General features: G+C 43.7%; 1 protein-coding gene across 1 annotated transcript; it reads left to right on the forward strand.

The window, feature by feature from the left end:
* Positions 1 to 672: 672 nt before the first annotated feature.
* Positions 673 to 48,110, forward strand: LOC135404747 (creatine kinase S-type, mitochondrial-like). The gene is made up of 10 exons (XM_064639487.1): positions 673 to 812; positions 913 to 1,041; positions 20,636 to 20,834; positions 22,809 to 22,904; positions 24,360 to 24,581; positions 29,827 to 29,912; positions 40,260 to 40,383; positions 44,586 to 44,720; positions 45,054 to 45,179; positions 47,984 to 48,110. The coding sequence occupies exons 1-10, from the start codon at positions 673 to 675 to the stop codon at positions 48,101 to 48,103; spliced, it is 1,377 nt and encodes a 458-aa protein (XP_064495557.1). The 3' UTR covers positions 48,104 to 48,110.
* The last annotated feature ends 23,979 nt before the right edge of the window (positions 48,111 to 72,089 follow it).

Raw genomic sequence — 72,089 nt, forward strand, 5'->3', positions numbered from 1 at the left:
TGCATGGCTCCCTGTGCTGGTTTTGGATGGGGTGGAGTTAATTTTCTTCATAGTAGCTAGTATGGGGCTATGTTTTTGATTTGTGCTGGAAACAGTGTTGTTTTAGCTATTTCTGAGCAGGGCTTACACAGAGTCAAAGTCTTTTATTCTTCTTTGACTTCCTAAGTTAATTCAGCCCTCAGACTATTATCCACTGGTGATAGTCCAGGCTGGCAGTGAGGACATTAATCAAAGAAGTGCCAGGATAATTAAAAAAGACTTTAAAGCACTGGGTCAGTCAGTTCAGGGGACAGGAGCACAGGTGATATTTGCCTCAGTTCCTGTACTATCTGGGATGGATGAGGAGTTAAATAAAGAGAGGAGTAAAAAAGCCCAACTCCTCAACACATGGCTAAAGGATTGGTGCCACCGTCAAAATTTTGGCTTCTTTGACCATGGGGCAAACTCCATGGTACCTAGTCTCTTAAAATCAGATGGGATTCATCTTTCTAAGAAGAAGAAGAGGACTGTAGCCCATAAGTTAGTGAGGCTGATCAGGAGGGCTTTAAACTAGGTTTGAAGGGGGAAGGGGTTGAAACCGGGCTCTCCAGTGATCAGCCTAAGGATGGAAAACCTGAGTTAAGAATTAAATCAACAGCCCACCTGAAGTGCATGTACACTAATGCACGCAGCATGGGCAACAAACAAGAGGAGCTGGAAGCCATTGTGCAGCAGGAAGGCTATGATGTAGTCGCCATCACAGAAACGTGGTGGGATGACTCGCATGACTGGAGTGTTGCCATGGATGGCTACAAGCTCTTCAGAAAGAACAGGCAGGGTAGGAGAGGTGGAGGGGTGGCTTTATATGTTAGAGTCTCTTGACTCTGTTGAACTTGAGATCAGGAACGATAAGGTTGAGTGCCTGTGGACCAGAATCAGGGGGAAGACCAACAAGGCCGACATCATCATAGGTGTCTGTTACAGATCGCCCTACCAGGATGACGAAGGGGATGAATTATTCTACAAGCAGCTGGCGGATGTCTCGAAATTGTCCTTGTCCTTGTGGGTGACTTTAACCTGCTGGATATCTGCTGGGAGCTCAATACTGCAGAGAAGAGGCAGTCTAGGAGATTCCTGGAGTGTATAGAGGACAATTTCCTTCATCAACTGGTAAATGAACCTACCAGGGGTAAGGCCCCGCTAGACCTGCTGTTTACAAACAGAGAGGGCCTGATGGGAGATGTAGTGGTTGAAGGCTGCCTGGGAAATAGTGACCATGAAATAATAGAATTTTCAATACTCAGAGATTCAAGGAGAAACAACAATAAAACCTCTACGCTGGACTTCCAGAGGGCAGATTTTGACCTATTCAGAAGTCTAGTCCAGAGCATACCCTGGGAAACAACCCTTGAAAACAAGGGGGTCCAGGAGGGATGGATGTGCTTCAAGCAGGAAGTTTTGAGTGCACAGGAACAGGCCGTACCGGTGTGCCGAAAGGCAAGCCGGCGGGGAAGACAACCAGCTTGGTTAAACAGGGAGATTCTGAAGGAAATCAGGGATAAAAATAGAGTTTACCGACTGTGGAAAAAAGGGCTGGCTACTTACAAAGAATTCAGGAAGACAGCTAGATCATGCAGAAAGAAAATCAGGGATACAAAAGCGCAATTTGAAGTTAAATTAGCCACTTCTGTTAGGGATAACAAAAAGTCCTTCTATAAATACATTAACAACAAAAGGAGGGGCAAAGAAAACCTCCATTCTTGAGGGACTTGGAGGGAAACATAGTTAATAGAGATGAGGAGAAGGCTGAGGTACTTAACACCTACTTTGCCTCAGTTTTTACCAGTAAGACAGGTGGCCCTCAAGGCAACTGGCCTCAGGAGCTGGTAGACAGAGATAGGAAACCAAATAGCCCCCTTGTATTCCAGGAGGAAATAGTTAGTGACTGAGTCATCTGGATCCTCACAAGTCTATGGGACCAGATGGGATCCATCCTAGGGTAATGAGGGAGCTGGCAGAAGAGCTTGCCAAGCTGTTCTCCATCATCTTCCAACAATCCTGGCTCACTGGGGAGGTCCCATATGACTGGAAGTTGGCAAATATCACCCCAATCCATAAAAAAGGCTGCAAGGCTGACCCTGGTAACTACAGGTCTATCAGCCTGACCTCGGTGCCTGGCAGAGTTATGGAGCAGATTATCCTGTGTGAAATCACACAGCAGCTACAGGATGGACAAGGGATCAGACCCAGCCAACATGGGTTTAGGAGGGTCAGATCCTGTTTGACCAACCTGATCTCCTTTTACAATCAGGTGACCCACCTGGTGGATGAGGGAAAGGCTGTGGATGTGGTCTATCTGGACTTCAGCAAAGCCTTTGACACTGTCTCCCATAGCATACTCCTGGAAAAGCTGGCTGCCCACGGCTTGGACAGGGGCACTCTGTGCTGGGTCAGGAACTGGCTCGAGGGCCGGACCCAGAGAGTGCTGGTGAACGGAGCTGCATCCAGTTGGCGGCCGGTCACCAGTGGTGTTCCCCAGGGGTCAGTGCTGGGCCCAGTCCTTTTTAACATCTTTATCGATGATTTAGATGAGGGGATTGAGTCCATCATCAGCAAATTTGCAGATGACACCAAGTTGGGAGGGAGTGTCGACCTGTCGGAAGGCAGGAGGGCTCTGCAGAGGGATCTGGATAGACTGGAGAGATGGGCTGAATCCAATGGAATGAAGTTCAACAAGGCCAAGTGCCGGGTCCTGCACTTTGACCACAACAACCCCCTGCAACGCTACAGGCTGGGCACAGAGTGGCTAGAGAGCAGCCAGGCAGAAAGGGACCTGGGGGTGCTGATCGACAGGAGGCTGAATATGAGCCAGCAGTGTGCCCAGGTGGTCAAGAAGGCCAATGGCATCCTGGCCTGCATCAGGAACGGTGTGGCCAGCAGGAGCAGGGATGTGATCCTTCCTCTGTACTCTGCATTGGTGAGGCCACACCTTGAGTACTGTGTCCAGTTCTGGGCCCCTCAGTTCAGGAAGGATATTGAGGTGCTGGAGCGGGTCCAGAGAAGAGCAACGAAGCTGGTGAAGGGACTTGAGCACAGGTCCTATGAGGAGAGGCTGAGGGAACTGGGGTTGTTTAGTCTGGAGAAGGCTTAGAGGTGACCTCATCACCGTCTATAACTACCTAAAGGGAAGTTCTAGCCAGGTGGGGGTTGGTCTCTTCTCCCAGGCAACCAACAATAGGACAAGGGGACATGGGCTCAAGCTCTGCCAGGGGAGGTTTAGGTTAGATGTTAGGAAGAAATTCTTTACAGAGAGGGTAATCAGGCATTGGAACGGCCTACCCAGAGAGGTGGTGGATTCACCATCCCTGGAGGTTTTTAAAAAGAGATTGGACGTGGCCCTTACTGCCATGATATAGGAATTGGAGTTGGATCAGGGGTTGGACTTGGTGATCTTGGAGGTCTTTTCCAACCCAATCTATTCTATGATTCTATGATTCTTCCCCCACCCCACCAGCAAGTAGGCTGGGGGTGCACAAGAAGTTGGGAAGGCAATGTCTTTAAGCAGAATTCTCTGTCCCTTCCTTTGATCTTTGTTGCAGATGGAAGCTGATGGTATCATTCTCACCTTTAACTCTTCTTCTGAATGCAAATAGATGTTATCAGGTGTGTTAAGCAGGTGTTGCTTAATGCTTATGGAAAGCTTTTGTATTTTATGTCCTGCTTGGCAATTAAGATGTGGTGCCCCAACTGCAGATCACATCTTATTTGGCACTCAACCTTGTGTTCTGCGTCCTGAGATGAACTTTGCTTGAAACTGAGAAGGAGGCACCTCCTAAAACGACCACCAGGGACCACCAGAGATCCCCAAAGAGGCCCACACAGTGACAAGTATTGCATAAGGTTGCACAAGCTAAATGACTATGCATTAGGCAGGCGGTAACTATATATTAGATAGGCAGGTATACATAAACTTGTATAAATTCTTTTGCTTTTTACTCCCTGGAGTGCTTGATTTGTGGAAAACTTCCACCTTGCCCCCTGCGCAGAATAAACGTCTCCTTTTTAAAACTGACTCTTGGTGTTTAGAGAGTTCCTAAAATTCGGCAACGAGGAGACACAGCAGGGACAGCTGACCCCAACTGACCAAAGGGATATTCCATACCATATGAATTCATGCCCAGCATATAAAGCTGGGGGAATAAGAAGGAAGGGCGGATGTTCAGAGTGATGGCATTTGTCTTCCCAAGTCACTGTTACGCATGATGGAGTCCTGCCTGCCCATGGGAAGCAGTGAATGAATTCCTTGTCTTGCTTTGCTTGTGTGTGTGGTTTTTGCTTTAAACTGTCTTTATCTCAACTCACAGGTTTTTTCTCCCCCATCCCACCTGGGGGAAGTGAGTGAGCAGCTGTGTGCTTAGTTCCCAGCTGAGGTCAAACCACAACACTCCCTCATTAATTCGAAGAAGTCATAAACACTTAAGGGGAGAGAAGTATATGTTTTTTAAAGTTTCACAAAGCTGAGTTTGGGGTTTGGAAATTGCCAAGTATAATTCAATAAATATTAAATGTACAAAGGAAAAAAGTGGTTTAAAGTCTTGGATTTTTTAAAAAGCTGTTCAGCATTGGCCTCTATGTTCCTATCAACCTTGATAAATGTTCAGCTTCAGTGGGAGCAGTTTGATGAATGAAATTGCTTTTTTTTGTTTGCACCTCCACCCATCATGTATTATTTCTTTTAGTACATTGCCACTATGCAGCTATAGTAATTTTAAATTGAAGGCTTCAGATATCCTTAACAGTTGTTTTCTATCATCACATTTTACATTTCATGCTTCTGGACTTCTCTGCCAGAAGTCTGTCAAAAATTCATGTAGTCAATTAAAAAGTAAGAAAAAAACATAGGCCCACTGTGATCTCATCTCATCTCATCTCATATCTCATCTCATCTCATTCTCCTGACAACTTGAGTCCAGTTTCCTGCTCTGACCAGCTTCCATTTGAGGTGTTACAGGTGGATTTCTCCTGCTCTTATGTGTATCTAAGGAGTAGTTCAGGCAAACCAGCACAGAAGCTGCTCATGACCCTTCTCCTTTCACTGCTGCCAAATGGGCCTTTGGGGTGAAGCAGTAGAGAGGCATCTCATTGCCCTTAAGCATCTGGCCAATCATTTGCTGATGTAATCTCTTTCCCCTTGAGAGGTCTTTGAAAGATGATGTTGCTATTACCCAACTGTTAAATGGCCCCCTTTTGCCACATCCTATTTACGTCCTCAAGGGCATCCTTGTGAGAGCAAATGTCATTGACATAACTGAGTGGAATAGGATTGGCCACTGCAGCAACTATTTTCCTTCCTGTCTCCTCCTTTCCCCTTCTCATATTACCTGGAATTCTGTGAGCACACCAACTTGTTATTCCCTTTACACTCTGGGCTCACTGCATGTAACAGGACGTGTCTACCTTCAGCTTCAAGGTCAGTTTAACTAACTATTGCTTATCTTATTTGAGGTAACTCAAACGGTGGCATTTCAAATATAAGGCTTAGTAAAAATTAATTGAAAGTACCACATGATGTGATGTAACTTGGTTATAATTTATTGATTTGCATAACTACTTAGTGCAGGAAAATGTGTCAGCCCACTGTGAAGCTCCTTCAAATGTCAACCCTTAAGTAACAGTTTAAATAAGGGGAAACATAAGTTCCTTTGCAGAGGTTCAGAGAAACCATCTTTAATTTGGGAAGTTATTTGAGAGTTAGAGTTTGTAACTCTCTGCACTGTGGAGATTAGGTTTTCATATTGTAAAATAGTGGGTGACTGATTCAAAAAGGCAAGCATTCCCAAGACCTTTGAATGGCTTCAGCAAGATAACTTGGGGTTCTAAATCTCACTAGGTCAAATTTAATGGAATAGATCTTTATCTGGTAGAAATCAAAAAGTGTTGTGACTAAAGAGCAGTTGTTTGACCTATTAAGTCACAATCTTTTCTGTATCTCTTCCTTCCATAGCAATGAATTTGGCATTTTCTGGTTTATTTTTTTTTAAAACAAGGCTTAGATTTTTATACCGGTTCACTGACCTCTGGAATTACAAGGAGAAAAGAAACTGAATTTTAGTTTATTTTTCCTAGAGACATTCCATGCTATGATTAAGACATAATTAGAATTATGTCTGCACTAACATTATTTCTGCACTCTGGAGATTTTTATATTAAACAGAGATCAGTCAGAAAGGTTCAGGTCTTGCTCAGGTTGAGCTGAGAAACTGGAAAAAACCCCCATCAATTTAATGAGATTTAATGTTTAAATTTAGATCTTATCCTCTGACCTTGTAGAGTGATATAGCAAACCAAAAGCAATGTAAACTGTTTTTTAGGCATCTAAAAATGGCATATCAGGCATTTAGTTACTTATGACATTTCTTGCAGATGTTTCTAACGTGCCCACAACTGCTGTAGAAGAGCAGAGAAAAAATTTCACTGGCTTCTGTGGGTTCTAGATCAAGCTAAGGATGACTCAAAGGAATTATTTCTCCAATATAAAAGACCAGTATCTTTTGTAACCCATTTCTCCACTACGTGGAAAGTTCTGCTCAGTACAGTATCACCATTAGACAGCTTAACAGTTTAAAATTTGCATATATGTTATTGGCGTTTATGTGTCTGTGTGAACTTTAGCTATGACTGCTATTCCTCTAAAATGTCACTCAGGATCACATGGTGTGGCATTTAATATACCCATGACATGATTCAAATATTTAAACTAGTTCTATTTCTAGAAATGTCACTGATCAGTCTGTAACCCTTGTACCTTCTTTCCATCCTTGGCTGAAAGAACATGTGCTGTCTAGTGTAAAATAAAGAATAATCGACATTTATGTTCAACTACATGACTATCCACCTAAGAAAACAGAGCTGACAACTTTCTCTTTAAAATAAGTTCAAGAAAGTAAAGGATTAATTGCAAAAGAGTTTGTTTATATTAAAAGTAGTAGCAAAGACTGCAAGTTCCTTAAAGGGTAAAGAAGTGGTTTGTGCATTTATGATGATTCAGTCTCTGAAATAGATGGAATGGTTTCACCTATGTGCAGATCACAGGATCACTGTGTGCAGTATGATACCACTAAAATAGTCTGAACAAGGTTGTAGCCATGAATCAAATGTCCAGAAGAATTCTATGCAACCTTTGGTCAGAACAGCAAGGGGAGTTTTGGTGCAATAGAATTTCCGTAAGTTATTAATTAAAAAAGGTATCTTTTTAGTGTTGGTGAGGGACCTGATCTATAAAAAATGGATTTCTTTTGAAGCCTACATTGGCCTTTAACAAAGACTGTAATCTAGATGTATTGTGAAGAGGGAAAACTGGTTTAATGCCATAAAAGAGGCATTATCTTTTTTTTTTATCCCGTGATTCAGACTGTGGCTACTAACAGCAGCTCCACCTTAAATGATATTTGGAATCCTTTGGGTTGTTTATCAGCCAGCATCAAAATTTATGCAGTGACTTTTACTGAATCTCGGAGCTGGGTTTTGCCTCTGCATTCTATGTATGGTAGGTTTTGTATATATAAATGGAATTTTAAATCATAATACACTTGTCAGAACACTAATGTTTTAAAGACTGATTACAGGTAGCTGAGCAAATCCTGGGGAGGGAAAAAAGATAGGCTATGACCTCCAAGATCATGACCTTTCAGATTGTTTTTGCTGGTTCACTGGAAGTCATAGATTACTGAATATTGTTCTAGAAAAGGCAATTACAATTTGGCTCTGAATTTACTTACCCTTTATAGTGCTGCTGTGGTGGGAGATCAGGAATAATTGTGTTCAGCTATGAAGAAAACTTGGTTTTTGCAGACACTTAATGCTATATGTTGTATTGAATCTGAAAAATCCGGTATAAGGGACTGCTCAGAGACTTTGCATCTTTTGAGCAGCAAAGGTATTTATTGCACAACGTTGGGAGAAAGCGTGGTTCACACCACAGAAAACTTGCTCAAAGGTTTCACACAAAATCAGGGTTTTTATACAAGTTTCATATATGATTAAATGAATATTCATATGATTACAACATCTATCTATACATATTAATAACAAGGGGATTATAGGCAGAGCTCAGGCGGAGCTTAGGGTGGTGCTTCTCTTGGCCTTCAATTTCAGGGGTACGTCCGCTCTTCATCCCAGGAGTCTGGGGTCTTTTCTCATCTTCATCAGTTTGACCTCTTTACTTTTTCATTGTTCTTGACCCGCTCGCTGAAGCTTGGAGAAAACCTTGGCTCCAGGTCTATTTCTCCTATTCAAATGTCTACCTTATCCTAATTTATTACCTCTAGGCCTATTGTATACTGCTTCTAGCATTCTTCTAAGTTTTGGTCCAGTGGGCAGAACAGAACGAGTCTTAGTAGGAGAGGCGGATTAGATGTTGGGGGGCCTTCTTAGCAGACCCAGATATCTGAGTTAACTCTTTTGGGCCTAGCTTCTCATTTCAGTATGGCTTAGTGACTTACTTTAAGTCAATGTAGCATTTATTCCCCTCACAATTAATCACTTCACACATGAAGTGGCCACTCCCTGTTATAACGATCCACAAGATGGCTTATAAGGAATTAATCAAAACTGTTCACTATAGGAGTAAACCTGCTGCATGGAAAATACATAGCAGCTGTTGCTGAGCCAATTGTTCTGTATTTCTTCACTTCTGTAGAACAATATTTTTGCTTTCTTTAAGTTATAGTACAAGTACAAATGTCCTTGGAAATAAAACTTGAAAGGACTTATTGCCAGTGACAAATTCCACTCTCAGAACTATTGATCTGTACTTGAGCCAAAGGAATGCGTAATCCTGGAGGGATACAAAAGATATATTAACTAGTTATCATGAGGTAAATCCAGCAGCAAAATTGTGAGCAGAATGACATAATAAAGGCAAAATGTATAAGGCTAGTTGTCCAACCATTTTGTAAAGCTGTTAGTTAGATTCAAATCCCAGGAGTCATCAAAATGTCTCGTATCACACTTAGCTAACAAGAGAAAAATCCCTCCCTCTTACCTACAGGAAAATCGCCTGATGCTGAATACCAACTGATACATGTATATTTTACCCTCCACATACAGCAATTAATGGATATGCAATTGTGGGTACTGCGGGGTATGGGCCAATCACCCCTGGCAGTGGTAAGGAAAAGCAGAAGATTTAATGACTTGATTAAGACCATCACATTATGACCAATAACCATGTCAAACCACTTGCATTGGAGAGTTGGTGAGCCAAACCCCACAGTGATGCCATGTGCAGTAAACACAGGTGCATCCTCCCAGTTGCAGCATAGACTGGTATAGCAGTGCATGAGGTGCATTTTTTGTATCTGTGACCTGCTATGGTATTTGAGAAGCTCCTGCTTTTCTCTAGCTGGCATTCTCTTTCTGATATTCTTTTCATCAGCCTGCAATAATATCAATGCTGTCTTAATCTTTGGTTCTGAGTTAGTGTTCCAATTTATATTTCCACAATATGAAATACCAGTTCTCATTTATTCACTCTGGACTGTTGTGTTTCCTGATGTGTTAACTTTAGCTTATCTGTATATAGAATATACAGTACTCTAGATTCAAGTCTTACACTGAAACAGTTCATTTTAGATCACTTCCCTGAATATTTCTAATACAGTGGTCAAAATGGGTTAGGAGCTGAAATCCCTGACATCATCCAATTAATAAAGGAAGAAGCCGTCTGTAATGCTTTGGAAAAACACTCATTACTATGGGAGTATCATCTGAGTGACATATGATTGTGGTCTCGTGCTACAAATCCTGAAAGTGTCCTTCAAATATATAAAATAAAATTACTAAACTTTATACTTCAAAAAAGTGTTGCGTACAATAAAGGAGAAAAGTTTAAAGAACTTAAAATCAAGGCTAGTTAAGATGCAATTCAGTCCTATATGTTTCCAAAATAAAGTCCAAACTTGTATGTAGCTTGTGGTGCATTGAAGAACTAATTTCTACAAAGATTGATGCAGTTATAAACCAACTAGCAGAGTGGTGGGTTGACCCTGGCCAGCAGCTAAGCACCACACAGCTGCTTATTCACTCTCTCAGCCCACTGGGGCAGGGGAAGGAATAGGAAGAGCAAAGCGAGAAAACTCATGGGTTGAGATAAAGATAGTTTAATAAGCAAAGGAAAGAGGAAGAAAACAAAATAAGTGATGCAAAGGCAATTCCACAAGTAGACTGATGCTCAGCTAGTCTCCAAGCAATGGCTACCTTCCAAACAGCTCCTCTCCTCATTTTTTATTGCTCAGCATGATGTTGTATGATATGGAATATCCCTTTGGTCAGTCTGGGTCAGCTGTCCAAGTTGTGTCCCCTCCCACCCTGAGCCTACTCACTGCAGGGAGCAGAGCTGGAAAAAAGAGAAAGGTTTGATACTGTACAAGCACTGCTCAGCAATAGGTAAAACACTAGTGTGCTATCAACACTGTTTTAGCCACAAATCTAAGACATAGCATCATACCAGCTGCTATGAAGAAAGTCAACTCCACCCCAGCCAAATCCAGTACAACCTCTATACCTTATTCCATACCGTTTATGTCATGCTTGGGTCCCACACTATCCAATACATTGTCATTAATCACCATTCCTCCTTCCTGTCCTTTGCTATACACACAGATATCATTCCCTTAGTCTATGGGCTTCCCCTGTAAAATGTCCATAAAATGTCCATAGAGTTCACTTAGTCTGCGATTCAGGCTCCATTCATTATTGTGGTCACTCAGGATGAGACTGGTGTTGTGTTGAGTTATTGGATGCTAAAGCCAGCTCAGATTGGGTTGCTGCTGTACTTGCTTGGTTTCTTGCAAGGCTCATTCTCTGTTGGTTCAGGGGAATCCTGCTATTGTACTTCCTATAATATACAACTCAAATCATGGGTTATTTTCCCCTAGGGTTAAATCTCCTTGAGGTGCCCAACAGATTTCCCCACCATCCTGCATTACCCACCAATTATACCTGGGTCCTTGACTGAAAGCAAACCTGTGAATGGATTTGTCCATGATGTCTTTCCCACCCAGTTCCCTACATGTCCCTACAGGGACCTTATCTCCTTCTACAGCTCATAGGAGTTTTGTTTGGGTGGGATCAGGTCAGTTATTTGATCCTCTGGTATTGACCAGACAAGTGACTTTTGCTAAATTTGCATCTCAATGCTTCTATGTCCCAGCACTTATGGCTTTCAGTACAGTCCTTGAGTCCATTGTATCCTTCAGTGTTTTCAGAAGCTGGTGTGTGATAGGGAATGTAGTACATCCAATATTGTTTGGTGAAACACTGGAACAGGTTGCCCAGAGAGGTGGTAGATGCCCCATTCCAGGAAACATTCATGGTCAGGTTGGACAGGACTCTGAGCAACCTGATCTAGTTGAAGATGGCTCTTGTCCTGCTGGGGGACTTCAACCACCCCGACATCTACTGGAGAAGTAGCACAGTGAGCTGTAAGCAATCCAGGAGACTCCTGGAGTGCATCAAGAATAACTTCTTAAGCCAGGTAATAGATGCAATGCTGGACCTGATGGTCACCAATGCAAGTGAGCTAATTGGTGACATCAGAATTGGAGGCAGCTACAGTGATCATGTGCTGGTGGAGTTCGCAGTCCTGAGGGATATGGGTCAGGTAAAGAGTAAAGTCAAGACCCTGAACTTTAGGAAAGCAAACTTCTAGCTGTTCAAGGAGTTAGTCAATAGGACCCTCTGTGAAACTGCCCTCAGGGACAAGGGAGCAGAAGAGAGCTGGCAGATATTTAAGGATGCTTTCCATAGAGCACAAGAGTTCTTGATCCCTATGTGTAAGAAATCAGGAAAGGAAAGCAGGAGACCAGAATGGCTGAGTAGAGATGTGCTGGTCAAACTAAAGTGCAAGAAGGAAATGCACAGGCAGTGGAAACAGGGACAGGTATCCTGGGAAGAGTACAGGGATGTTGTCCAGTTGTGTAGGGATAGTCAAGTTGCAGCTGGAGCTGAAATTGTCAAGGGACACAAAGAATAATAAGAAGGGCTTCTACAGGTATATCAGCCAGAAAAGGAAGGCCAAAGAAAGTGTACCCCCTCTGATGAACATGACTTGCAAACTGGTAACAATGGACGAGGAGAAGGCTGAGGTACTCAATAACTTTTTTACCTCAGCTTTCAATGGTAATCTCTCTTCCCACACCTCTTGAGTGGATGGACCTCAAGGCAGAGACTGGGGGAATGAAGTCCCTCCCACTGTAAGAGATCAGGTTTGAGACCACCTGAGGAACTTGAACACACACAAGTCCATGGCCCCCAACAAGATGCTTCCCAGAGTCCTGAGGGAAGTGGCAGATGTAGTTGCAAAGACACTCTCTGTGATATTTGAAAAGTCGTGGCAGTCAGGTGAAGTTGCTAGTGACTGGAAAAAGGGAAACATTTCACCCATTTTTAAAAAGGTTAAAAAAAGAGGACCCTGGGAACTACAGACCTATCAGCCTCACCTCTGTGCCCAGTAAGATCATGGAGCAGATCCTCCTGTAAGTTATGCTGAAGCCATATGGAAGTCAGGGAAGTGATAAGAGACAGCTAACAAGGCTTCACCAAGGGCAAATCGTGCCTGACTAATCTAGTGCCCTTATATGATGGAGTGACTGCATCAGTGGACAAGGGAAGAGCTACGGATATCAACTATCTGGACATCTGTAAGGCCTTTGACATGGTCTCCCATCACATTCTTGCCTCTGAATTGGAAAGAGATGAATTTGAGGGATAGACAGACGGACTGGGGGTTAACCCCGGTAGGCAGCTAAGCTTCCCAGTGTACCTCCTCAAGTTGTTTCTCTGAGGAGAAAAGGGAAAAAATGTAATTGCTGATCGTCTTCATGAGATGGTGCTTGGAGTACTGAGACAACAGTAATGTAGGGCCCAAATACCAGATTAGCATAGCTAACACTATAGCTTGACACTTGCAAGCCAGAACCTGGGCAGAATGGGGGAAGACTACAGAGCCCTGGGGGTGCAAGCAAAAAGTATTGGTGCCCAAGTTATATCTTTCTCCATTTTATGAGTTACAGCCAGAAATGGACATATAATTCAAATCAAATTCTAGCTTTGTGGCTGATGCTGTTGTGAGGGTTTTAACTTTTATGATGGGACATTCTTCGATGACTATAGCTTATTAGGGAAGAATGGGATCCATCTGTCTAGAAGAGACAAGGGAATCTTTGGCAGCAGGCTGCCCTACTTGGTGAGGCAAACTTTAAACTGAAGGACTTGGGGGGTGGGGTCCAAAGTGGCAATTCTCACTCTGTTACAACCAACTGGTGAATATGCCAGGCCAACCAGAGCAGAGACAAATATTCCCTAACTACCTCCCAAGATGAGAATCAGAAGACCAACCACCTCAAGTGTATATATACTAATGCACACAGATTAGGAAACAAACAGGAGGAACTGGAGCTCTGCATGCAGTTAGAAAGTTATGGTATCATAGGAATAACTGAAACATGGTGAGACAACTCATGACTGGAGGATTATGATGGATGGCTACAGGCTGTTTCGTAAAGACAGGCAGGGAGGAAGAGGAGGAGTCATGCTCTATGTTAAGGAGAACCTTGAATGTATAGCAGTCAACTACAGTGACTGTGGAAGCCTTATCGAATACCGCTGGATCAAGATCAGAGGAGTTGTTTCCAAGGGGGATCTTACAGTAGGCATCTACTACTGACCTCCAAACCAAGATGTTAAGGCCAACGAAGAGCAATATTTGGGTCACTTAAGCAAGCTTTGGGCCAACAGAACCTAGTTCTTATGGATGACTTCAACTACGCAGACATTTGTTGGAAGAACAATACAGCAGCTCACATGCCATCCATCAAATTCCTGGAATGTGTAGAGAACTGCTTCCTCATACAAATGCTGGATGTGCCAACCACGAATGAGGTGATAGCCTTGGCTGCAGTGATTACAATATTATGGAGTTTGGGATCCAGCTGAGCATGCTGAAGGTTCGTACTAAGACAAAGGTTTTAGATTTTAGAAGAGCAAACTTCAGCTCACTCAGAGCTCAATTGGGAGAGATTCTATGGGAAGCTTCCATGGAGGATAAAGGAGCCAGTGAGTGCTGGGAGTTTTTCAGGAATGCTCTCCTGGAAGCACAAAAATGGTTCATCCCCTTTAAAGGTAATGGAAGTGGGCAGAGCAAGAGACTCCCTTGGCTTAACTGCGAGCTTCTGAGTCTGCTCAAAACCAAAAGTGGAGGGTACCAGACATGGAAAGAAAAGAAAGATCATTGCCAAGGTGAGTAGAGATGCAGTTAGAATTGAAATTGGGCAGAGATGTCAAAAAACACAAGAAAGGGTTCTTCAGGTACATAAACAACAAGCAGAATCAGATGGAAAATATTGGTCCACTGTTAAACAGAAGAGGTGAATTAGTCACCAACAATGCTGAAAAGGCAGAGGTTCTCAACACTTTCATCTCTGTCTTCGCTATCACTGTTGGACCCCAGGACCTGGGAATAAAAATCCAGGTTGATGCACAGACCCACCATCAGTGAAGGAAGAGTTGGTGTGTGAACTATTACAGGAGCTTGGTCCCTGCAAATCAATGGGCCCTGACAATATCCACCTGAGGGTATTAAGAAAGATGGCTGATGTCATTATGAGGCCACTCTCCATGAAGTTTGAGAAGTCGTGGAGATATGGGGATGTCCCAGAAGACTGGAAGAAGGCTAATGTCACCCCCATCTACAAGAAGGGCTTAAAGGAAGATCCAGGAAATTATAGGCCCATCAGTCTTACTTCAGTCCCTGGGGAAGTTATGGAATGAATCCTCCTGGGGGCTATCACAAGTCAGATGAAGCATGTGATTGGGAAAAACCAGCATGGATTCACCAAGGGCAAATCATGTTTGACAAACCTGGTTGCCTTTTATGACAAAGCATCTGCTCGGTTGATATGGGATGAGCGGTGGATGCTGTCTACCTGGATTTCTCCAAGGCTTTTGATACAGTTTCCCACAGACTCTTCTTAGAGAAATTGATGCATTATGGTCTAGGCAAGTGGTCTGTGAGGTTGAGTGGGGAACTGGCTGACAAGCCACACCCAGAAGCTGGTGGTAAATAGTTCCTTTTCAAACTGGCAACCTGTCACAAGTGGGGTCCCTCAGGGATCGATATTGGGCCCAATGCTGTTTAATATCTTCATAAGTTATCTGGATGATGGGATCAAGTGTTTGCCAATGATACCAAACTGAGTGGGGAAGTGGACACCTCGTAAGGGAGAGCCACCCTCAGGAAGACCTGTATAGGCTGGAAGAATGGGCTGACCAGAACCTTATGAAGTTCAACAAAGTCAAGTGTAAGGTCTTGCACCTGGGAAAATATATTCCAGGAGTGCAGCACAGGCTGAGATCTACCCAGCTGAGAAGCAACTCTGTGGAAAGGGACCTGGGTATCCTGGTAGACAACAAACTCAATATGAGTGAACAGTGTACTGCTATGGCAACAGGATGCTGGGTTGCATCAAGCATCAGAAATAAAGAAGTCACATCACCAGCAGAGATAAAGAAGTCATTATCCCACTCTACTCAGTGTCATGCCAGGAATACTGTGTCCAGTTTTGGTTCTCGCTACACAAAAGATGTGGACAGGCTGGATAGGGTCCAGAGAAGGGCCACAAAGATGATCAAAGGAGTGGGAAGCCTGCCATATGACGAAAGGCTTAGAGAACTGGGTTTGTTCAGCACTGAGAAAAAAAGACTTAGAGGACACCTTATCACCATGTTCCAATATTTAAAGGGTGACTACAATGAAGATGGAGACTCTTTTTACAAGGAGTCACATGTAAAAGACAAGGGGTAATGGATACAAGTTACTCCTGGGGAGAATCCAATTGGACACAAGAGGAAAATTTTTCACAGTGAGAACAATGAGCCATTGGAATAATCTACCCAGGGAAGTGGTGGATTCTCCAACACTGGACACTTTTACAATCTGTCTGGACAGGATGTTGGTCCATCTTGTCTAGACCATGTTTTGCTGAGAAAGGTTGGACCAGAAGATCCTTGAGCTACCTAGTATTATATGATTCTATGAAATTTGAAACACATCTGTGTTTCTCATCTGACATATCATGTGACTAAAGTACAAAGTAGATATTGCTTTGCAAGTCAGATTCTGAGGAAGAAAAAAATGCATTCTCTTTTGAGGAAGAAAAAAATATGTATTCTCTTCTTCAGTCTTTTAGAGAACATGCCTTTTTCTCTGTTAGACTCAGAGATCTCCTGTACTCTAGACATAATCCCAAAACCATAGCTGCACTGTGAACACACTGCTGAGAATAATTAATAGGGCACACAAATTCCTGGGAAGTATCTTCCTGGATTATCTTCCCAGAGCAATGTTGCTCACAATGACTTCCTCCCTCTAAACACTTATCTCTTCCCTAGCTCACTGAAAACACATACTACAGGAATTTTATAGGAACATGTCATGAGGCAGGCTCTACACATTTTCTTCTTTAAAAGAGCCCTCTCTCCCCTCACCCTACTCCTCAAACTAAGAACATTATTGAATTGCAGCAAGGCCTCGAAATTTGGTATCCATTATATTAACTCTTATTTTAAAGTTTTGTGCTGTACATGTGGTATAAATGCAAAGGAGATTCTCTCTTTGTCTTGAATAATGAAAGATCTTCATTTCTCGAGAGACAAACATAATCCTAGCTTGGTACCTCAAGACTGATCCAGAAACTGCTACTTATAATGTGCCTCTGCTAAGTGGCACCTTGTGGCTTGGAGAAGTCATTTTACTTTGCTTTCTTTAGTCATATCTGTTGGTCTGAAAGATGCTTGTATACTTCCATAGTAACCTAAATGTTGAGAACAACAGTACTGATCCAGACCAGGGGTCTTCATAACCTGGTACTCTGTCCAACAATGGCCATAAGTTGATGCTCAGAGAAGAGAGCAGAACAAACATGATATTCCTTGATACTCTCACAGCTTTCAGATATTTCCAGATCAGGGAATTTTGTTAGCCTGTTTTCATTTGTTTGCTTAAAGCCCGCAATGCATCTCTTCCATGTACTTGTTCGGTTTCTTGTTGAACCCATGGAAATGTCCTGCATATACATCATCCTTTGAGGAATTCCATAGATCTATGACAGATTGTATAAAGATTCACTTACCTTTGTTTTGAATGTTGCTCCCACTAGTTGCCTTTAATGGACTATATTCTTATATTGGAAAAGGCAGTGAAGAGTTGATCTCTATCCATGTCCCCATGCCACTCAGAATTTTTAGGTCCCTACCATATTCCTCCTCCAAACTGTCTCTTTTTCAGGCTGATGAGTTCTGGCCTACTTAAACTTTATTCATATTGAAAAAAACCACAAAGCGTTTAGCAGGTCGGGCTAGCATGAAAAGGTGCATGAGTTTCTGTATAGGTGATAGCACTGAAAGTCAGCATCTACCTAATGCCATATCCTGCCACATTTGACTTTTCTGGCTGCACAACCACTTACAGCAGAGTCACCTGGAAACATTCTCAATAAAAATATAGAACTCATACGTCTGATTTTGCAGGATGCCTTATCCCACTCCATGCCACAAATCCCTGTAATCTACAATCAGCACTACATAATTGATTATACCATGAAATACTCAAAACCTCCATATGATTTCGACCTTCTTTCCTCTTACCCCTTTCACCAAAACACTCATTTCACTTTAAATATTTTTCTCTGCTGTTTCTTACTCCAATAATGTACCTTTTTGGTCAGTGGAAAGACATCTCTGTGTAATGCATTTTTGCTATGCAGCAAGCTAAAGCATTCAATTATGGCCTTAAATCATTAAAACAATTAAAATATTCTGGGTGTTTAGTTTAGAATTGTGCACTTAATATAGAATTAAAAATCAATTGATTTCCAAGTCTACCACAGGTACATATATGGAAATATAGTAAAGTCTAACTATTTCTCTTAATGCACTGTTTCAATGCAAAACAATAATAATTAATTGCTTCTTTTATTGTACTACAGTTAAAAGTGAGGGTTTATTTTTCATTTGCATTGCATGAAGTCTTCTGAGTTGATTTTAGGTTGTCTTCTCTTTTAGAAATTGTATCCTTCCAAGACGAATGGCTAGCACATTCTGTCGTCTCCTGGTTGGCCGTGCAACTGCTGCATTCTTTGCAGCAGCAGGCACAGGGATCCTAACCACTGGATACCTCCTCAATAAGCAAAATGTTAAGGCTGTTGTTCAAGAAAAACGAAAACTCTTCCCTCCAAGGTAAGCCCTTTAGGTTAAGTAGTCAGCTGAGCATAGCACCCAGTTCACTGGGCTAGGCATAGCATTTAACTCTTTGGAGGAGGAAGATCCCCATTAAAGCTGCAGAGTACCTATTCCCTCATGCAAACATACTATCTATGTTTCTGCATATGGATTGTTAACTGTCAACCTAAAACCCAGCATCCTTTATTAATAACCCCAGTTTTAGATAGCACTGACAATGGCCTTCAAGGACAGAAAATAGGGATGTGAGATCATATCAACACACTTACAAAAACATAGCCAAGCAATGACAAGCCTGAAAAATGGTTCAATTTTTAGGCAAAGCACCAAATCAGTCCTTATTTTATCTTGTCAGCTCTTGAATGCTTTCAGTGTCTATTGAACATGCCGATTGCATAGATTCTATTATTAGGAACCATAAAAGTATTTTAATGATGCAAATAATAAAGAAATTTCTTACATAACTACTGTATTTAAAGTGTTCCTAATTCTGTTTAAAACCTAGTTGGTTGATAATTAAAAACTAACTACAGATATGTAAATTGACTTTGCTGGCCATATTTGCGGAAAAAAAAACCAACAAACAAACCAAACCAAACCACCCAAAAGAAAGGACCAGGCTTTGACAGACTTTTTTTTTTTTTTACGTGGCAAATAGTATCTTAGTTCAAATAAACTCTTATCAAACTAATGGGGTTGTGCATAAAGCAAATTTATCAAAACAAGGTAAATGTGATCTGACTCACAAAAATGATTTACTAAAGCATAATGTCATTTTCTCTGCTTTATTATACTGTACAGCTTTTTGAAAATAAAACAATTAAAAGAACCCCAAATACTGTAAAATAGTTAGATTCCCAGCTGATATAGATCAGACAGTTACACTGATGTCCACGAAGCTGCAAGAATATCTCAGTTCAGAATGGGAGCTCTTAACCAGTTAAACATAATTAATTTCCTACTTGCACAAAAAATGTTAGATTTTAATTTTCAATAACTGTCTCAGCAGAGATTTAATAGGGTTTAATACACTTTCAAGGATTCATTTTTTTAGTTACTCTAAGTAACAGAAAGCTGCTATCGTCTGTTAGTGGGGCTGCCCAGCAGTGCAGTGTGGAGTACTTTGTGTGAGTTCAATATTCCTCCCATCCTAAATTTCAGTGCAATGTATTGTGATGGGTTATCCTTGGCTGGCTGCCATACACCCACATAGCCACTCTCTTACTCCCCCTCCACAGCAAGACAGGGGAGAAAATAAGATGAAAAACCTCTTGGGTAGAGATAAGGACAAAGAGATCTCTCACCAATTACCATCATGGGCAAAACAGACTTGATTTGGGGAAGAATACTTTAATTAATCCCCAATCAATTGTAACAGAGTAGGATATCGAGAAATAAAACCAAAACTAAAATCACCTGTCCCTCACCCCCCCCCTTCTTCCCAGGCTTGACTTCACTCCTAACTCTTCTGTCTCCTCCCCCCCAAGTGGCATAGGCAGGGATGGGGAATGGGGGTTCTGATCAGCTCATAACACTATGTCTCTGCCACTACTTCCTCCTCACACTGTTCCCCTGATCCAGAGTGGGTTTCGTCCCATGGGATACAGTCCTTCATGAACTTCAATGTGGATCCTTCCCAAGAACCCAAGAACAAACTGCAGTTCTTCAAGAACTGCTCCTGCACGGATCCTCCACAGACCACAGTTCCTTCCAGAAAACCTGCTCCTGCATGGGCTACTCTCCATGGGCCGCAGTTCCTGCCAGGAGACTGCTCTATTATGGGCTCACCATGGGCTGCAGCTTCCTTCAGGGCACATCCATCTCCTCTGGCGTGGGATCCTCCACAGGCTGGAGGACAGCCTGCCTCACCACAGTCTTCACCAGGGGCTGCAGGGGAATCTCTGCTCTGGCACCTGGAGCACCTCCTCCTCCTCCTTCTTCAGTGACCTTGGTGTATGCAGGGTTGTTTTTCTCACATCTTTTCTTACTTCTGTCTATCACAACTGCTATGGCAGTGTCTTTTACCCTTTCTTAAATATGTTATCACAGAAGCACCACCAGCTTCACTGATTGGTGCAGCTTTGGACAGTGATGGGTCCATTTTGGAGCCTGCTGAAACTGGCTCTGTTCGAGCATGGAGGCAGCCTCTGATTTCTTCTCACAGAAACCATTCCTACAGCCCCCCCCTACAAAAATCTTGCCACATAAACCAAATATATGTATAAACCAAGAACTAATTATATTTTTCAGCTATGCTTTGTACTCCATATTTCCTGATTGATTAAGTAGTTTCTTAAACTAGCAGGGATTACTGTTTAAAGATATCTTATTAAGTGCTTATATTTTTTTTTCTTTTCAGTGCAGACTATCCTGATCTCCGCAAACATAACAACTGCATGGCTGAATGCCTCACACCAGCAATTTATGCTAGGCTAAGGGACAAGATCACTCCCAATGGCTACACCCTAGACCAGTGTATCCAAACCGGGGTTGACAATCCTGGCCATCCTTTCATTAAAACTGTGGGTATGGTTGCAGGCGATGAAGAATCCTATGAGGTAAAATATTTTCACGTTATCATATTTGTTTCAGTTTGTATGGTATAGTTCACAAGAGCTCATTATATGAACACATTCATAGTAGAATATGGACTCCTAAGAAAAATTGTATCCCAGATAATATATAAAGGGCAGGCCATGTACATTTTCCTTACTCTTTATGAGGATTTGAATGCTATTCTATATTAGGAAATGCAATGAATATGAGGCATTGCTAAAGGAGCCCTCTCTACTGCAAAGTCAATAAAATGTGGCTGCTTGGGAGCAATCCTCTATTTGCCTCCAACAGCTGCTCTCTTTCCTAATGGTAAACATAGGAAAAACAATGAAAGACATCAAAATAAAGGTAATATGGAAATTACACTGTAAAACAGTTGAGGCAGAACTGAAAAGAAAATGGCTTCTGTGAAGTGCCAGGCATCTTTCAGCCATAACTATTGGACCATGACAAAAGCCAAAGACAGTATTAGGATGGAAAAAAGAAGAAAATCCTTATTTTTATTTACCTCTGTGGTCTGCTTCCTTCAGTCTACCATACAACAGTATCTATTATTATACAATCTCTTAATAGTATCCCAAATGCTAGGCTGCTCAAGATGAAAGAAGACATCTGGTATTCTGGGGCTACCAGCTTCTGTGATTTGTTTTGCTTATTTAGACACTGTGACTGCCTTGAAAAGCTCTGCTAGAGTTATTACAGCACAACAGAAGGAAGGTGTGACTGTGATCAGTGTTGACATACCTGTGCTAAATGGTTCTAACTAGCACCAGTAGTCAATGGCAGTGAAGACAGGTATTCTTATATGACCTAAGAACAGGGCACAAACTGCCTGGGGACTGAATGTGTATTTTAGTTGCTAATAAATCCTGAAATTTAATCTGGTTGCCACCACATCCAGTACCTATCTGTAGTAACTAGAATAAGCTTGTAACTAAAGTAAGGCGTAATTTTTGTTGTGAAGATGAGCAAACACTACAAAGCACTGTTTAGGTCAAAATGACTGAAATCCACAACCGATAATCTCATAGAATCATAGAATCAACCAGGTTGGAAAGGACCTCCAAGATCATCAAGTCCAACCCTTGATCCACCACCGCTGTGGTTACTAGACCATGGCACTAAGTGCCACAACCAGTCTCATCTTAAAAACCTCCAGGGACGGAGAATCCACCACTTCCCTGGGCAGCCCATTCCAATGCCTGATTACTCTCTCTGTAAAGAATTTCTTCCTAATATCCAACCTAAACCTCCCCTAGCAGAGCTTAAGACCATGCCCTCTTGTCTTACTGATAGTTGCCTGGGAAAAGAGACCAACCCCCACCTGGCTACAACCTCCTTTCAGGTAGCTGTAGAGAGTGATGAGGTCTCCCCTGAGCCTCCTCTTCTCCAGGCTAAACAAACCCAGCTCCCTCAGCCTCTCCTCATAGGACTTGTGCTCGAGTCCCTTCACCAGCCTTGTTGCTCTTCTCTGGACCTTCTCCAGCACCTCAATATCCTTCCTGAACTGAGGGGCCCAGAACTGGACACAGTACTCCAGGTGTGGCCTCACCAGCGCTGAGTACAGGGGAAGAATCACTTCCCTGGTCCTGCTGGCCACACTGTTCCTGATACAATCTCCCAATTTATTGTTAGGAGACAGAGGATGAAATTCCATGTTCTGCTTCTAAGATACAGGAGAAAGAGCAATTGAGAAACTCATGGCAAACTACTGGTAGTTACCCTCTGCTACATAAACAAGAGATCTAATTGAAAATAGATCAGGTTTTGAGAGATAATTTTTTCAGAGACCAGTTTTCAAAGATACAATCCACATATGACCCTTCCTTTTATATTTACCCTTGTCAGCACTTGCTGACATCCATGGCTGTCATCCAGGAGCTGGTACCAAGGGATTTCCCTTGTGACTGAAGTTAGTGCATTTAAAATGTTTCCATGATACTGAAGACTTTTTGTAGATTCTCTTGACTCCATAGGTATTTGCTGAGATTTTTGACCCTGTCATTAAAGTGAGGCATAATGGCTATGATCCGTGCACAATGAAGCATCACACAGACCTGGATGCATCCAAGGTAGGATTTAAATAAAATAATGAGATTCAGTGCTTTTGCTTACAATGATGATATTGTATGTAATAGTACTTTTTTTACCCCGATCCAACTCCAAAGAAATTGAGGAAACTGGCTAAAGAAACTGGGATGCCACAAATTACTGAAATGGCACATCCCACAGGGAGTATGTCTAAATGAAGCAAGCTCTGGTTCTGTCCTTTTTTATTGCAAGCCTGTTAGTTTATAGCTTAGGTTTGCTGGGGTTTTCAGCATCTGACAAAGGACAAACAAGGCTAGCATCTACATGGCCTTTCTTTCTCTTCCTTATTGTTCTCTTCTAATTTCCTTTCTTTACTGGACCACTTTCACCTGACTACTGTACTGTTCACCTGACTACTTTATTCAATTACACCCTGACATTATGCAGAAGTGTCAGAGGCATAAGACTGTGCAGAAGGAGCAAGCCAGGAGCCAAAAGTGATAGCAAGACAGGCAAAACAGTGGGCTCACCAAGGGCACATTTCCACAGTACCCGAGCAAGAAGAGAACAGGTAAACCAGGTTCAGTCAACAGGTCAATGACTGACAGAAAAGTCCATAGTGACAAGGCAAGTCTGAGGTCAGGTCAGTGAGGCAGGGTCAGGATAAACAAGGTACAAGGCCAGGCACAGGCACAGGCACACCTACAAAGTAGCTCAGGCAAGGACTGAGGGTGCCTTAGATTAAATGCAGCTCAAATCAAGGTATAAAGAGTGCAAATTAAACTTCTCACAGATCTTTTTCAGACAGCTCTTTTCAAAGTTGTTGGATTCATGGTTACACAGGTGTACAATATCAGAGCTGGCTAAAACCCAGTGGAGAGAGGGTGAAAGAGGTTTGCAGAGCTCCTTGGTGCACTCATGGCCCTAACAGCAAGTTAGTTGCATCCTACCTTGTTCTTAACAGAGGGATTGATCTCAACTGTTACAAAACATTTGGGCCTCTGCCTAATGGCACTGTGAGCCTGTTCATGAGCTAAAGTTAACCATGTATTTAAGGATCAGAGTGAAAGCACTCCCCCCTCCTGCACACACGCAGTCAAGTCTTAGCCATTGCCTAATATTTCCTTCATCGTTCAATAACGGTGTTGATTAGCATCATCTTGGGCTTTCTTCTTTCAAAAGAACTTCCATACCTGACCTTCTTTCTGTGTTCATATCCATATTTCCAAAAGCTGCTCAGATCTTTTCGTATTCCATGCTGGAGATAAGAAGGATCAGCTGGTTACTTTGCCACATTCAGTCAGCAAAAGAACTTTGGAGTTCCTAAAAACCCCCTTAGTATCTGAAACACTGAGGGGTTCCTAATGTTTTGTGATATCTAGGAAAAGTCATGATCCCTGGGCAGAAAGATGACCCATTTTTGTATCATGGGGTTTTTAAATGGTGGCATACAAAATGGGGAACTGTATGTAAATTAAAAAATATTCTTCCTTCAGATCACCCATGGTCAATTTGATGAGCGCTATGTCCTCTCATCACGTGTACGTACTGGTCGTAGCATCCGGGGCCTCAGCCTTCCTCCAGCTTGTACCAGGGCAGAGAGAAGAGAAGTAGAAAATGTTGTAGTCACTGCTCTAGCTGGACTGAAAGGAGACCTTTCTGGAAAGTACTATAGTTTGACTGATATGTCTGAGAAGGATCAGCAGCAGCTTATTGATGTAAGTATAGCTCCATGTGACATGTAGGACTTTTGCATGTGAATAAGAGCCACATGTACACTCAGAGAAAATGCAAAATGAAACTGATTTGGGGAAATTAGTTCAAATGATATCTACACATTTGGGATCTCTAAGGTCAAGGGTAGCAAGCATGCAGGCTAAGAACCAAATTCTCAATGTGACACACACACACAGATCATGATATTCATAAATTCAGAGTATAATTTGACAGAAAATAAAACACAGGAACATGAATATACAAGCATAAGTATTTTAGTTTAGGGTTCTTTAAAAACAGTTGCTGGTAAATCAGGATTTCTACTACAAGCAATGAATTGTATCTTTAGTTAGTCCTTTGTTAATTTAGCAACTCTCAATTTCATCAAATAGATGATATATCCCCAGAGATTCCTCTGACAAAAGGGACCTCCAGAATCTGAAAGACCATCCAATTGCAATTTAAAGAAACTTACAGCAAGGATGACTAACTAAAGATAAAAGTCTCTGAAAGCATTAAGAGAAAGAAAGAGTGAGAGAGAATGTGTGTGTTTGTGTGTGTGTGTGTGTGAAAGAGAGAAAGCTTCATTTTCTCATACGAGTAGAGTGGGGAGAATTATACCTCTCCTTAAGTTTTGAGGTGACATAAGGTCCCTAGTGTTAAGTTTGGTCTTGCTTGCTTGCCTTCCTTTCTTCTTTTCTTCTACTCTCTGTTTTGCTATGGGTAGACCAAATATTTATATGAAAATTATTCTTACAAAGTCTTTTTAGATTTTCATGTGTGTAGTGGGTTGTCCCTGGCTGAATGCCAGGTACCCACTAAAGCCACTCTCTCACTCTCCCTCTGCAACTGGACAGAGGAGAGAGAAAAAAAAAAACAGCTAAGGATTCATGAGTTGAGATAAGAGCTGGGAGAGGTCACTTAGATTACCTTCACGGGCAAAATAGACTCAAAGTGGGGATAGTACTTAAATTTATTACTAACAGGATAAGAGCCAAAGAGTGAGAAATAAAACAGTCTTAAAAACACCTTCCCCCCACTCCTCCTTCCATGTTCTCCCTCCTCCCCTGCAGTGGTGCAGGGGGATGGGGAATGGGGGTTGCAGTCAGTTGTTGTTTCTGCTGCTGCTCAGAGAGAGGAGTCCTTCCCCTGCTCCCATGGGGTCCCTCCCATGGAAGACAGTCCTTCATGGAACTCTCCAGCATGAGTCCATCCCTCGGGCAGCAGTTCTTCCCAAACTGCTGTCCCGTGGGTCACTCCTCCACGGGGCAGTCCTTCACGAATGAGCTGTACCTCCGTGGGTCCCCCACAGGGGCCACAAGTCTTACCCAGGAAAAACCTGCTCCAGCGTGGAGTTCCCTCTCCATGGGCTGCAGGTCTCCAGCAGGACCCTGCTCCATCCTGGGCCCCCCACAGGGTCACAGTCTCCTTCATGCATCCACCTGTTCCAGCATGGGCTCCTCCATGGGCTGCAGGTGGGTCTCTGCACCACAATGGTCCTCCATTGGCTGCAGAGGGACAGCCTGCTCCACCATGGTTTTCACCACGGGCTGCAGGGGCCTCAGCTCTGGCACCTGGAGCATTCCTTCCCCTCCTTCTGCACTGACCTTGGTGTCTACTTTGTTGTTCCCATGTTCTAACTCCACTCTTCCCTGACTGGAATTCTTTCTGTGCAATACTTTCTGTTCTTAAATATGTTATCACAGAGGTGTTACTATTACTCCTAATTGGCTCGGCCTTGGCCAGCAGCAGGAAGTCTGTCCTGGAGCTGGCTGGCATTGGCTCCATGGGACAGGGGAAGCTTCTAGCAGCTTCTAACAGAAGCCGCCCCTGTAACCCCCCCCAGTACCAAAGCCCAGCCACAGAAACCCACTACATTGTGTTAACAAAAAGAGGCTCTTAACTTAGAAGCTCTGCTTGAGGAGTGGTACTGGCAGAAAATAAAATAGCTGTTAATTCTGGTTCCAGTGCAGTTTGAATTAGGCCATGGCAGATGGTAGGACTGTGTTTCCACCACTGGGGTGGTCAATTCCAGGTGTACTGGACGCCTCTCCAAGTGAAAGTGAACTGTGGCATGCACTCTGCTGCCAAAGAGATTGAGAAAAATGCATTAGTGGCATCATTTGTGACATACCACTGGGCTGCCTTTGACTCCAGTTTGCATAGGCTTTCTAGTGTGTCTGCTATGGCAGCACTCAGCAGTGACATGACTTTATTCAGGCCATGATAATCTACTGTTACTGTCCATTCTCCATTAGACTTTTGGACTGGCCACGTGGGTTTCTTAAAGGGTGAGTGGGTCTTGCTACTCACTCATTGCCTCTCCAGTAGATGAATCAGCTTATGGATGAGAATGATAGTCTCAGTGCGATATTGCAGCTGTTGCACCATTGTGGTAGCAATCGGCACCTGTTGTTCTTTGACCTTCAGCAGCCCCTCTCCAAGAGACTGGGTAAGGTAGACAGTTGCTTAATTTCCTCTGTCTCCAAGGCAGCTATACCAAAAGCCCGCCGATACCCTTTTGGGTCCTTGAAATACCCTCTCCTGAGACAGTCTATGCCAAGGATTCATGGAACCTCTGGGCCAGTTACAATGGGGTGCTTTTGCCACTCATTCCCAGTGATGCTGATTTCAGCCTCCAGTCAGCCATTGGAATCCTTCTGTCACTCCGGAAATGCAAATGGCTTCTGCCTCTGCATAGCTTGATGGCATTAGGGTACACAGTACAATTTCTTCCCATATGATCAGGAGGTAGATCAGCCCTTCCACTCAACCTGGAAAACTGCCCACTGGAGCCTGGAGCTGCAACTTTCCTGGAAGAACCCCCTTTTGTGATTTCTTTTCCCTTCAATTCCTGTACCTGTGCCTCTAGAATCAAAGTAGGTTTTCCATCCCTCTTCCTCATGTCCTCTCTGTGGCCCTGCAAGTAAAACCCCAGGGTACCCCATGGTGTGTACCTTCTATATCCTCCATCTTGGGTGGAAGAATGCCTGCTGTTAAAATCTGAGATGTAGGTCTGTACAAGTGGGGAGTAGGACATATACTCTCTGAATTGCTGAAACTCCCTGAACAGTTTCTCTACAGGAAGAGGAAGAGATTTTGTCATCATATTCCTGGAGTTGGCAAGCCACTTCATTTACCGTTGCTGGCAAAACGTCTCTCCAGCTTATCGTTGCCAATAGGTTAGTGTTTGATGGTGGTGCGCTCCGTAAAAATTTCCACCATGAGTCATGTGCACTGGACTTTGTCTGGATCTGTTGGTAACTGTGCATTGTTTAGGTCAAAATAAACCAGCTCCAGCATGGCTAATTCCCTGAGGTACTGGATACCTTTCTCTAAGGCGGTCCACTTGCCTGGGTGACATATAACATCTTCCTTGTGGGGCTACTTTTTCCTCACTCTTGATAGGAGTTGCCTCCAGAGGCTAAGGACTCCTGTCCCTCTTCCAATCGCCTTGTCAATGCCTGCTTCCCTAGAAAGTGATCCCAGCTGCTTGGCTTCCCTACCCTCTAATTCCAAACTCTTATCCCCATTATCCCATCATTGGAGCAGACGTTTAATAATGTCCTCACCTGGATGACAGCTGAAATCTTTTCGTATATCCCGCAGGTCACTCAGGGTTAAGGATCGAGTGGTTCTTTTGTTCTGTCTCTTCCTCCTGTTCCTGTGATGGCCCTTCTTTGTTCTCCTTGTCATCCTTTACTAAACAAGATGTCTTTCACATCCAATTCTTTTTGTGTATAGGGGCGACTGATACCAGCACAGGTTGGTTCTCTGGTTCAGTGGCAGTGTCTATCATGGGGTTTGGAGTAAGCACAGGACCTGTCACTGGGGTTCGAGTAACCACACTGTCTATCATCAGGGTTGGAGTAGCAGCAGTGTCTGTTGTTTTGTCATCAAATCCAGAGACCTTCTCCTCCCCCTGAGGGTACTGAAGAGTGTAGAACAGGGCTCTGTAGGCATTAGCCAGGCCCCAGCACTTTACAATTATTTGTATCTCTCTGGAATTACCAGGGTGACAGCATACTTTTTCCTAATATTTTACTAGTTTTTCAGGATTCTGCACTTGTTCAGGGGTTCCAAAAGGATGGAGGTGACCACTCTCCTAGGTACTTGCCCATACTGTCCCACAGCCTGCCATTCATAACTATACAACCTTGAGACAGATCTCTGGATGATGTTCTTAAATAGCTGTTTAACCTTAAACAAGGCCTGAACCATATTCAGCAACATGCTGTTTCCTAGCAAAAGGACTGTATTGGTTTCAAGGGTATTCAAAGGATATTTGAAATCTGTGAAGTACTCAAACACTACTGTAATCAGTCTGGACAAAGAAGGAAGGGAGGAAGGAAGGAAGGAAGGAAGGAAAAAAGATAGATGTAGGAAGATATCTAGCCCATAGGTTGACTCTCTGGGAGAAAAAAGGCAAAAGATGTAATTATTAATAGTTCCCAGTAAATCGCTCCCAAAGTACAGAGGTGTTGGCAATGCTGAGTGCATAGACCACCATAGTTTCACCACCAGCGAGTCTACCTTATCATAAGCCAATACTACACAGTACACTACAATCATAATCTGAGCCCAGGTCCCAAGGACAATAAATATACATAGGGAACACATACAGCAAGTAAGGTATTACATAAAAAACCCTGAGAACAAGCACAACAGCTCTGAGAGCAAATGAATCAACATTGTGACCAGCGGCTACTAAACCAATACAATGAATGCATATAAAAAACTTGTTTTAACATGGTATTGTCAGATCTGCCATTATCTCAACCCTTTGTGTCCCATACTGGGTGCCAAGAAAAGTCTGTCGTGGTTTAACCCCAACTGGTAACTAAGTACCATGCAGTTGCTCCTCAGCTGCTCCAACTCCCCTCAGTTTATATACTGAGCATGACATTCTATGATATGAAATATCCCCTTGTCCAGTTCGGGTCCGCTGTCCTGGTGGTGCTACCTCCCAGCTTCTTGTGCATCTCCTCACTGGCAGAACATGGGAAACTGAAAAGTCCTTGACTTAGAGTAAGCACTACTTTGCAACAACTGAAACATCAGTGTGTTATCAATATCATTCTCATACTTTCAGTCAGGAAGGAATCAGGTTTGCAAGCCATGCTATGGGATTTAATTGTATTGATTACTTCATATTAAATGCGTAAGACAGTGTTAATAAACTTCAATTTTGTTTTGTTTCTCTTTCTCTGTTTGTCTCTCTCTTTCTGGTCCCATTTTGGTGTCCAGGATCATTTTCTCTTTGATAAACCAGTGTCCCCTTTGCTAACATGTGCTGGGATGGCACGTGACTGGCCAGATGCCAGAGGAATCTGGTATGTTGTGTGACGCATAGAAGCATGTGTCATGTTTAAAAATATATATTACAAGTCTCCTTGCTTCTCCTAACCCCACAGCCACTGTACACTGATACTCACAGCATGTTCAGTTTGTTTTTTAAATATTTTTGTAATGTTTTAAATGATTAATTGAAAAAAAATTTAAGACCTTTATATTCATAAAGGCAAAGACACAGCAAAGATGCGAGGATTGTTGAAGTGTTAGAAACCACAGAAGAGCTTGAAAACAGTCACAAAGGAATTAGGGCTTCTCCCACAATAAAGGTGATAGGATCAATAGCCCAACTGAAGTGCATCTACACCAATGCATGCACTGTGGGCAACAAATAAGAGGAGTTGGAAGCTATTGCACGGCTGAAAAACTATGATATAATTGCAGTCATGAAAACATGGTGAGTTGACTCACAGAACTGGGGTGCTGCAATGGATGGCTATAAACTCTTTAGAGGGGACAGGCAAGGAAGGAGAGGCCATTGGGTAGCCCTGTATGTTAGGGATTGTTTGGACTGTTTGGGGCTTGCCAATGATGATGAGAGGGTCAAATGTTTATGCGTAAGAACCAGGGGAAAGGCTAACAAGGCAGATATCCTGGTGGTCTTCATCCAACTGGGATGAAGAGGCAGATGAAATATTCTATAAGCATCTGGGAGTAGTCTCACAATCTCTAACCCTTGTTCTCTTGGAGACTTCAACATACCAGTTGTCTGCTGGAAATACAATACAGCAGAGAAGAAACAGTCTAGGAGGTTCCTGGAATGTGCAGAAGAAAACTTCCTGACACAGTTGGAGAGTGAGTCAACTGGGGAAGGCACGCCCGCTGGACTTGTTGTTTGCAAAAAGCGAAGGAATTGTGGGTGATATGATGGTTGGAGGCCATTTTGAGCACAGCGATCATGAAATGATAGGAGTTTTCAATTCTTGGGGAAGTAAGGAATATGGTTACCAGAACTGCTACCTCAGGCTTCTGGAGGGCAGACTTTGGTCTGTTTAGGGGCCTGGTTGAGAAAGTCCCTTATGAGACAGTCCAGAAGGGCCAAGAAGTCCAGGAAACACAGCTAGAACTTAATTGGCTACTGCCATAAAAGACAATAAAAAATAGTTCTGTAAATACATTAACAACAAAAGGAGAGCTAAGGAGAATCTCCATCCTTTATTGGATGTGGGGGGGAAACATAGTGACAGAGGATGAGGAAAAGGCTGAGGAACTTAATGCCTTCTTTGCATCAGTCTAGAAGCGTTTGACCATCAGCGCTGAGTAGAGGGCTTTGGACCTGGTATGTAGGCCCGTATGCTGTTTTAAGGGCCTCATAGAATCCTTTGTGATCACCCGTATCTGCACATAGTTGAGTTTTTTCAGCTAGATCGATCCACCACTTGTTCTGGATGTCACGGAGTTTCTGTTGGAGATTGCTGCATGCAAGACGAAAGGCTATCTTTCTTCTGTGACAGGATGGCAGTGTAAGGTGTGCTTGGTGGGCGATTCTCTTCTTCCTCAGCAAGTCCTGGATTTCTTGATTGTTTTCATCAAACCAGTCCTTGTTCTTCTTGAGAGAGAACCCTAAGGATAAAACCTCCATTCTGAATCGATGGTCTGAACACTTTCAGACTCTTTTCAGTACCAACCGTGTAGTCCAAGACTCAGCAATTCAGTCCATCACGCAACAACCAATAAAGTATGAATTGGATACTGTCCCCACTTTAGGAGAAACCCTCAAGGCCATACAGCAGGTGTAAATCGGCAAGGCAGCTGGGGTTGATGGAATTCCACCTGAAGTCTGGAAACATGGGGGCCATGCACTCCATACCAAATTTCACGAGTTTCTGGTACGCTGTTGGGAACTAGGCGAACTACCATCAGACCTTCATGATGCAGTCATCATCACTTTGTATAAGAAGAAAGGTACTAAATCAGACTGCTCAAATTACCTTGGTATTACTCTGCTCTCCATTGCTGGCAAAATCCTGGCAAGAATACTCTTGAACAGACTAACACATGCTATAGCAGAAGAAATTCTACCTGAAAGTCAATGTGGTTTCAGAGCCAACAGGAGTACCACAAACATGGTATTTGTTCTCAGACAACTGTAAGAGAAGTGTAGGGAACAGAACAAAGGTCTCTATGTAACCTTTGTCCACCTCACCAAGGCTTTGGATACTGTGAGCAGATAAGGTCTGTGGCAGATTTTGGAACATTTAGGATGTCCCCCCAAGTTCCTTAAAATGATCATCTCACTCCATGAGGATCAGCATGGACAAGTCAGATATGGCGACACACTTTCTGAGCCCTTTTTAATTAAGAATGGCGTGAAACAAGGCTGTGTTCTTGCTCCTACCCTATTCACAGTCTTCTTCAGCATGATGTTCCAAAGGGCCATGGCAGACCTCGATGATCAGGACGGTATATTCATTCGATACATACTGATGGAAGTCTTTTCAACCTAAGGCGACTGAAGGCCCACACCAAGACCTTAAACCATCTTGTCTGGGAGCTGCTTTATGCTGATGACGCCGCCCTTGTTGCCCACACAGAAGCAACCCTGCAGCATTTAACATCCTGCTTTGCAGATGCTGCTGAACTCTTTGGACTGGAAGTCAGCTTAAAGAAGACAGAAGTTCTCCATCAACCAGCACCTCAGGAAGTCCCTCATCATCCCCACATCACCATTGGCGAATCAGAGCTCAAATCAGTTCAGCAGTTTAATTACCTTGGTAGCCTCATCTCCTCGGATGGTAAGATTGATGGGGAGATAGACAACAGGTTAGCAAAGGCATATAGTGCATTCGGAAAACTCCATAAAAGAGTATGGCGTAATAAACACTTGAAGAAAAGTACAAAGATCAGTGTCTACAGAGCCATAGTACTGTCTACTCTCTTATATGGATCTGAACCATGGGTCATCTACCGCCACCACCTGCGTCTCCTAGAACTCTTCCATCAGCGCTGCCTCCGTTCAATCCTAAACATCCACTGGTCAGATTATGTGACCAATACATCTGTTCTTGAACAAACAGCAGTCACAAGTATTGAGGCCATGTTACTGAGAATACAACTGCGATGGGCAGGGCACGTCTCCAGGATGAAGGACCACCACCTCCCTAAGATCTTGCTTTATGGTGAACTTGCCACCGGCTGCTGCAAGAGAGGAGCCCCTAAGAAAAGATACAAGGACTCCCTGAAACAACATCTCAACCTTGGCCATATTGACTACCATAACTGGTCTACTCTGGCCTCCAATTGGGACACCTGGAGACACACCATCTATAATGCTGCTGATGCTTTTGAGAAAACACGCAGGATCACCCTTGAGGAGAAAAGACAACGCAGATAGAATCTTGCCTTGCAGAATATACCATCTAAGGAGTCTTTCTACTGTGCCTTTTGCAACCGGACATGCCTATCTCGTATTGGCCTTTTTAGCCACCAGTGCGCTTGCAAGAAACGTGGGTAGAGCCCTTCCCAAATGGTTCGCGAAGCCTAACCATGATGATGCATCAGTCTAATAGCAAGACCAATTGTTCTCGGTGCACCCAGTGCTCTGAGCTGTAAGACAGAGACAGGGAGCAGAATGAAGCCCCCATAATCCAAGGTAAAATGGTTAGTGACCTGGAACACCACTTAGACATACAAAAGTCAATGGGGTCAGAAGGGATCCTTCCAAGAGTACTGAGGGAGCTGGCGGAAGCACTCATCAAGCAACTTTCAATCATTTACCAGCAGTTCTGCCTAACCAGGGAGGTCCCAGTTGACTGGAAGTTACCAAATATTAAGCCCACCTTCAAGAAGGGCTGGAAGGAGGATCTGGGGAACTACAGGCCTGTCAGTCTGACCTTGGTGCACAGGAAGGTCATGGAGCATCATGAGTGCCATCAAATGGCATATACAGGACAACCAGGGGATCAGGCCCAGTCAGCATGGGTTTATGAAAGGCAAGTCCTGCTTGACTAACATGATGTCCTCCTATGACAAGGTGACCTGCTGTCATAGGTTATATAAATCCAAGGGGGAATTTTTCTTCCACTGCCCCACTGTAAGAAAGACGGAATTCGAACGGGAAGGGGGAAGGGGGGTAATTAGCTTTACAAAAGATCTAGCTGGCAGAACCACATTCCCGACTGATGGCCCATCTGAGACTGGAGTGAGGGGGTGGAGTTTTCCTCTGTTGCTGCCCTCCTCACAAAGAGGGAGAACAGTTTTTGGGTTTCTCTCTCGAACGGAGACGGGGTCTGTGTGTGTGCATTTGGAAAAAAAAAAATCCTTGAGGTCGGTTTTTCTTGCTCTCAACCTGGTCATTCCTGACCACTCGCCTCGGCTTGCTTGCACACTGCCCTTGCCTCCAGCCCAAACCTGCTGCGATTTCATTGGAGAGTTTTGTGCTCATTGGGAGAAAAAGAGGAGCCTTGAAGCACCGTCAGCCGAGGACAACAATGAGTTTTGTGGGGGTGGACTGTTTTTTTTCTTTCCCCTTCTTCCATTGGGGGATGGGCCCCATTTTTTCAGTTTCTCCTGTGATCTGAGACCCCCCCAGACCCCCCCGAGCAGTGATTGCCAGTGATCCAACAGCGCTCCCTGCCAACTGTGATTAGAGAAGTATTCAGACTGTTGTTTTTTTTTTTTTTTGAAGGGGACTTCTGGGTACAGGACTATTGTCTAGTTGTTTTTTGTGTTCTGTTACTGTCTTTGCCAACTTTTAATAAAGGGTTATTTCTTCCTTTTTTCCATAATTCCTCAATTGGAGCGTCTTAATTTTGGATTTACAATTGCTGAGAGAGAGGAGTTTGGTCTATCTCATAACTCATCCTCCTTAGCAAACATTCCAGTCTCTTCAAACTGAGACACCTGCTTAGTGGATGAAGGAAAGGCTGTGGATGTTGTTTAGCTGGGCTTCAGTACAGCCTTTGACACAGTTTCCCATGGCATTCTCCCAGAGAAACTGGCTACTCATGCCTTGGATGGGTGTACTCTCTGCTAGGTAAAAAACTGACTGGATGGCCAGGTCCAAAGAGCTGTGGTGAATGGAGTTAAAAGTCACAAATGGTATTCCCCAGGGTTCAGTATTGGAGTCAATTCTTTTTAATATCTTTATTGATGATTTGGATGAAGGCATCGAGTGCACACTCAATACATTTGCAGATGACACCAAGTTAGGTGGGAGTGTTGATCTGCTTGAGGGTAGGAAGGTTCTGCAGAGGGATATGGAAAGGCTGGATCGATGGGCTAAGGTCAATTGTTTGAGGTTCAACCAGGCTAAATGCCGGGTCCTGCACTTGGGTCATAAAAGGAGAAGATGCAAAAAACGAGCTCGAGTCAGAGACACATCCTCAGAGGTACAGGCAATGCTCTAACTTTATTCCAAAAATACACACATTATCAAGGGTCCTACAGGGTTCCCACGCTCTATTCTAACTTTCTATTGGTTACATTTACTTTCACACACTATATCTATAACTTCATTGGCTCTACTAGCCAAGGCACATTTCCAGGTCCCCCCATCTTCTGGTTTCTCACACCCTGGATAACAACCTCCTTCCTTGTTTTCCTCTATGCAGCTTTCTGATATCTGCTGCTCAAGGACACACATCTGCTGCTGGAGAACACAGGTCCCTGCCGTCCAACATGCAGGCCAGATTGTGCAAGCAGGCCTGATGCAGTATATGTCCTGCATCATCTAAGATTTTCTCAACAGGGTCACAACAATGCCATGCAATGCTATAGGCTTGGGGAAGAGTGGCTAGAAAGCTGCTCAGCAGAAAAGAACCTGGGAGTGTTGGTCAATAGCCATCTGCATATGAGCCAGCAGTGTGCTCAGGTGGCCAAGAAGGCCAATGGCATCCTGGGTTGGATCAGAAATAGTGTGGCCAGCAGGACTAGGGCAGTGGTTGTCCCCCTGTACTTGGCACTGGTGAGGTCGTACCTAAAATACTGTGTTCAGTTTTGTGCCCCTCACTACAAGAAAGACATTGAGGTGCTGGAGAGTGTCCAGAGAAGGGCAACAAAGTTGGTGGAGTGTCTAGAACACAAGTCTTATGAGGAGTGGCTGAGGGAATCGGAGTTGTTCAGTCTGGAGAAAATGAAGCTGAGGGGAGACCTTCTCACTGTCTAGAACTACCTGAAAGGTGATTGTAACAAGGTGGGGTTTGGTCTCTTCTCCTGAGTAACAAGCAATAGGATAAGAAGAAATGGCTTCCGGTTGAACCAGGGGAGGTTTAGATTGGATATTAGGAGAAATTTCTTCACCAAAAGGGTTGTAAAGCATTGGAAGAGGGTGCCCAGGGAAGCAGTTGAGTCACCATCCCTGGAAGTATTTAAAAGACGTAGATGTAGCACTTAGGGACATGGTTTAGTGGTGAACTTGGCAGTGTTAGGTTAATGGCTGGACTTGATGATCTTAAATGTCTTTTCCAACCTAAATAATTCCATTATTCTTTGGTTCTACATAAACAATCATTAATATCAGCAACACAATGTAGCACCATAAGTATGGGTCCTTCTATGGGGTTTTTTATCTTTTTTCTAATTCAAGATAAAAGTTTGATCTTAGAAAGAGCCTGTGAATCACCATTAAATGAGCATAATGAGGTTACAAATATGGCCTAAAACTGGATTGTAGCAACACTGGGAGCTAGGAACCATTGGCAATAGTTTCAGGACATTGCACTGTAAATTCCTTTCCCCTTCCTCACTTTTGAGAGATGGAATGTTATTTTAATTTCCCAAGCTGAAAGTAATCCTTTTTTTCCAAATAAGCTGGACAAAGAGTGGACACAAAACCAGTCAGAATCATAGAATAGTTACAGTTGGAAGGGATCTTTAAAGGTCATCTAGTCCAATCCCCCTGCAATGAGCAGGGACATCTTCAACTAGATCAGGTTGCTTGGAGCCCCATCCAATCTGATCTTGAAGGTTTCCAGGGATGCAGCATCTACCACCTCTCTGGGCAACCTGTTCCACTGTTTCACCACTCTCATTGTAAAAAAAATTTTTCCTTATGTTCAATCTAAATCTACCTTCTCTTATTTTAAAACCATTACCCCTTGTCCTATCACAATGGACCCTGCTAAATAGTTTGTCACCATCTTTCTTATAAGCCCCCTTTAAGTACTGAAAGGCTGCAATAAGGCCTCCTCGGAACCTTCTCTTCTCCAGGCTGAACAACCTCAACTCTCTCAGCCTGTCTTCATAGGAGAGGTGTTTCAGTTCTCTGATAATTTTTTGTGACCCTCCTCTGGACTTGCTCTAACAGGTCCATATCTTTCCTGTGCTGAGGACTCTGGACCTGAATGATCTGGAATCCTCCTCTGGATCCGTTCTAGCAGGTCCACATCCTTCTTAAGTTGAGGGCCCCAAAGCTGGATGCAGTACTCCATGTGGGGGTCTCACCAGAGTGGAGTAGAGGGGCAGAATTACCTCCCTTGACCTGCTGGCCATGCTTCTTTTGATGCAGCCCAGGATATGGTTGACCTTCTTGGCTGCAAGTGTACATTGCCAGCTCATGTCCAGCTTTTCACTCATGATTTGAGTTTTGGGGGTTTTTTTTTTAGGTCTGTTTCTTCTTTTACAAGGTCGATATTTTTTGTGCTCAAATGTAATATTTTTAGAGAAGGGGATAATAGCCCCCAGTACAGTGCACACACACACATCCTATCACACGGAGGCAGCTGTGCAATGCTTAGCATCTGAATGCATCCTGGTATATTTGTAGGGATTACCAGGTCATAGAATCATAGAATCATAGAATCATAGAATCAACCAGGTTGGAAAGGACCTCCGAGATCATCAAGTCCAACCCTTGATCCACCACCGCCGTGGTTACTAGACCATGGCACTAAGTGCCACATCCAGTCTCATCTTAAAAACCTCCAGGGACGGAGAATCCACCACTTCCCTGGGCAGCCCATTCCAATGTCTGATTACCCTCTGTAAAAAATTTCTTCCCAATATCCAACCTAAACCTCCCCTAGCAGTGCTTAAGACCATGCCCTCTTGTCTTACTGATAGTTGCCTGGGAAAAGAGACCAACCCCCACCTGGCTACAACCTCCTTTCAGGTAGTTGTAGAGAGTGATGAGGTCTCCCCTGAGCCTCCTCTTCTCCAGGCTAAACAAACCCAGCTCCCTCAGCCTCTCCTCATAGGACTTGTGCTCGAGTCCCTTCACCAGCCTTGTTGCTCTTCTCTGGACCTTCTCCAGCACCTCAATATCCTTCCTGAACTGAGGGGCCCAGAACTGGACACAGTACTCCAGGTGTGGCCTCACCAGCGCTGAGTACAGGGGAAGAATCACTTCCCTGGTCCTGTTGGCCACTCAGTTCCTGATACAGACCAGGATGCCATTGGCCTTCTTGGCCACCTGGGCACACTGCTGGCTCATGTTCATCTTCCTGTCAATCCAAACTCCCAGGTCCCTTTCTTCCTGGTTACTCTTCAGCCACTCTGTCCCCAGACTGTAGCGCTGCATGGGGTTGTTGTGACCAAAGTGCAGGACTCGGCACTTGGCCTTGTTGAACCTCATCCTGTTGGAATCAACCCAACTCTCCAGCCTATCCAGGTCCCTCTGCAGAGCCCTCCTGCCTTCCAGCTGATCGACAGCCCCCCCAGCTTGGTGTCATCTGCAAATTTGCTAATGGTGGACTCAATCCCCTCATCTAAATCATCAATAAAGATATTAAACAGAACTGGACCCAACACTGATCCCTGGGGGACACCACTAGTGACCGACCACCAACTGGATGCAGATGTTATAATTCTGGAAAAGGAGGCTAAAAGGGATTTTAAGAAGCCTTCTATCTCCTTACCCTAGGAGTATTCAAGACTTTCAGAGAGGATGTCATAATGTGTACTCTTGTAGAAAACAGTTTTGTGTAAAAGAAGGGTAGGTTTTCAAATCTGGTTCACTGAAATATTTTCCATTCACTCTAACTCAATTTTTTTCTTTCTGCCTGATATTTTTGCAAGTAAGACAAGATAAAGTCAGGTCTGTTTTATTCAGGAGATTCCTGGATAGTATTTATGTTAGTGATTTTTCTGTTTTGTAGTAGAGACAATGTACAGAATGCCTCAGATTTATCATTTCCCTTGAACAAATCTCTTCCTCACATTTAAATAGACACTGGGGAACTAATCAGAAGATCACTGAAATAAAAAATCCTCACAGATTTCCACAGGCTTTTGATCAGGTTTTACAGTTCCTGCTCCCTGACAACAGGTTTAACTTATCAGAATAATACTGCATATGCTTCTGAACATGATGCAGTATTGCCATAGAACAGTGTTGTCTCACTCTGCATTCCTTGAAGCAATGGAAAGACTCATTTAAATAAAGGAGAAACTGAGTCAGGTCAACATCAATCTCTGGAAAATCCTACGCTGAATATTTGCACATGATTGAAAATGAGATAACTGGACCTCTCTGTAACTATAATATCAGGCCACAAGATGCTTGCATCTGTTAGGTTTTGCATTGTCAAAGTGTGAAAAGTGAGTTGCAGTAAAAGGCAGGCTGCAAGTTAGGCTCTCAGTGAAGTTGCAAATTTCATGTGTTTCAAACTTGGTCATATTCTACTGTTTGTGTGTACAAGTCTAATCTTATCAATCACTTTTTAGATTCTGTAGAAAAATTGTTGCAAAAGATAGAAAAAAGGGAGAAAATCAAGGAAAAGTGATCTTGAGCTTGACCTAGAACTATATAAACTTAGTCATGACTGATCTGTCTGGAATAAGAGTAGATAACTTCTCTGTAGGCATTATCTTAATTGACAAACCAGCATCTTTAATGCAGTGTCCAGAAGCAAAATGTAGCTGTTTTCCTCAGACATATAATTTGACTGACGTGGCAATCCAGTGTTATTAAGTGATATGAAGGGCACTGGGATTTGATTTAGAAGACAATACGATTAAGTAAGGTCATAGGGCTATGCCCCCAGTCAGTTTTTTTCTAACTGCACAATTTTCTAAGAACAATAAAAACCATCCCCAGTGACTTAAGATGCAGAATTTGGCTTTTCCCTTTGCCTGTTCCCTTAGCAGCTGTACACCCCAACTGTGTTCATGTTTGAAAACATGTTCTTCATATATCAGCTTCATGGCAGCATGATGTGATCAGAGAAAACTGCTCTTCTCACTGTGACCTGAGAAACCTGCATAATTCCATTGGCATGGGGGATCAAGCTGTGAAAGTAGCTCATGTCCTTAACCATGCAGAGCAATGTTATTTTGCAGTGCTTAACCTCTTCACAGTCCTGAAAGACTGTAATGAAACTACGGATACTGAGAGTTATTTTTCAGGGCTTGTCTTGTGCTTTAAAGCTGCTCATTTTTCTCTCAACCAGGCATAACAATGACAAGACATTTCTTGTCTGGATTAATGAAGAGGACCACACCAGGGTGATCTCCATGGAAAAGGGTGGCAACATGAAACGGGTGTTTGAAAGATTTTGTCGTGGTTTAAAAGAGGTAGTAACTCAATGAATTTATTATGCCTGTTTGTTTATTGTTGGGCTGTTGTCAGCACTACTTAGCATGATTAACACTGAACTGACACCTCCAGAAGCAACAAAATAAAGTAACACCAATTCAAATAGCAACCCACATTAATAGCAGTTAAAGAAGGAAACAAAAACAAATTGTTATCGGAGTTGTAGGAAAAATAGGTAAAATGTCATTTTAGCTTTTATATTACAATCTTCAGCACTGGATGGCTAAAGAAATATTTATTCTTTTTCCTTGGAACATTTACTTTATTCCTCTCACTCTGGGCAAAGCAGCTTTCACTCCAGCTTCTCTGGATTTCTAGAGACTCTCCTGTCTCAGGAAATCTCCAACTGCTGTATAGCTCACACAACTGTGCACTCCCATATCACTTCAAAGACACCAGCACAGACCTTCACCTGAAAAAACCAAAACAAACACCATATGGCAAAGTAGGGAAAGCAGGGAACTATAATGGCTTCTACAGCTATGTTAACCAGAAAAGGAAGATCAAAGAAGGTGTACCCCTCCCGATAAACAGTGCTGGAAAACTGGTAACAATGGATGAGGAGAAAGCTGAGGTACTCAACAGTTTTTTCTTCAGTCTTCAATGGCAACCTCTCTTTCCACACTTCTCCTGTGTATAGACAGCAGGATGGGGACTGGGGAAGTGAAGTGCTTCCCACTGTAAGTAAAGATCAGGTTCATGGCCACCTGAAGAACCAGAACATACATAAGTCTATGGGACCCAATGAGATGCATCCCAGCATTCTGAGGGAATTGGCTGATGTAGTTGCCAAGCCACTCTTCATGATATTTGAAAAGTCCTGGCACCCAGATGAAGTGCCAGGTGACTGGAAAAAGGGAAACATTGTACCCATCTTTTAAAAGGGTAGAAAGGAGTGTTGCCTTAAGATCAGGAGCAAAAAAATACTCCAGGTAAATTTAGTAGAGATAAGATAAAGAGCAGGTCTTTAATGGAGGCCTTCAGGCATGGGGAATACAGAAAAAAAGGTATGCGCGTAGTGTCTATTGGCTCTACAGTTTTATAGTATTGTCCATCCAATTCCAGAACCATCCCCCCCCAGATCCTCCCCCAGCACACCCCTCTGGAAATTGAGTCAGTGGTCTTAAGACCCCTTTCTTCCTCATCTTCCTCTTCTTCATGGCATGTACTGTCTTTGGAGCTCCTTTAAGGTTTGAAGGTTGCTTTGACTATGATGTTATCTTGTTCTTCAGGTCTAGGGTGCAAATGTTCCTAAACAGAGGGTGTTTTCTACAATTCTACCTTGAAAAGGAGTCTAAACAAGCCTGAAGAATTTAGAAAATTTGATATGAAATGGGGGAAAAGGGTTTAGTGAGTCCGAAGTACTGTTCTAAAGTGTGAAAGATTTTATAGCTACATTAAAATCTACATTTACTACACAATAACTTCTAAAATCTACAAAAAGCTAAAAATCCAAAAAGTTCAAAGGCATCAGGAGGACCCTGAGAACTAATGACCTATCAGCCTCACCTCTGCACCTGGGGAGATCATGGAACAGATCCTCTGGAAGCTATACTAAGGCACATGGAGAACAGGGATGTGATTAGAGACAGCCATCATGGCTTCACCAATGGCAAGTCCTGTCTGACCAATCTAGCGGACTTCTATGATGGGGTGACTACATCAAGAGACAAAGAACTACAGATGTCATTTATCTGGAATTCTGTGAGGCCTTTGACACGGTCCCCCACAACATCCTCTCTAAAGTGGAGAGAGATGGATTGGATGTGTGGACTGTTAGATGGATAAATAATTGTCTGGACGGTCACATTCAGAGGGTAGTGGTCAACTGCTCAGAGGCCTGATGGACATCAGTGATGAATGGCTACCTTCAGGGGTCCATATTGGGGCCAGTGTTATTAACAAAGGGATAGAGTAAATCCTGGGCAAGTTTGCAGACAACACCAAGCTGTGTGGTACAGTTGACACTCCTGAAGGATGGGATGCCATCCAGAGGGACCAGGACAAGCTCGAGAAGTGGGTCTATGGGAATCTTATGAGGTTTTATAAGACCAAGTGCAAGGTGCTGCACCTGGGTTGGGGCAATCCCTGGAATCAATACAGGCTGTGGGATGAACAGATGGAGAGCAACCCTGCTGAGAAGGACTAGGGGGTTCTGGTGGACAAGAGGCTGGACATGAGCTGGCAATGTGCACTTGCAGCCCAGAATCCTATCCTGAGCTGGATCAAAAGAAGCATGGCCAGCAGGCTGAGGGAGGTGAATCTGCCCCTCTACTCTGCCTTTGTGAGACCCCACTTGGAGTACTGCATTCAGCTCTTGGGTCCTCAGCACAGGAGGGAGCGAGCACATGTTGGAGCGAGTCCAGAGGAAGACCATGAAGATGATTAGAGGGATAGAACACCTCTCTTATGAGGAAAGGCTGAGAGAGTTGGGATTGTTCAACCTGGAGAAGAGAAGGCTTCAGGGCACCTAATTGCGGCCTTCCACTACCTGAAGGGGGACTACAGGAAAGCTGGAGAGGGACTTTTTACAAGAGCATGTAGTGACAGGACAAGGAGGAACAACTTCAAACTGAAAGAGGGCAAGTTTAGATTAGATATTAGGAAGAAATTCTTTACTGTGAGGATGGTGAGGCACTGGAACAGGTTGCCCAGAGAAGTTGTGGATGCCCCCTCCCTGAAAGTGTTCAAGGCCAGGTTGGATGAGGCTCTAAACAACCTGGTCTAGTGAAAGGTGTCCCTGCCCATGGCAGAAGGATTGGGACTAGATGATCTTTAAGGTCCCTTCCAACCCAAAGCATTCTATGATTCTATGATTATCTGATTGTGGAAGTGGTCCCTGAAGGTAAGTTCAGAGCATCTCTAAGAAATTTTGAACATGTAGTGAGTTTGGGAACATGGAAAAACAAAAGTGCCTAATCGATGCTTTGTTGGCATCTGGGTGGTTCACTGGGATCTTGTATGCTTCTCAGGCATATCCGTGAGACTGAGAAATGTACAGGATTATGGTCTAAGTGACATAGCTTGGGGATGTTGTTTCCATGTTTTCCTCTGCTACTGTGCTTATCTCTTGTTCAAGAGAAGTGGACCTCTCGACCTTGCTGTATGAAGTGGTCAGATAGCTTTGGGAACTGTGACCAGAGCAAGTGCATGAGGCAGGAAATCAGGTCTAGTTTCTTATGAGCAATTTCTGCATCCTCGCACAATATTGAAATGTCAGAATAGTCCATTATTTTGTATCCTTCTGCAGAATTTGCCGATATTGCAGAGTTCTTGTGAACCTGAACTGGCATAGGTATCTGATTCTCTTCAGTTTTACTGAACTGAAATTGGATTTGGGTCACAGAATTAAGTCTCAGAAGTGTAGTTGAGTAGACAGAATAGTAGCTTATTAAAAGGTCAATAGACCTTTGTGATATTTCCGAGGATAATGATTTCAGTCTCCTTTGTAACTGGATTTTAGAACTACTGACCCTGAGATTAACTCGGTTGTTTAGAGCATAGTGCTAATAATGCCAAAATCATGGGTACAATATCTGTACAGGCCATTCACTCAACAGTTGGACTCGATGATCCTTGTGGGTTCCTTCCAATTCAGAATATTCTGTGAATTGCAAAAGCACTTACATTATAGAGGAGCTATGTAGTGGAAGCAGGGCTGTGAAATTTAAGCTTTTAGAAATCAAGTGTCCTTCACCTAGCATCATGTAATCACCTTGAAAATTATATAAAACTAGGCTTTGGTTCTTTTTGTTTGCTACACAGTGTTTGAGATGTTTGGACTTATGCTTTGCAATTTGACTCTAAAAGCACAAAGGCTAGAAAATCATTTATACTATAGGTAAAAGCCAGAATTACTATATAGGCATATGGCTTCATGGGCTAAGGCCATATCATAAAGTGATAAAGAACCTTCAAGTTAATGGTAGTTAGAAAATGATGAAGAAATTTTTGTAATATTCACTGGGGAACTTGATGCCTGATGAATGCAAAGGTTCATACCAGAGCCAAAACAGACTTTACTTGAGTATATGTGTATATACCTCCATTGGTGAATAGTGAAGTTCATCATCAACATAGATACAAAGTGAAAAGAATTTAATCTATAAAAAAGTGTCAGAAGATGACAAGTTTGTATGCATTTCTTTCTTTTTTTTTCTCTTTTTTTTTGCCTTCATAGGTAGAAAGATTAATTAAAGAACGAGGCTGGGAGTTCATGTGGAATGAACGTCTTGGATATGTTCTGACTTGTCCTTCGAACCTAGGAACTGGTTTACGTGCTGGAGTACATGTAAAGCTGCCAAACCTTAGCAAGGTACATAAATTGTTTAAAAAGCCAGTGATGTAAATAAGGTCTTCACATGATTTATAAAGAAAAAAAAATGACAGTTTACAGTAATTGGATGTTTTCAATATGTGCAACAGCTAGGTCCCAGGCATAATGCATTACTAATTGAGCACACTTGTATTATGAAAATTGTTATATTTTTTATGGAAATTAATCTACTCAGCAGACAGATCCCAAGACAGGCTATAATCCAAAGACAGAGGAAACTGTCTCTGCCTGTCTTTCTGGAGATGGTACTAGATCATGGATAATAATAAGGAAGGCAAAAGACAATATGAACAAACCTATTTTTTCTGTTAGGATCCCAGGTTTCCAAAAATCCTGGAGAACTTGAGGCTGCAGAAGCGCGGCACTGGTGGAGTAGACACAGCAGCTGTCGCAGACGTGTATGATATCTCCAACCTGGACCGCATGGGTCGATCAGAGGTAATCAGTTTGATTTTTTCCTTGCTTTTAAACTCAGATCTGCACTGATATGTCAGTTTCCCTCTGATTTCACTATGAATTTAGAGTCACTTTTTAGAGCTATGGCAGTTTTTTCTCCTAGTGAATTTGATCCAATGAAAAGGCTTACACAACAAAAAATTACTACTGTGCATACAGTGTTTGTCAAATATGACAAGTTCCTGAGCAAGTTCCATAAATGTGACTTGCTTACATCATATGCTGAGACATTTTGTTGAAAGTGTGCAGGTACTGAAAACCTTTGACTGGGGTAACAGAATTCCCTTGGGACAATGTTTCTCAGTATCACAGAACAAACTTTTATACCCAAATACCTGCTGGAGTACACAGCTATGAGCTAGGTGTACAGGTTCTCTCTACAGTGCTGGACATGAGCTAGGTATCTAAGAATCATAGAAACACAGAATGGTTTGAGTTGGAAGGGACCTTAAAGATCATCTAGTCCCAACCATCTCTGCCATGGGTAGGGACACCTCCCACTAGACCAGGTTGCTCAGGACCCCATCCAACCTCGCCTTGAACACTTCCAGGGAGGGGGCATCCACAACTTCTCTGGGTAACCTGTTCCAGTGCTTCACCATCCTCACAGTAAAGAATTTTTTCCTAATATCTAATCTAAACCTACTCTCAGTTTGAATCCATTCCCCTTTTTCCTATCACTACATGTTGTAAAAAGTTCCTCTCCATCTTTCTGAATGGGGTTCACTGAAGTCGTACACTGGGAATGGAGCTAGGTACTGTACCTTGGACAGGTACCTGATGTATACAGTGTAAAATGCTGAGGAAAGAAGCAGGATTTGAGGACTAACCCACGCAGGGAATCAGTCACTGAAATCAAGACTGGATTAACATGCAGTTTTCCTTTTAGGATTCAGTCATGCACTTTCACTGTATTGTGTTTGGCTGGAATGGAGTTAACTTTCCCATAGCAGCCCCCATAGTGCTGTGCTTTGCATTGGTAGCTAGAAAGGTGTTGATAACACATCAGTGTTTTGGCTACTGCTGAGCAGTGCTGGCACAGCATCAGTGCTGTCTCTCCAACATTACGCCCCCCCCACCCCCCAATAGACTGGGTGTGGGCAAGATCTTGGGAGGGGACATAACTAGGACAGCTGACTCAAACTGGCCAAAGGGCTATTCCATACCATATGACATCTGTTCATATATAAAAGCTAAGAGAATAGAGGAGGAGGGGATGGCATTTGTTATTTACAGTTTTTGCCTTCTGGAGCAACCCCTATGCATGCTGAAGCCCTGCTTCCTCGGAAGAGGCTGTAGATCCCTTGCTGATGGAAAGAAGATAATAAAAAGTTTGGGTTTTTTTCCATTGCTTGCACATGCATGACCTTTGCTTTTTCTTTAGTAAACTGCCTTTATCTTGACCCATGAGGGTTTTTTCCCATACTATTTTCTCCCCCTCCCCCAAGTCCCAGATGAGGAGGGGAGTGATAGAGTGGTTTGATGGGCAACTGACGTCTAGTCAAGGCCAACCCACCACAGACAGTTAGTCTAAACGGCTGTGACCAGAAGTCTAGTCCTGCCATCCTACCAACTCCCAGTCATGTGAAAGAACCCCCACTATCCTCCTCCTACCCCATGCATCCAGAAGCTTTCAGGGCTCATGGTACCACTGGATTGGGGAAATGAGTGTGTCTCTTCCCCTCCTTACACCTCCATTCCAATTAGTTTTCAGTTGACTGTTTTCTCATAGGAGAACATAATTTTTGCTTTTTCAGACACACAAAACTATACTAATATCTTAATATCATAGAATAAGTTTTAGTTTCTACAGCTGATGTATGGGTCATCCTCTGCAATTCACTGGTGTCCATTTGGATGCAGTACATTCTTCTACAGTACTGACTGTATATTGAATAAAGCTGTTTTATTTCACAGAATAGAGAAAAACAGTTTAAAACATCAAAAAGTAAGCATATATGTACAGATGCTTTAAGTATGCTAAACAGTAAGGGACGGCTCTGCATGATTCTTCAAGTCATTTCAGTGCTACTTATATATCTCATTACTATCCATCAAGAAAATGCAACTCCCCCACTTTCTATAGAAGACAAAGTGCCAGTAGTCTTCACAGTCATTTACCAAATGTCAGACCAATGTTCCATAGCTTTTAAGCCCAAAGGCATTTGGATAAAGGCATTAATCCAAACCTCACAAGATGCTGTTGGCAAAACACCAGAACCTCTTTACTTACACTGGCATTTGTTGCTTCACAGAGAACTGCCTGGTGACTCAACATCCATGGCAATGCCTTTTCACTTTCTTTGTCCTAGTATGTAAATTTTGAGAACACAGCAGATGGGAACCCAAGGTTTTGACATGCTGTAGTTCTCAGTAAATGTCTGGGGAGTATCCTGTACCCTCAGAGTGGTAACATTTGAAATAGGTGTCTAAACTTGTGCCTAAACATTTTATTTAAGCACTTCTGTTTATTTATATACGGATATGTGTAGGAACAGAATTTGGTGGAAATTAGGGGCCTATTTGAAAATTTCTATTGTCAGAAGATCCAACTCAGCATGAACAAGAGAAGGGGTAGGGAGAAGGGAATTACTATTCACTTCCACTGGATCAGTGCGTGACCCATATTCCCTGTGCCACAGTATGTGTGATCTCTGTGCCCAGGTCATGACTCTCCTTGGGTCCGGCTTTACTTGCAGCCTTTGTCATGCAAAGCCAATTTTTTCCTTCCTCTATTAAAATGTTGCCTAAATCTTTTATTATTATTGTTTTTCTTGTTGTTGTAGGTAGAACTAGTTCAGATTGTCATTGATGGAGTCAACTATCTAGTTGACTGTGAGAAGAAACTGGAAAGAGGTCAAGACATTAAAGTACCACCACCGTTACCTCAGTTTGGCAGGAAGTGATCTTGTGGCTGATGACTGTAAATGATGAAAAATATGGTTGCCATTTTGACAGAAAGGCACCTCTGTATATCTCTATATAAATAGCTGGTTTAATAAAATGCTACCTGATACCCAATGTCTCTCTAGATGCCTGGTTACACTGACAGAAAATAGTCTTAGTGCAGCTTTAGTAGATGTGACACACTGGATTATTATATTAATTATTGGTTCAGACAAACTCAAGTGTTTGGGGGGGGGAAGGGACATGTTGAATTTCATGAAGGTGGAGTGGTGTCCTGCTCCATACCCCAGCCCCTTGAAGCCTCCTTGGCGAACCCTGTAGCAGCTGTCTGTCATTGGCACACTGGGAGCACTGCCCCACACCACACTCCCTGGAGCCCCTAACTCAGCCTCAGAATGGCTATCACACTGGAAGTCCCACCTGGGGGGGGAGGTCGCCACAGTGGGGCCAGAGCAGATAAAAACAACACCATAAAGCCTCCACACGGTTGTGGCCCTGCCATTTCCTAGACTCCTGGATAGCTGGATCTGGGATGGTAACTATAATTCTCCTTTTCTCTCTCTCTTTCTCTCTCCTTCTTCTCCTAATCTCCTTTCTTAATATTTTTGATAACTTAAAGCTGGATGAGTTGGATTTGCTAAATTGTATGGATTAGCATGTGCTAAGTCAATGCTTCGTGGAATGCTTTATTTTGGTTGAATGTTGCCCTTTAAACTTTTGCCAAGTTTCCTTATTTTCTAAAGTTTACCCAAAAAGTGTGTTATTTGACCTCCTGAGAAATTTGTGCGGCATCTTCTCCCATGTGCTTTCTGTCATGGTTTGAGATCTCCAAAATTCTAATTCCCTAGTCCTAGCCCCCTGTCACATCTCAATCCAGTGTGAGATGGGTTTTCCAGACAAACACACAAGACTCAAAATAGGGAGAAAGGGAATATATTACAATGACTGTACAAATATTATAATACATTATCCACATGACATAAGTATTTACAATGGGTCAGATCTCTTCTCACCTCCAAATAAAAGTCCAGGAGGGAAGAAGGACAGATCCCTTCTAGTCTCTGAGCAGGAGTATCTTCTACAGCAGCAATCTGTCCTCTTCACATGCAGCAGCTGATAGCTGGATTTCTTTTCAATACACACAAGGGGATCTCCAAGCCCCTTGGCCCGTCGTCTCCAAACAAAGGGTCTTCAATACACACAAGGGGGTCTCCTTTCACCCCTCTTGGCTCTCCTTCGACTCCAAGCGAAGGTCTCACCTGTGGACTGCCAGCAGGGACTAAACTCGCTTCACCACAGGCATATCACGAAATGCAGGGGCATCTTCATGAAAGTCCCTTCCTCAGGGGGGTTCACCCCTGAGTCAGAACATCTTGGGCAGCTTTTAGTTGAAAGCCTTTGCCTCAAGAGTTCTACCAGAGCTCCTGTGCTCTGTTTCAGGTTGCCACCTTGGCAGCAGTGGCAAGGGGGGGGGGGGGAAAGCCAAGGTCACCCCCCTCTGCATTCCTCTCCGTCCCGGTCCAGCTTCCCAGGATGCTCTGAGCTTCTCAGCTCCTCTCTGCAGTGCATGTTGCACTTCACCCCTCCCTTCTAGGACGTGAGGGGTCTCCAAGGAGTTTGGGGGGTCTGGTTCAGTTCTTACCCCAAAAAACTCTGTAGCTCTGCTGCTGACTCTCTTTTCTCGGCTCACCTTCCAGGAGTCCTCTCTGCAGTGCATGCCGTTTGCTGTTTGGTTCAGTTCTTATCTTTCCTGGCTCTTAGCCATAGTCTCTGGATGCTGCTTCTGCTGCTCCTCTGTCTCTGCTCACTCACGGTGGAGAAAACTTTCTTAGCTCTCACCTGCAGTCACCTAGCCCAGCTTTATGCTGTTCCAGGTCCCCGCAGGCCCCTGCTGGCGGCTTGGGGGCCAAAGCCCCCCCAGGGGGTTTCTGCCCTCTGCTCCTCGTGACCTCAGAACATGGCTACCACTTCTACAACCAGATTACAACTCTTCTTCTTCCGGTCTGGTTGTGGTATGTTTATATTTCACAGGAGCGCAGATTGGTTCAAATCTCCAGTGTCACCACCCCTTGGGGGTTACCACTTTCTTAGCTTCAGGGGGAAAACCTGGTTCAAACCACTACACTCTCTCAAGGTATAAAAGAACTGAAGACCCTTTTAATACATCTGGAAAGCAGATTTTTGGAGTCTTGTATCATCATCATGGCTAGGCTTCGTGAACGAAGATTTGGGAAGGCTCTATCCACATTTGTTACAGGCACGCTGGTGGCTTATGAGGCCAATACGTGACAGACATATCTGATTGCAAAAGGCACAACAGAAAGACTCCTTAGATGGTGTATTCTGCAAGACACAGTTCTCTCTGCATTGCCTTTTCTCCTCGAGAGTGACCCTGCATGTGTTCTCAAAGGAGACAGCTGCGTTATAGATGGCGTGTCTCCAGGCCTCCTGATTTGAGGCCAGAGTAGACCGGTTATGGTGATCAATATGGCCAAGGCTGAGATGTTGTTTCAGGGAGTGGAGTCTTGTATATTTTTTTTTTAATATAAAACCCCTTCAATGAGCTCGTAGGGTGAGCCTAGGGTCTTAAAGTAGGACAACCACTTTGTAGTGTTGCCTTAGATCAGGAGCCAAAAAATTACTCACCAGGTAATCATTAGTAGACATAAGGTAAGAGAGCAGTTTTAATAGAAAGCCTTCAACCACCACAGGGGTACAGAGATGCTCGCGCTGTGTCCAGGGGGGTTCCACAATTTAAGGTATTACCCTTCCAATCCCAGATCTATCTGCCCTCCATTTCTGCCCAGTTCTGTCCCTGGCACACATCTCTGGAAATTGAGTCAGGGATCTCTAAGACCCCCTCTTCCTCATCTTCCTCATCGTCGCAGAACGTCCAGTCCTTGGAGCTCCTCCAAAGTTCTGGCTTTTGAAGGTTTCTTTGTCTGTTGGCGTATCTTGTTGTTTAGGTCAGGGTGCAAATGTTCTTAAACTGAATGAATGCCTACCTTGAGGGAAGTCTAAACAAAGTAAAGGAATTTAGAAGATTTGATATGAGATGGAGAAAAGGGTTTGGGTATATGTAAACTATTGTGATAAAGTGTGAGCTAAGTACAGCTACTTCTAAAATCTACAAAATGCTAAAAATCCAAAAAGTTCAAAGGTATCAGTAGGGACTGCTTTCCTTTTCCCTTTGTCTTCTCAGCAAGCTTTACCTAGGCTTTGAACCTCTCTTTCTTGGCTGATGATAAGGAAAGTATTACTTGAATTATGAAAAAAGTACAAATACGTAATTCTAGCCTGTATGTGCACTTATGGCCATATTTATGCAGACTTCTGAGGACCTGCATTTTATTCACAGAAGCACTTCTCTTGACTGCCTGTCCAGACAGAAAAAATCTCTCAGTCTGAAGGGCAGGTGCTGCAAAGTAGTCATTACTTTTTCAGCATTCAACATCATGTTCAAAAGTTAACTAGAACAAGCAGCTGCAAATGGCTTATTGTACTATTTTTATTAAATTGTAACTCTGACTTACAATCTCTTTTGAGTTGGGTTCATTTCTCCTGCCAGTTTACCTTTAAACCAGCACACGACTGGACCCATCCCACAGGGAAGTCTGCTGCTTCCCTGGAGCCCAGGTAAGAGACATTACTAGGACACACCCTGGACTGATTCGGCCCTATGATCATTACCCACTGCTAGTTGTCCAGGTCAGGTTCTGGAGAGAAGCCCTAGGACAATCACAAAGGATTTCAGGGCACTGGGACGACTGGTTGAAGGGACAGGAGTACAGGTGTAGCAGGGAAGAATGCTGAAAAGAACAGGAGAATCCACCTGATCCACATATGGCTTAAAGACTGGTGCCATCAGTGAAATTTTGGCTTTTTTGATTGTGGGGCAGTTTATACGGCACCAGGCCTGCTGGAATTCACCTGTCTAAAAGGGGGAAAAGAATTCTAGCCCATGAGTTGGCAGGGCTGATTGAGAGAGCTTTAAACTAGGTTTAAAGGGGGGAGGGGATAAGACCTTGCTCAGTAGAGATGAGCCTGAGGGCAGCATGTCAGTGTTGGGGTGAAATCGATAGCCCACCTGAAGTCCATCTACACCAATGCACACAGTATGGGTAACAAACAGGAGGAGCTGGAGGCCATCATGCAGCAGGAAAACTATGATGTATTCACCATCACAGAAATGTGGTGGGATGACTCACGTGACTAGAGTGCTGCAATGGATGGATACAAGCTCTTCCGAAGGGACAAGCGAGGAAGGAGAGGTGGTGGGGTGGCTCTGTACATTATGGAGTGTTTTGACTGTATAGAGCTCAAGGATAATGATGATAAGGTTGAGTGCCTATGTGTAAGAATCAGGGGGAAGGACAACAAGGCAGACATTCCGATGGGGGTCTGTTATAGACCACCCAACCAGGATGAAGAGGCGGATGAAATATTTTATAAGCGTCTGGGTGATGTTTCATGATCACTAGCCCTTGTGCTTGTGGGAGACTTTAACCTGCCGGATGTCTGCTGGAAACTCAACACAGCAGAGAGGAGGCAGTCTAGGGGGTTCCTGGAGTGTGTGGAAGAGAACTTCCTGACACAGTTGGTAAGTGAGCAAACCAGGGGTGGTGCCCCACTAGACCTGCTGTTTACAAACAGAGAAGGACTGGTGGGAGATGTGGTGGTTGGAGGCCATCTTGGGTACAAAGACCACAAAATGATAAAGTTTTCATTTCTCAGTGAAATAAGGATTCAACACAGAATCACAGAATATTCTGAGTTGGAAGGGACCCACAAGGATCATCGAGTCCAACCCTTAGCCTTGCACAGGACCATCCCCAAGAGTCACACCATGTGCCTGAGAGTATCATCCAAAAGCTTCTTGAACTCTGTCAGGCTTGATGCTGTGACCATTGACCTGGGGGGCCTGTTCCAGTGCCCAATCACCCTCTAAGTGAAGAACCTTTTTCTAATATCTAACCTAAACCTCCCCTGACACACCTTCAGGACGTTCCCTTGTGTCCTGTCACTTGTCACCACAGAGAAGAGATCAGTGTCTGCCTCTCCTCTCCCCTTCATGAGAAAGTTGTAGACTGCGATGACGTCTCCCCTCAACCTCCTCTAGGCTGAACAGACCAAGTGACCTCAGCTGCTCCTCATACAGCTTCCCCTCAAGGCCCTTCGACATCTTTGTTGCCCTCCTTTGGACACTCTCTAATAGCTTAATATCTTTCTTATATTGCGGAGACCAAAACTGCACACAATATTCAAGGTGAGGCTGCACCAGTGCAGAGTAGAGCAGGACAATCACCTCCCTCGACCGGCTGGTGATGCTTTGCCTGATGCACCCCAGGACACAGTTGTCCCTCCTGACTGCCAGGGCACACTGCTGACTCATATTCAACTTGCCATCGGCCAGGACCCCCAGTTCCCTTTCCACGACACTGCTTTCCAGCATCTCATTCTGCATTCTGTATGTACATCTGGGATTGCCCCATCCCAGGTGCAGAATCTGGCACTTTCCCTTGCTGAACTTCATATGGCTGGTGATTGCCCAGTCCTCTAGTTTGTTGAGGTCTCTCTGCAGGACCTCTCTGCCTCTACTGTGGACTTCCGGAAGGTGGAGTTTGGCCTTTTCAAGACACTGGTTCAGAGAGTCCCTTGGGAAACAGTCCTTAATAACAAAGGGGTCCAAGAAGGCTGGACATACTTTAAGAAGGAAATCCTAAAGGCACAGGAGCAGGCCAACCCTATGTACCAAAAGATGAACCAGTGGGGAAGAAGACTGGCCTGGCTGACCAGGGAGCTTTTGCTGGAACTCAGGGGAAAATGAGGGTTTATGACCTTTGCAAGAAGGGGCAGGCAACTCAGGAAGAGTACAAGGATGTCCTTAGGTCATGTAGAGACAAAATTAGAAAAGCAAAAGCTGACGATGCCTAAACCCTATCCTGACACAGTTTTAACTTATTTTTTACCAATGATGGCTATTAATAAAGACAATCTGACTGCATCACTACAAAAGAGGTTTTATTCTTCTGTCCTCCTCGTTGAGTTGAAAGGAGCAGAATTGTCATTGTCAAGACAGCCAAAACAAGATCTTCTTCCAGAAGAATAGGACAGGACCTTTATTGCAACAAATCACTGACATTTATAGTCCTTGGTGTAACATACATGTTATACCACCATTGGTGATTCTACATAAATATACGTCACAATTGGCTGCCTTGTAGCACACTCATGATGATTCAGCATCTGCGAACTCATAGTGACTTGGCTCTAGCAGGATCATGATGACTTTGCAAAAGTTCAGGAAATCCAGCCTTGCAGTTCCAGTTTCCTTCTTCTCACTTCCTTCCCTAACTGTCTCCGGGATACACAGGTATCTGTGTTATATCCATTTCACTCAGAGAACTCCAGGACCAGTCAGATTCCTCCATACAGAATCACCCGGAATGGTGGAATGGTATGCAATGTTTACATTAAAGCATTTTTATCACACCTAGCACAGGAATTTTTAGGCTACAGGGAGGGAGGCATGCATGGACCTATTTAACATACCATTACACACTTTTATCAAACTTATTCACACTATTCAAATTTTCTAACAACACACTGTCATTACTACTTACAAATCAATACATATTTCATAAGTAGAGTTAACTTAAGCAGTCTTTCTTTTTTAGTTTTAACTTTGGTAACAGGTGTTCAGTGCATGGTATCCTTCTGCCAAAGTTAGCAGCTTCTTCTCTCACTCTTGCAGAGTGTCCAAGGCCATCTGATGGATTCCATCATTATCTCTGAGGCCTCTTGCTGAGCAGCTGCCTCTGGCTTTCTGGGTTGAACACCTGTTTGGTTTCCCACAAAAAGCTCAGCCAGAACTTAATCTGGTCACTGCTGTGAGACATAATAAAAAATGTTTTTATAAATACATCAACAACAACAGGAGGGCCAAGGAAAATCTCCATACTTTATTGAATGTGGGGGGGAACACTGTCACTAAGGATGAGGAAAAGGCCGAGGTACTTAATGCCTTCTTTGCCTCAGTCTTTAACAGTAAGACCAGTTATCTTCAGGGCAACTGGACCCCTGAGCTGGTAGACAGGGGTGGGGAGAAGAATAGGCCCCCTGTAATCAAGGAGGAGGTAGTTAGTGACCTGCTGTGCCATTTAGACACTCACAAGTCTATGGGTCCAGATAGAATTCACCCGAGGGTACTGAAGGAGTTGGCAGAAGAGCTTGCCAAGCCACTCTCCATCATTTGCCATCAGTCTTGGTTAACTGGGGAGGTCCCAGGGAACTGGCAGTTGGCAAATGTGATGCCCATCTACAAGACCGGTTGGAAGGATGATCCAGGGAACTACAGGCCTTTAAGGCCTGACCTCTGTGCTCGGCAAGGTTATGGAATGGATCATCTTGAGTGCGATCACATGGCACTGTCATGGTTTGAGATCCTCAAAATGTAATTCCCTAGTCCTAGCCCCCTGTCACATCTCAATCCAATGTGAGATGGGTTTTTTCCAGACAAAACACACCAGACTCCAAATGGGGAAAGGAAATATATTATAGTGACTGTACAAATAAATATTATAATACATTTTACACACGATCACAACTATCTCTACCATGACATAAGTATTTACAATGGATCAGATCTCTTCTCCCCTCCAAATAAAAGTCCAGGAGGGAAGAAGGACAGATCCCTTCCACATTTAGGGCAGCAGCTCCTCTTCTGTCTTCCATGCAGCAGTTGCAACTGGATTGTTGTAGCTGGATCTCTTTTCAATACACACAAGGGGGTCTCCAAGCCCCTCGGCTCTCCTTCGACTCCAAGCGAAGGCTTCACCTGTGGACTGCGTAGCAGGGACAAAACTCACTTCACCACAGGCATATCACGAAATGCAGGGACATCTTCATGAAAGTCCCTTCCTCAGGGGATTCACCCCTGAGTCACAACATCTTGGGCAGCTTTCAGTTGAAAGTCTTTGTCTCAAGAGTTCTACCAGAGCTCCTGTGCTCGGTCTCAGGCTGCCAACGTGGCAGCAGCAGCAGGGGGGAGAACACAAGGTCACCCCCCTCTGCATTCCATCTGACCGTCCCGGTCCAGCTCCGGGATGTCTTTGAGCTTCTTAGCTCCTCTCTCTCCGGTGCTGCAGCATTCCAAAACTCCTCTCCTTAATAGGAGTCCATCTCCCTCCTTTCTCGGAGGTCTCAAAGGAGTTTGGGGGGTCTGGTTCAGTTCTTACCCCCAAAACTCTGTAGCTCTGCTGCTGACTCTCTTTTCTCGGTTCTCCTTCCAAGAGTCCTCTCTCTGCGGTGCTGCGTACCCTTGCTGCTGCTTGGTCTTATCTGTTGGCTTTTAGCCATAGCCTCTGGACACTGCGTCTGCCGCTGCTCTACCTCTGCTCACTCACAGTGGAGAAAACTTTCTTAGCTCTCACCTGCAGGCACCTAGCCCAGCTTTATGCTGTTCCAGGTCCCCGCAGGCCCCCGCTGGGGGCTGGGGGGCCAAAGCCCCCCAGGGGGCTCCTGCCCTCTGCTCCTCGTGGCCTCAGAACATGGTTACCACTTCTACAACCAAACTACAACTCGTCTCTTCCGGTCTGGTTGTGGTATGTTTATATTTCACGGGAGCGCAGATTGGTTCAAATCTCCAGTGTCACCACCCCTTGGGGGTTACCACTTTTTCTTAGCTTCAGAGGGAAAACCTGGTTCAAACCACTACAGGCACCTACAGGACGGCCAGGGGATCAGACCCAACCAGCATGGACTTAGGACGGTCAGGTCCTGCCTGACCAACCTAATCTTTTATGACCAGGTGACCCTCCTGGTGGATGAAGGGAAGGCTGTGGATGTTGTCTACCTGGACTTCAGCAAGGCCTTTGACACCGTCTCTCATATCATACTTCTGGAAAAGCTGGCAGTTCATGGCTTGGACAGAGGCACTCTTCACTGGGTTGACAGCTGGCTGGATGACCTGGCCCAGAAAGTGCTGGGGAATGGTGTTGCATCCAACTGTTGTCCAGTCACTAGTGGTGTTCTCCAGGGATCAGTGTTGGTCTTGGTCCTGTTTAATATCTTTATTGATGATCTGGACAAGGAGATCAAGTCTACCATTAGCAAATTTTCAGATGACATCAAGTTGGGGGGGAGTGCCGATCTGCTGGACGGTAGGACGGCTCTGCAGAGGGACCTGGACAGACTGGATAGATAGACCGAATCCAACAGTATGAGGTTCAACAATACCAAGTTCTGGGTCCTGCACTTTGGTCACAACAACCCCATGGAGCACTGCAGGTTGGGGACAGAGTGGCTGGAGAGCAGCCAGGCAGAAAGGGACCTGTGAGTTTGGATTGACAGGAAGCTGAGCATGAGCCAGCAGTGTGCCCAGGTGGCCAAGAAGGCCAATGGCATGCTGGCCTGTATCAGGAATAGTGTGGCCAGCAGGACCAGGGAAGTGATTCTTCCCCTGTACTCGGCACTGGTGAGGCTGCATCTCAAGTACTATGTCCAGTTCTGGGCCCCTCAATTTAGGAAGGATGTTGAGGTGCTGGAGTGTGTTTGAAAAGGGCAACAAGGCTGATGAAGGGTCTGGAGCAGAAGTCCTATATGAGGATTGTCTAAGGGAACTGGGGTTGTTTAGCCTGGAGAGGGGGAGGCTCAGGGGAGACATCACTGTCTAGAACTACCTGAAAGGAGGTTGTAACCAGGTGGGGGTTGGCCTCTTCTCCCAGGCAACTAGCAGTAGGACAAGAGGGCGCAGTCTTAAGCTGTGCCAGGGGAGGCTTAGGTTAGATATTAGGAAGATGTTCTTCACAGAAAGAGTGATTGGGCATTGGAATGGGCTGCCCAGGGAGGTGGTGGAGTCACCATCCTTGGAGGTGTTTAAGAAAAGACTGGATGTGACACTTAGTGCCATGGTCTAGTTGACAAGGTAGTGGTAAGTCATAGGTTGGACTCGATCTCAGAGGTGTTTTCCAACCTAGGTGATTCTGTGATTCTGTGAAATCTATGGGACCTGATGGGATTCATCCCAGAATTCTCGAAGAGCTGGCTGATGTAATCGCAAAACCTCTCTTGATGATTTTTTAGCGGTCTTGGGAATCCGTAAAGGTCACAGCTGAATGGAAGCTGGCAAATATTGTTCCAATTTTCAAGAAGAGCAAGAAGGAGGACCCCAGAAACTGTCAGTCTCGCTTTAGTGCCTGGTAAAGTTATGTAGAAGATTATTCTGGGAGTTATTGAAAAACATCTGAAAGACAATGCAGTCATTGGTCACAGCCAGCACAGCTTCATGAGAGGAAAGTCCTGCTTGTCAAACCTCATTTCCTTTTATGACAAGGTAACCTACCTAACTGATCAAGGAAAGCCAGTTGATGTAATTGTTTTGGACTTCAGTAAAGCTTTCAATACTGTGTCTCATGATCTCCTTCTGGACAAAATGTCCAGCACACAACTGGATAAACACATCATGTGGTGGATGAGTGTAAGAATTTATTATACGCAGGTAACACCAAGACAGCCATGAACCACAACTGCAGTGTGAAGAATAGATTTATTCCATAGTTTCAGGGACATCCATACACTGCTAGGTTAGTGCAAACTTATCAGGGGCAAAAAACACAGTGCAGACCTGTGCCCTACCTTACATATCAAAGACCTGACACATGCGCAAGTGGCTCAAGAGGCTGTTTTTATAGTTCTAAACTTTCTGTCATATCTTCCTTCCCCCCAAGCCTGTGGGAAAGAATGCTTTTAAGTTTTTAACAACATTGTGTTATCTTCCCTGAGAGAATTCCACTTCTTTCTACAGAAAACAATCCAAAGGGAATACAGGGTGTGAAGATTCCCACACTGATCTTTTTCCAGCTTAGCCTTCCCAGCTGCAAAAATCTCTTGAGTGAAAAGAATTCTAAAAGCATCTTATTCTCTTTTCTTCTCACCAATCTTGTTTTCAGCCCCTTCCTCCGCCCTGATGGATAAGTAATTGGCTGGATGGTCGCATTCAGAGGATAGTGGTCAACTGCTCAGAGGCCCGATGGACATCAGTGATGAGTGGCAACCTTCAGGGGTCCATATTGGGGCCAGTGTTGTTCAATGTCTTCATCAGTAACATAGACAAAGGGATCAACTGCACCCTCAGCAAGTTTGCACATGACACCAAGCTGAGTGGTGCAGTTGACACATCTGAAGGATACGATGACATCCAGAGGGACCAGGACAAGCTCGAGAAGTGGGCCTATGGGAATCTCATGAGGTTTTATAAGACCAAGTGCAAGGTGCTGCACCTGGGTTGGGGCAATCCCTGGAATCAATACAGGCTGTGGGATGAACAGATGGAGAGCAACCCTGCCGAGAAGGACTAGGGGGTTCTGGTGGACAAGAGGCTGGACATGAGCTGGCAATGTGCACTTGCAGCCCAGAATCCTATCCTGAGCTGGATCAAAAGAAGCATGGCCAGCAGGCTGAGGGAGGTGAATCTGCCCCTCTACTCTGCCTTTGTGAGACCCCACTTGGAGTACTGCATTCAGCTCTTGGGTCCTCAGCACAGGAGGGAGCGAGCACATGTTGGAGCGAGTCCAGAGGAAGACCATGAAGATGATTAGAGGGATAGAACACCTCTCTTATGAGGAAAGGCTGAGAGAGTTGGGATTGTTCAACCTGGAGAAGAGAAGGCTTCAGGGCACCTAATTGCGGCCTTCCACTACCTGAAGGGGGACTACAGGAAAGCTGGAGAGGGACTTTTTACAAGAGCATGTAGTGACAGGACAAGGAGGAACAACTTCAAACTGAAAGAGGGCAAGTTTAGATTAGATATTAGGAAGAAATTCTTTACTGTGAGGATGGTGAGGCACTGGAACAGGTTGCCCAGAGAAGTTGTGGATGCCCCCTCCCTGAAAGTGTTCAAGGCCAGGTTGGATGAGGCTCTAAACAACCTGGTCTAGTGAAAGGTGTCCCTGCCCATGGCAGAAGGATTGGGACTAGATGATCTTTAAGGTCCCTTCCAACCCAAAGCATTCTATGATTCTATGATTATCTGATTGTGGAAGTGGTCCCTGAAGGTAAGTTCAGAGCATCTCTAAGAAATTTTGAACATGTAGTGAGTTTGGGAACATGGAAAAACAAAAGTGCCTAATCGATGCTTTGTTGGCATCTGGGTGGTTGAGGCTGGATGGAGGTTGGATGAGGCTCTAAACAACCTGACCTAGATGATCTTTAAGGTCCCTTCCAAACAAATATATTTAAGTAGTCTGTGGGAATCAACTCCCATAACATCGACCGTCTGTCCAATTCCTTTGACAATGGAGATCTCAGCATGTGTTTCCCTGCAAGTGGTGCACTAAACACTCAGAGCAGTTTTGTTGAATTATTTGCTCTGATGTCACCTGTCATTAAATTATTGCTCCAATTATGGGTTTTTAAGAGAGCCAACATAGACAGAAATGAAATTATTATTAACCATAAGTAAACTTACATTTTGTAGTATGATGACTGTGTCATATTACATACTAGATAAGGCGGTAAAGTTCACTAGTGCTGTAGTGGGTTTGTAACCCTCCCTGGGAGGGAAACGGAACTAGGATAGGTCACCTGATGTATATTTTACCAATAAGATATTCCATACCATGTTATGTCAGCTCAGATATAAACAGACGAGAAGGAAACAACTCCTTCTCTTCCAGAACAGTTGCGCGGGATAGACAGCTGTTATTCAGAGGAGGAAAACACCTTTCGCAGGGAAGTAGTCTTTATTGTCATTTTTCCCTGTGTGTATAGTGCTTATAGTTCTCTTTTTTTTTCCTCTCTACGTAAATATAAAACTGCCTTTCTCAGCAGTCTCAGTTTTGCAAGTTTTTTTCCTCTTCTGTCCCCCTCTTCCCTCCTCCTTTTCCCTCTGGGGGGAGGTTGGGCGGAGTCTCAGTGGACACCAGGCGTTCAACCAAGGTAACCGATAACAAGTTGTATCAGGGCTTAATTAGATGTTGATACTGTGGTCTGTGTTTGGCCCAGCCACTTGTGAAAGTTTGTTCTTTTACTGCTAAATTATGAGAAAACAAGCACTGATAAACGAGAACATCCTTGAAGCAAACATCTTGTATAAACTGAAATTAATTGCTGTCTTATGATTGGCTCATCGCCTTTCAAGGGCACTTGAGGGAGAAAGTGAAGAGGAGGGTGATGAAGTAAACCCCCAGACTCATTTCGGAAAGACCCCCCCAGGTGCAGCACACACACGCGGGGGAAATTCCAGAGTAGCCACACATGCGCAGAAGAGATACCACTTGCATAACAGAGGGAGGGACTGAAGACCTCTAGCTGGGCGGTGCTGGCCACACCTGCCTAGGTAGACGTCACCTATTAATTTATAAAAAGCAGATAGCTCATGCTGGGTGAGGGAATGAAAAATGCAAACTTCACATCAAAGGACAATGTTGCCTTTTGTGGGGACGCCCACTATCTTGTGAGTCTGCCGACTCTCCGAGAATGCAGCTTCTGCTATGGGTAATTCTAGGCATTCTGGGGTGGTAAGATAACTTCATATGCAACACGTGGGTGACTGGGGGAGTCGTACTGAGGGCTTATTTCTCTCCTCCTTCCTCTCTCTTGTTTTTTTTCGTTTTGTTGGCCACCTCTTGATAATAAATATTGATTTTTATTTTTTTTTGAGCTTTCAATGGTGTTTTGGTTTCAATCTTGGCATCCTTCGAACTCTCCCTATTACACAAGTGCTCATAACAAATTATTGCAAGTGTAAAGATTAACTCTTCTTTAAAAAAAACCCCAACATAGCAGCTTAGCTTCTTCCAAAACACCCAGTTCTTTCCTTAAAGACCTGCTTAGAGGAACATCTACAAATTAAGCACCAAGTTAAAAACATTTACACCCATTCCTGCACATTGAAACAAAATAATTAAACCCAACAACCAGAAATCATTGGATCAGACATTTCTTTAATATGCCAGCTGGGGATTTGTGGGGAATTTTTTTGCCATACATGAATCGAAAAATCAGCACAAACTTCGGGATATAAATACAGTGATACCTGAAAGACCCCCCTCACACCCAACCCCTGATTATGGCATGATTTGGGGGTCAAATATCATCCTGGAGTTCATTTGTGGAGCAAGACTGCCACCTAGTGTCCATTTCTTCGGGGGGGAGTCATCTTCATAGAGTCTTCTTTCCACTTGGCAGTCTTCCTAATATCTCTGATTGATACAACTGATCTCTAATCCCTAAACTAATTGTTCTAGTACTTACCAAGACACATATATTCATCATTGGTCAAAGATAACTGAAATTTCTCATTAACTTAAACAATCTTTAATTGATTTACTTCTTCACAAAACAATCTCTTATTGATCATGTTTTTTGAAGTGTATAGGGTAATTTCTTGCACGTGGGCATATGGTACACTCTCTATTAGTTCCCATGTTTCATCTACATTCTACATCCTGAAACTAATTGTAGTCCTAAAAGAAACGACAACTACAATGCCAAGAAAGCAAATCCCTTAGCTGATTAAGATACAATTTTATCTAAGTTAAAACTTCTAATATCCTAAGTCATTTAGAAAGGAGATCCCCTCTCATTTCAACAGTCAAACAAATAAATCTGGGAAATGTGCTCAAAGTAATTTAAACTTTCAGTGGTCATTTGACTGAAATTGACAACTGATATGAAAATGCTCTACAGAATGATAAAGAGATGTCTTCAAAAATATTGGTGGTTCTTGGGTTAAAGAAGGTTGAGATGCACCAATTAGGAGACTCTGCTTATTGTAGTAAAAGTTGTATGTCATATCTTAAAAGAAAAGAAAAAGAAGCTTTTTCCAAAATGGTATGTCTTTCAGGATAACAAGTCCTGTTGACATTTGGTGCAGTTTGTGCTTTTGCATTACTTGCATGCTTCAAAAAAATTCCACCCTGGGCTAGAGTAATAATAAGGGAAGGAACAGACTTTCCACCTTGAAGGGCAGATCACATCTGTGTGCACAGTACTTGCTTTTGATTTGCTATAGCTATGCTCTGTTCCCCAAATCACTGTGCACTAAAACTGGAATTCTTCCAAATTTCCTTTATGCTTTGAACACTAGATAAAGGGGAATTTGATTTGATAGCTTATCTGCTAGGTGCCATATTTGGAAAGAATAAAATATTCCATGTAGCATTACTCTCTGCCTAGATGTCTGTGGGCTAAGACTAAAGTGCTCGGAGTATGGTATTGTGATGGTACTTTTTTATTGGATTGTTTTTGCCAACAGTCTCAGTTTAATGAGACTGAAGTGTTTTGCTAAGGAGGATGAGTTATGAGGAAGACCAAGCTCCTCCCTCTAAGCAACTGTAAATCCGACATTAAGAAGCTCCAATTGAGGAAGTATAGAGAAATAAAAAAAATATAACAGCCCTTTATTAAAGGATATATGTGTATTGGCAGAACAACAAAAGAACACAAAAAGGACTAAGCAATAATCCTGTACCCAAAAGTCCCCTTCAAAAAGGAAACAGTTCAGTACTTTCCGCCTTTTGGCGCAATTCTAACCACGATCAGGAGGGAGCGCTGTTGGACCACTGGAGGAGCAGAACCTGCAGTTGCTCTGTGGTGGCCGGCAGGGGGCACTGTTGGGCTCTGGTAATTGCCACGTGGGGGCCCTGGTGCACAGGAGAAGCCAAAAACTGCGATCTTCCCCACCAGGAAGGGGAAGGGGGAAAAGGGGAGGAAGGGGTCTTCCCACAGACTCACGCTGTCAGAGGCTGGGACTCCCCCAAAGGTTCCTTTGCAGAAGGGTCAAGCCTCTCCAATAAAATCTGAACAAATCAGGGCTGGGGGCAGAACAGGGCGCAGCAGAACAGAGACAAATTGGGACCAGAAGCAGTCAGATGACCCAGGCCAAAAACAAAATGAACTCGGAGCCTTTCCACACACACTCTCCTTGAGTCAAGGTAAAAGTTTCCTGAGGAGAGGAAAAAAACCAAACTCATCACCTCGCCCCCTCCAGTCTTCTGAAAGATATCAGCCTGGAATGTGGATCTGCTAGCTAGTTCCTTTGTGTGTGTCAATCACCCTTGGCAAACACCTTCCCCCTCCCTCGTTCAGCATCTTTCTTTTACAGCGATGCAGGGGAAATAAAAAAAAAATTCCCCCTTGGTTTTTTTAGAACAAGTAAACCTATGACATCAACTTAAAGGGGTATTGTCAAGTTAAAAGTAAATCACTGACTGAGGTTAATCTTGGGAAAATTTAATGTAGAAAGTACAGTTCTTATTTTTAATACATCTGGAGCATTTGTCTACCTATAAGAAATAATTTTTAAATATTTTTATTAGTGGCACAAATTTGTCAAAATAGAAAGTAGTGCCATGGCCTAGTAACCACAGTGGTGTTGGATCAAGGGTTGGACTTGATGATCTCGGAGGTCTTTTCCAAGTCGGTTGATTCTATGATTCTATGATTCTATCCTAAATTAATCAGGTGTGTCACTGTCCCTTTTACTTTTTATAAAGGATAGTATGAGGAAATATTGTGGAGCTATAACACCAAGGAGAATTCAACTAGCCAGGTATACCTGGGCTACAAGGAGAACTTGATTTTGAAAACTATGTTTTTTAATGTATTCTTTGAAAAAGTGATTCTTTGCTAAGTGGTTGTGCTGGTTTAACAGTAAACCAGCAAGAGAAATGAACCCAACTCTAGAGAGATTATAAGCCAGAGTTACAATTTACTAAAAATAAAGTACAATAGATGCAACGATAGAGAAAAACTGGTTTTAACTCACAAAAATGGATGTATAACCCAGCCCCCTGGGACAAGAACAGAAGTGTTTGTTGGCCCCTGTGCTGAGCACCACATGCCCCCCCGGGTGCAAAGTAAAGGAAAACCTGTTGGTCCAGATGATGGTGGCATTTCTGTTGAGGTAATGATCACAGTCTTGTCGAGAGTGGCAGTGGCAGTCCTGTTGGAGTTCTGGTCCTCCTCTCGATCCGATGAGTGGCACCAGAAGTCCCAAACACCCAAGATTATATATGCTCAGGTTCAGGTGGGAATGTCCAGTACCTCCCCCAGGGAAGGGAGTTTCACAATGGGTGATTTAACTCTGTGAGTCATGGGATATTTTTGGAGTCTTTGATGGTCTAGGTGTTGCAGCTGCCTATTGTGCCAGTCCAGTATGGCCCATTAGCAGAGATGACCCCTCAGGTTATTTCCTCCCCTGAGGGGAGTTATCACAACTCAGTCATTAGGTGTGCCCTGGGTAGCTGCTGCAAATGATCCATTATTAACAGTCCATCAGAAATGACATGGTGGGTGTAGAATACACAGTTTTGATTACACCCACACAGTAATAAACTGGTCCTGGCCCCCGTAACTAGGACAGTGGTCAAAGACTGTTCAAACATATCTGTTATGATATTGTAATGAGTCTGGCTGGGATAGAGCTAACCTTCATAGCAGCTGGTATGGTGCTCTGTTTTGCATTTGTGGCTAAAACAGTATTGATAACACACCAATGTTTTGACTATTGCTGAACAGTGCTTGCACAGCATTCAGGCCTTCTCTGTTTCTCACTCTGTTGTTCCCTCCCAGTAGGTTAGGGGTAGGCAAGAGATTGGGAGGGGACACAGGAGAACTGAGACAGATTGACCAAAGGCATATTCCATGTCATATAACGTCATACTCAGCAATAAAAAACTGGGGGTTTGGCCTTTCCAAAGTAACCATTGCTCAAAGACTGGATAGGCATCGATCTGTTTGTGGGAAGGGGTGATTGATTGCTTTTGCATAAGTTTTTGGAGGTTTTCCCCTCTTTCCTTCACTTATTAAACTGTCTTTATCTTGAACCAAGATTTTTCTTGCTTTTGCTCTTCCTATTCTCTCCCCTCTTGATCACAATGGGATGGGGATGAGCGAATGTGTGGGTGCTTAGCTGCTGACCAGGGTCAACCCACCACAGTCCTTTTTGGCAGCCAATGTGAGGGTCATGGGGCCTGAGATGACATGTTTGATTGGAGTATGCTAGGCGAATTTATAGCTGTTATACCTGTTTAGCTGTTACTTGCTGTTGTTGGTCCTGATGTTGACTTGTTTGGTTTCAATATTGATTTATTTGTTCTCACACCATGGAAACTTGATCTTAGAAGGAATAGTCTTTAAACTGAACTAAACATTTTGTTATTTAAAAACAATTAATTTGTCTTTTGCCCGCCTATGCCAGTAATCTGTAAACTTATTTTCAGGTTTACCTTGTCACTGTCATTATCTAGACTTTCTCTAAGACTATGCTTATTTGTTTTTCTCTCACAGGTAATTTTCACCTCTATTTAACATAGTCCCACTGATTAGGTATATGACCCATAATAAATCTGTTGTCTGCTGTGACATTAGGAGCTACAAAGTTGTTAGAATCACAGGTAAATGTAAAATCTAATTCTGTTCAAATCTAAACATTTCTGAAGTACCTGAAGGAATACAGGCTTGGGATGAGTGGTCAGCAGACATTACTTAGGCTGTATAGAAAGTAGGGGTTTAAAGAAACAGAAAAGGTGACATCTCATATCTGTTGGGAAACATTATTTGAAGAACAGAAAGGAGTGTGTCATACAAAATATGTCTGTTGGAAGTATGAGCTGCACTTCAAGAAAAGGAATGGTCATCCAGGGTCCAAACCAGCAATGTACATGGCCACCAATGCTTTGGATACTTGGCAAACATACACCTGGAAAGCAAAACAGCCTAAAATGTCTGTTTCCAAAACTAGTCTCTGCTGTTGAAAGCTTCTTTTGTTCTGCAGTTCAGCTCTTCAACTTTGACCCTGTCTGATGAAGTAACTGACTCAAATTTCTTTCTTCCAGTTGTCTTTATTATCTCCTTTCTCTGCATTATCTTATAACCTTTTAGTTTCCTAATAGTCTCCATTGGTCTGAGTATTTTACAGTCTTCAGTGTATCTATCCTCAGAAAATACATGTAAGTTTTACAACTGAAAAATTACAGAAATTAAGTTACTGGTCCAAGTTCACAGAGGAGATCTGTGCTGCAGATTAAGTTTCCCAGTTGGAAAATGCCTCTTATAACGCAGCAGCCTGTACCAGAACTTATGGTGTCACCACACAGAAGAAGGTGGATGGACCAACACTACATGGCTAAGATCTGTGGTAACACGGTGAGGGGAGGATAAGGTCAGGGTGGATAGTGGATTCTTCTGGGGGGTTGAGGAGTTTTGGATGGGTTGGGGCCATGGGAGATACCCGAGCCCTGGGTGGGTGAGGGGGCCAGAACGGTTTGGTTTTGGCTCACCTGCGGCTACTGCCCAGGTTCGGTTTGTTTTGGATTGATTTATTGCATCCCAAAAGGCTGGTCAGGACAAAGGGATGTTCCTGGGTATTTCCCTGCATTTGAGTATAGATGGGTGGCAGAAAAGTAGGGAGTGAAAGGCTTGCCCTAAACGTTTTGAGTGGGAAAGAAGCCTGTGTACCCCTATGCGGTTGCGAGCTATGCTGGCGATGGTACATGCCTTCGGTAGGGTCTCCCATGCCAGACAGGTCCAAACTGAAGGGTCAGATAAAATATGTCCATGGGCAGGATGAGCTCGCTAGCCTTCTGGCAGTCATCATAGGAGAAGGACAACACTAATTCCAAACCTGGGCAGATGGAGCTCACTTAGCCCTGTAAGGCCATCCATCTAAGAGAAGGGCACTCTAATCAAACCTACTTCCTAAGGACCTCGCTGTCAGTGTCCAAGCTTGCTAGGACCTGACAGACGAACCTTAGGATTAAAGGGTGGGTCCAGTTCTGCGCATGCTGTGTCTCACCTAAAAAATCCATTGCGCAGGCTCGAGGGTGATATCCACATTTGTAAAGCCCTGTAGCAACAGGTGAGGGTCGAAATGGCAGGTGATAAGGTGCACTGGAAGCCGCAGACTCAACCTTGCATGCAAGTGATTCAGGACATTGGTCGCTAGAGACTGACCCCAGAGATGACAACCTCTTTCAACAGCATCCTGAATGACCAAGCAGCCTTTTTCAAGGAAAGCACTGCTTGCTCCACACGGAGAGGGGTCTAGAAAAGGTGGCCAAACCAAAGCTCATCTCCCCCTTTACCTGTTTGGTTAACCGTGGCCAACAGGCATCTTCTACTAATGCAGTCACACAAAGATCAAAAGACAAAGGCATACACCTGCCTTCAAAGGTGTACCCAAATTGACTCTTGCATGCTGGAACATCAGAACCATGCTTGATACTGCGGATAGTGGACGTCCTACTGTTACGATCTGCTTAAATATTGCAGAAAGAACTTTTAGATTCAAATATTCCCTTGAGCAAAATTAAAACTCATACAAGTTATCTGTTGATACCAAAACTGTTTTTATTAATTGCTAAGAGATGCAAAGAGAAAGAGGAAAAAATAAGAAAAGATTGTAAAATGCTACGATTACTTTTAGAAGCTGAGAAAAGATAGCACCAAAACTACCTTTTTATCCAAACTGGTCTGTAGGGTGGGGGGAGAGAGAGGGAGAAGCAGTTTTCTGCCTTTTTTTTCTCTGTCTCTGCCGCTTTTGATGTTATCTCTTTAGCTGCAGGGGGTCTTAGTTCTCTGGAATGCAGCCAGGATGTGGGTTTCGCTGCTCCCACCGGCCGTGTCCCAGGTCATGCAGAGGTCCCAGTCCAGTTGCACCTCTCGACCCTCAGAAATATGGTCAGGGTGGAGAAACTCCCACAGGCGGCGCGGTGGATCTCAGTCCACTTCAAGACGGCAGAGTTCCAGTCTCGGACAGGCAGCATACAACAGCAGAAGAAAAGGTGAGGGCGAGGTGAGGGAGAGATCCTTAGCTGCTATAGCCAACTCTCTCTCCCAGTCCTCTTTCCCCAAATTTCTCATCTTTTATAGTGTTCAAAGGAGGTTGTGTGTGGTTTCTTGGCACGTAGCCCTATTCAGATGTTCGCAGAGATATGATAACCATAAACAATAACAGGATCCTTTGGCAGGAAAACTCCAGCGAGAAAATTCTGGTAAGAACTTCTCGTGGAAAACTGAAATAGAATTTTTGGTAGGAAGTTTTTGACAGGCAGAAAAAATGGCAAAACATAATTTTTGGCATTTGTATGTTATCTGTTACACCTACGCCTTCTACTACACAACAAGCTCACTCGGCAACAAGCAAGACGTTGTCCTCTTTAGTATATATGCCCCAACTCTCCAAGCTGACCCTGTTGAAAACGATAAATTTTACTCAGACCTGTGCCGCCTTACCCAGAAGGTTCCTGCAGAAGATAAGATCATTATCCTTGGTGATTTCAATGCCAGAGTAGGAAAGAACTTTGAAGCCTGGAAAGGAGTATTAGGTAAGCATGGTGTTGGAAACTGCAACGATTATGGTCGCCTTCTGCTAGAATTCTGTGCAGAGCAACAGTTCACCATCACTAACACTATCTTTCAGCAGAAAAATAGTCTGAAGACCACCTGGATGCATGCCAGATCTAAGCATTGGCACCTCATCGATTATGTCTTGGTGTGACAGAGAGATGTTCGCGATGTCCATCATACCTGCGTGTTGCCTAGTGCAGAATGCCAAAAAAACCATCGACTTGTGCCCTGTAAACTTAACTTCAATCTTAAGTTCAAACCTAAAAGGGGCAGTATCCCAAGGAGGAGACTCCAAGTTAACAATCTCCAGTCAACCACAGTAAGAGACAGCTTTCAGGCAAATCTTCAAACGAGGCTCGAAAATCATTCTATAGATCCCTTTCCTGTAACACTTTGGCACCATATTAAAAACAGCATCCTGCAGTCCTCTGAAGAATCCTTGGGGTTCTCCTTCAAGAAGAACAAGGACTGGTTCAATGAAAACAATCAAGAGATCCAGGAATTGTTGAGGAAGAAGAGATCAGCTCACCAAGCACACCTTGCACTGCCATCTTGTCATGTAAGAAAAGGAGCCTTTTGTCTTGCATGCGGCAAGCTCCAACAGAAACTCCGTGACATCCAGAACAAGTGATGGATCAATCTAGATGAAAAAACTCAATTATGTGCAGATACGGGTGATTACAGAGGATTCTATGAGGCCTTGAAAACAGCATATGGACCTACACAGCAGGTCCAAAGCCCTCTACTCAGCGCAGATGGTCAAACGCTTCTGAGAGATAAAACCTCCATTCTGAATCGATGGTCTGAACACTTTCAGACTCTTTTCAGTACTAGTGGTGTAGTTCAAGACTCAGCAATTCAGTACATCACACAGCAACCAGTGAAGAATGAATTGGATATTGCCCCCTCTTTAGGAGAAGCTCTTAAGACCATACAGCAGGTGAAAACTGGCAAGGCAGCTGCGGTTGATGGAATTTCACCTGAAGTCTGGAAACTTGGGGGCCAAGCACTCCATACCAAATCTCACGAGTTTGTGGTGCGCTGTTGGGAACTAGATGAACTACCATCAGACCTTCGTGATGCAGTCATCATCACTTTGTATAAGAAGAAAGGAGTTAAATCAGACTGTTCAAATTACCGTGGTATTACTCTGCTCTCCATTGCTGGCAAAATCCTGGCAAGAATAATTTTGAACAGACTAATACCCACTATAGCAGAAGAAATTCTACCTGAAAGCCAGTATGGTTTCAGAGCCAACAGGAGTACCACAAACATGGTATTTGTTCTCAGACAACTGCAAGAGAAGTGTAGGGAACCAAACAAAGGTCTCTATGTAACCTTTGTTGACCTCACCAAGGCTTTCGATACTGTGAGCAGAAAAGGTCTGTGGCAGATTTTGGAACATTTAGGATGTCCCCCCAAGTTCCTTAAAATGATCATCTTACTTCATGAGGATCAGCATGGACAAGTCAGATATGGCAACACACTTTCTGAGCCCTTTCTAATAACCACTGCTGTGAAACAAGGTTGCATTCTTGCACCAATCCTATTCACAATCTTTTTTAGCATGATGTTCCAAAGGGCCATGGCAGACCTCGATGATCAGGATGATATCTACGTTCGATATCGTACTGATGGAAGCCTATTCAACCTAAGGTGACTGGAGGCACACAATAAGACCTTAAATCATCTTGTCCAGGAGCTGCTTTATGCTGATGACGCCGCCCTTGTCGTCCACACAGAAGTAGCTCTGCAGTGTTTAACATCCTGCTTTGCAGATGCTGCTGAGCTTTTTGGGCTAGAACTCAGCTTAAAGAAGACAGAAGTTCTCTATCAAGCGGCACCTCAGGAAGTCTTCCATCATCCCCATGTAACCATTGGCGAATCAGAGCTCAAATCAGTCCAGCAGTTTAATTACCTAGGTAGCCTCATCTCCTCGGATGGTAAGGTTGACGGAGAGATAGACAACAGGTTAGCAAAGGCATATAGTGCCTTCCGAAAGCTTCATAAAAGAGTTTGGCGAAATAAACACTTGAAGAAAAGTACAAAGATTAGTGTCTACAGAGCCACTGTGCTGTCTACTCTTTTATGGATCCGAATCATGGGTCATCTACCGCCACCACCTACGACTCTTAGAACGATTCCATCAACGCTGTCTCCCTACAATCCTAAACATCCACTGGTCAGATTATGTGACTAACACGTCTGTTCTAGAACAAGCAGCAGTTACAAGTATTGAGGCCATGTTGCTGAGAATACAGCTGCGTTGGGCAGGACACGTCTCAAGGATGAAGGACTACCGCCTCCCTAAGGTCATGCTTTATGGTGAACTTGCCACTGACTGCCGCAAGAGAGGAGCCCCGAAGAGAAGATACAAGGACTCCCTGAAACAACATCTTGGCCATATTGATCAACATAACTGGTCTACTCTGGCCTCCAATCGGGAGGTCTGGAGACACACTAACACTGCTGATGCTTTTGAGAAAGCATGCAGGATCACCCTTGAGGAGAAAAGACAACCAGAAAGAATTGTGCCTTGCAGAATATACCACCTAAGGAGTCTTTCTACTGTGCCTTTTGCAACCAGACATGTCTATCTCGTATTGGCCTTTTTAGCAACCGACGCGCTTGTAA

This window comes from Pseudopipra pipra, chromosome W, assembly GCF_036250125.1.
Source record: "Pseudopipra pipra isolate bDixPip1 chromosome W, bDixPip1.hap1, whole genome shotgun sequence".
Lineage (NCBI taxonomy): Eukaryota > Metazoa > Chordata > Aves > Passeriformes > Pipridae > Pseudopipra > Pseudopipra pipra.

What these genes read in the sequence shown, in the direction of transcription:
- LOC135404747 (XM_064639487.1), top strand. Translation starts at nt 673, where the DNA reads ATGGGCAACAAACAAGAGGAGCTGGAAGCCATTGTGCAGCAGGAAGGC. An exon ending in TCGAAATTGTCCTTGTCCTT is followed by an intron (nt 1,042 to 20,635) that starts GTGGGTGACTTT and finishes TTTTCTTTTCAG; the next exon opens with TGCAGACTATCCTGATCTCC. An exon ending in AGCTGCCAAACCTTAGCAAG is followed by an intron (nt 44,721 to 45,053) that starts GTACATAAATTG and finishes TTTTTCTGTTAG; the next exon opens with GATCCCAGGTTTCCAAAAAT.